A 72089-nucleotide genomic window follows, 5' to 3' on the forward strand; every position below is an offset into this window, starting at 1 on the left:
CATCCAAGTTGACCGAAAATTATTGTTTAAACAAGTTTATCACCAAATATGCTTTCTATTTCTTATCTCCTTCTAAAGTAACAGCTTGCAGGAGGAGAGGTGGGGGTAAAATCCAGTTGAAACTTTAATGATATTCAGTAGTTGAATATCAAGAATAGCAATGCAGAAAATGTAATCAAGACATGCTTCTCTATTCCTTTTGAGCATTTCAGTTACAGCAGTTTCAAACTTTACTACTTTTTCAAAGCTAGCCATCCATTCATGTAAGCAAAAATGTATATAATCAATATACTATGTATGATTTCCCTCATTTCATCTCTCCCACCTTTTAACTCTCTTTTTCACTCACCCTTACATTTGTTCACTTGCTTTAAATTCAGTAGACTGTGTCCTCAGGCCTGATGTTAATGTCTCTCCCATAGTCTAGTCACTCCCACTCCTTTCTCCTTGAGTATTTTTCAAATCATATTAGGTCAGCATTTGTGGGTGTATGTGTGTTTTTAACTCTGCTTCATCCCCAGTGCCTAAATCAGGATCAGTGTCTATATCAGTACATATACTATATATATATATTAGTATTAATATATTTTCCTCTTTCCCTCTTTTCCATTTTTAATATAGCCCTTCTGAGTTTTTTTTTAACTCTTCTTCATACAGTCTCAACTTTTCCTCATGCTTCTCTTTTCCAGTATCATCTCTTCGTCTCCCTTTCTTATCACCCTTTTCTTCTTCCCTTCATTCTGCTAAAGTGTCTTTTAAATTATAATTATGCAATTTCCAAATCAGTCACCTCTTCACATTCCCCCTGCCTTTTTATCTCTGCATAAAAAATAAACAGTTTGCTTTGTTAATCCTTGACCTATAAAATACTGATCTCTCTTTATTCTTCTACCTCTTGTATTGTTCTGCCTCATTATCCTTATTGACTTCCATTCTCCTGTTAATCAAATGCTCCCCACAGTTCTCACCTAAGTTTATTTTATTTCTGTTTATGTATTTTTTCATGTGATATTCCATCTACTTTCACAGCTTCAAGTGTTTTAGAAATGGATGTTAATTAACAGTTATTGCACTGAAGCCTGTACTAGGATGGTGTATTTATCATTTCATATAATGCCCACACAGTCTTACATCAGGAGCTGCTAATTTTCACAGTTTAAAATAAAGGATATGTTAATGCCATATGACTAGGTAAAATTAGCTAAAAATCAGTCAATGTGTCTAATCTCAAAACATTTTAGTTACATTGCACAACTCCCTTCTAGGTAGCAGTTTATTCTCTGTATGTATGTGTGTGTGTGTATATATACATACATATATATATATATATATATATATATATATATATACTTTGCCTTTAAAGTGCATAGAGCTAAGGGAACACCTTAGCTCCAAGGGAGAAATCTTATCAGATGGAATAAACCTTGTAGGAAAGGAGTGTTTACTGGTGTTTTGATCCTGGGATCTAACTGGGAAAGAGGCATAGAGATCAAATATAGTTACATGTGTGGAAATCATCTTCTAAAATGGTCTTCTTTAGATAATATTGGTGACAGCTACATTCAGGACTCCCCAGAATACCACATAAGGTTAAATGTATTGAACGTTCTGGGTAGTTGTTTTACATTCAGTAATCATTCTGGAAATAAATTGGCCATGTATCCATTGTCACATTGTATGTCAGAAAAGAGTAAAATGCAGCTATTAGTTGAGATAAGCATTTGTTTATCTCCTACTATTTATGTGTCTTATAATAATCAATACTGACACTGAGATTTGAGAGAAACTTCACAAAAAATAGCAAAAGAAAACTTTCCATGAAGAGGAAAGGTTTTTTGTTTTGTTTTGTTTGTTTGTTTGTTTAAATGCCATCATTAAAGAAGGTTATTTCAAACACTCATTTTGAATATAATATGGGTATAAATAACTAATATACTTGTAAGGAGAAAGGCAATTCAGTGTAATGAAAAAGCACACCAGAAATCAATCATCTAAATAATTTTTAAGTTTTCTGATATCTCAAAGCCCTTGCAAATCTCACTGCTGAGCTACCATGCTAATGTGTGAGTTTTCCTATCAAGTACAGAAGGGAAGGGTGCAAGATTATTTTGGTCCTCGCAGAAACCAAGGCTTCACACATCTGACAACACTTTAATCAGGACACCACAGCAAATGTAGAACTGTTTCCATTTTTAGTTTCACAACTCATTTGTTAGTGTTGCAAAAGAACAGAGTGTTATATGATAACCATTTGATGTTTATTTTATTTTAGGTGTGCACTATTCTTTATGTGGAAGTTTCTCCAATGCAAAGGCTTAGTTATTCTTTATACCACCATCTGGTTGGTGGTGCCTCAGTGGAAACTTCCTATAGCCTGGCTTGAAGTCAGAAATACTGTTTCAGAGAGTTTTCTGTAGTTTAGCATCTAAAGATGTTATTCTGAATGTTTATTATAGATACCTATATATCTAATAAATTCAGGAACTCTATCAAAGCCTTTAAAATGCAATACAAAAGGAGAAAAAATAATTTTTCCTCTGGTTTTACTTTAAGCCTTGCGCTAGGATATAAAATAGCCAAATATTGGGCCAGATGCCTTAGTGACCTAAGACATGAGCATATTCTAGATGGTGATGAACACCTCTCTCTCCTACTGGTAACAACCATTACCAATCTTCTTAATGTTACCACATCGCTATTCTCATCTGGCCACTAACTAAATCTCATTTACTGTATTTTTAAATAAAAATTGTATATATTCAAAGTATGCAATATGATGTTTTGATATACATATACATAGTGAAATTACTACTATCAAGCTAATTAATTAAGTATTGCCTCAAAGAGTTAATCATTTTGTGTGTGTGTGGTAAGAGCACCTGAGATCTAGTCTCAGGAAATTTTCAGTATAGAATACAGTATCTTTAACTATACACACCAGGCTTACATTAGAGCTCTAAAACTCGTTCATCCTGCATAACTGCAGCTTTATGCCCTTTGGCCACCATCTCCCCATTTTCTCCACCTCCTCTCCCCTGGAAACGTCCATTCCACTCTCTGCTTCTATGAATTCATTTTCTTTTCCACATATAAGTGAGATCATGTAGCATTTTTCTTTCTGTGTCTGGCTTATTTCATTTAGCCTAATGTCTTCCAGTTTCATCCATGATCTCAAAAATGACAGGATTTCTTTCTTTTCTTTCTTACTTAAAGAAGCATTATATACATATATACACGCATACACACACATACACACATACATATGCCATTAATCCATTGACAGATACTTAGGTTGTTAACAGTTCTTGGCTACTGTGAATAATGTTTCAGTGAACATAGGAACATAGGTATCTCTTTGAGGTACTGATTTCATTTCCTTTGGATGTATACCCAGAAGAGGGATTCCTGGATCAGATGGTACTTCTATTTTTAATTTTTTAAGGATCCTCCATACTTTTTTTCCATAGTGACTGTACCAATTTATATTCCCACAAACGGTGCACCAGGGGTCCTTTTCTCCACATCCTCACTGACTCTGGTTATGATTTGCTTTTTTGATAATAGCCATGCTAACAGGTATAATGTGATATCTCATTGTGCTTTTGATTTTCATTTTCCTGAAAATTAGTAATGTTGAGCACCTTTGATTGATAGCATCTTTAAGATACTATTTTTTTTTCCTTGGGGTCTATGTAAGGGATTTTTGAAAGCTGAAAAATTTTCAAATCTAAACAATGATCCCGACCTTGTGATATTTATGAAATTAGATGGAAAAAAATAAAATCCCCTCTGTGTACACTTTTCTAAGAAAGGTCCAAATATCATATTTGACCACAAAGAATATACTGTAATGACACATATTGGGTTGCATGGCACAATCTGCATGGAGAGGTGATAGAAAGTAGGATACTTTTCTGTCTTAATACCTATCAAGCCATGAATCTTGGTCTTAAAGCACTATCTTCATTTTTGTGTCTCTTTGTTTATTTGGGTGTTTTTTAGGCAGACTACAGATTCTAAACAAAACAAAAACTAACAATAACAAGTGGAATGTCTAGAACAAACCCTCATTGGATAAAATAAGTACAATGGATAAAATATTTTGACTGAAATTAAGTGGGTGTATTGTCAGTTTTAAATTCTCACCCAGAAAAGCAAAGCCAAATATCAACATTTTGTTATTCATTACTCTTATTTTAAATCAATGACTGTGTAGGTTTTCAGGGGATATGGTTTTGGCTGGAACATAAAAGGGAATTAGGGTCAAATAATATCATTAATAGTCCTTGTTATCAGTCATAGATATTTGGAAATGATAAGGAAAATTACAAGTCATCTCACAACCATAACACAAAATCATCATCATGATCAGGATGATGATGATCATCATCATCTAACAATACATTTAACAAGAAGCCTGCCAAATCTTTTTAAATGATAATTTTCCTAAAATAGAGTCCTAAAATAAATCAAAGTTCCTGAGACCTATAGGAAAATGAAAGTAAAGCAAAGATCAATCTGATTTAAGAATTTCATAGACTCACTTGTCACCATGAGAACAGTAAATGTGAAGTTTTAAATCTAATCCAGTTGAATGAAAAAATTTAAACATTTGATAATGTTCTTATTATAACGTATTCTCTAAAAAGCATATGATTCAGGCCTCTCCTTTCATTGTTAGATCTCCATTGCAAAAAATATCCAGCATAAGTAGATAAATTTATTTCAGACTAACTATCCATTATAGAAGAAAAAGAAAAAAATAAATCAAGTTATATATATGTATATATGTACATACATATATACACATATATACATACATATATACACACATACACATATATTGTATTTAGTTATTGATATATAAACTGATACATAAATATTTTATATAAATATGTATGAATACATGAAATTTATATATATGTAAATGTAAGTCTATATGAATACAAACCCTGAATCTAATCCTATGAAAAATATCTAATACAAATTGAAGGGCACTCTACAAAATACTTGACCAGTACTCTTCAAAACTGTTAATGATATCAAAGACAAGGAAAATGTGAGATACTGTTACAGCCAAGAGAAGCCTCAGAAAATATGACAATGAAATGTAATGTGGTAGCTACATGGAGTCCCAGAAGAGAAAAAAAGGACATTAGAGAAAACTAAGGTAATCTGAATAAAGTATTGACTTACGTATCAATATTTGTTAATTAATTTTAGCAAATGCACCACAGTAATGTTAAACGTTAGTAATAGGGGAAACTAGGTGTGGGGTTTATAGGAGCTCTCCATTCTACTTTTGCAATTTTTTGGAAAATGCAAAATTATTAAAGCTAAAATGTTTATTTAAAAATTTTGCACAAATGTAATAAAGCATAAACTAATGAAGACTATAAGAAGAAAATACAGGTAAATTCAAATAGGGGACTTTCAAATATGCCATGAAAATATAAGTAAATATACCTGCACGATTTTTTTGAAAATCTATATCCTCTCATTCATAAAAAAGTCAGAACTGTAAATAACAACTAAAAAAAGTGTGCCATGTACATAAATCAATTTATTAATACGTCTTCACTAATCAAAGGTTAGGGTCAGAGGTTAACTTGCTTAAGTCTTTATCTCCAAATACTAGCATTATCCGTGCACAGGGTAGTAGTTAAATAAATTGTGCACAGTGAAAATATTTAAAAAACAGAATATCAATAATCACCTAAGAAAATTGGGAAAGTTAAAATTTAAATAAGAACAGAAATATCAATATATACTTTAGAAATCATAAAAATGGTAGGATTGATAAATAGAATAAGGATGCATACCTTCAAAAAAAGTAAAGACAAAAGATAATAGTTAATCCAACTAAGAAAATAAAAACAATTTAAATACATATACCCAAAAATTAAGTTAAAAATTGAGGACAGGGCTTCCCTGGTGGCGCAGTGGTTGAGAGTCCGCCTGCCGATGCAGGGCACACGGGTTCGTGCCCCGGTCCGGGAAGATCCCACATGCCGCGGAGCGGCTGGGCCCGTGAGCCATGGCTGCTGAGCCTGCGCGTCCGGAGCCTGTGCTCCGCAATGGGAGAGGCCACAACAGTGAGCAGCCCGCGTACCGCAAAAAAAAAAAAAAAAAAATTGAGGACATTCTTTTATAATTGTATTTGTTTAATATTTAGGATTAAATATCACAAAATTTTTCCTTAGTATTAGAATACTTGAATGGTTAAAGTTCTAGACCAATTCTAATGTCTTCCCCTAACATGTGAGTGGGTTTTCCTAAGGTCCCTTTACTGCATACCATATAGCTGAGATATTCCTCCTACATCTTCAACAAAAAGTTATTCAGTATAAATTTGCACTACTAGATCAGTATGCCAACAACGTGGTGATATAAGTCAGGAGAGAGTCAAAGCTTTTGAAAAGCTGGTGATTTTCTCTATAATTTTCCTGTCTGTGTTGTTTAAAGCTCCTGAATTGGAGACCGGGCATATTTACCATGTATTGGTAAGTCAGGAGTATTTGCTTTTACTGCAGTACTTACATTCATATATAATAAAACAGTATATGTGATTAAATATTTATCCCATTTCTAAATGGAAATCCATTTCCCAACACAGTCATATTACTCCATGTATTAGCTTGCTAGTGCTACAATAACAAAATACCACAGACTGGGTAGCTTAAATATCAGAAATTTATTTTCTCATAGTTCTGGAGACTAGAAGTCCGAGATCCAGATGTAAGCAGATTTCATTTTTTCCGAGGCCTCTATCCTTAGTTTACAGATGGCCACCTCCTCACTGTGTCCTCATATGGCCATCCCTTGGTCTGTGAATTGTCTGTTTCCTAATCTGCTCTTCTTAGTAAGACAACAATCATATTAGAGTCCATCCATACCACCTCATTTTACCTTACTTACCTTTTAATAGGCCCTGTTTCCAAATGGAGTCACATTCTGAGGTACCGGGGTTTAGGACTTCACCATATGAATTTTGATGAGAGGTCAGCTCATAACACTCCAGATGACAACTACTCTGCTATAAGATTTACATGATTCTTCCTAGGCCTTCTGGAGAATAACATTAAGTAGCATTTTGTAATTAGTTGTTTAAAGAACCCTGCATAAAGGTTTATGATTTGCTGGCTTCTGACCCCTAAGTAGTCACCGTGTGAAAATTCTAAGCTTGGGAAAGAATAAATAAAGGTGAGAGGAAACTAATACTGTTTGGGCACCTAAAACTATAATGTAGACAGTTGCTTGGCATTTTTCATATATAGTTATGAGTATTTTATAATAAATCATGGTTTAATCCATATAGGTGCAGGGAAGAAGCTGTTTTCCTTTTCTATTGCTGTATAAAAAATTACCACAAACTTAACTGTTTATAACAACATACATTTAGTGTCTTATAATTTCTTTGGGTTAGGAGTCTAGACATAATTTAGGGGATACTATTCCTAGAGCCTCATAAAGCTGCATTCAGTGTATCAAAAAGGCTAGGGTTTCATTTGGAACTCAGGGTCCTCTTCCTCACTGATACAGATTGTTGGCAGAATTCAACTTGTAGTTGTAGAATTAATGTGCCCAACTTTTAGAGGCAAACCCTCTCCACAGGAAATTCAAAACTGCTGTTTTCTTTCTTCCAGGCTATCAAGAGAACATCTTTCCAATGCTTCACCTTCTTTTGAAGGACTCATCTGATTAGGTCAGGCCCACCCAGGATAATTTCCCTTTGGGTTGAATCATATTCAACTGATTGGGAAACTAATGTGGCAGTGACATTCCATCATAGTAATTGGTCCCAGCTACATTCAAGGGTAGTAGATTATATAAGGTGTATACACAAAGGAATAGGGACCTTAATTTTGCCTACCACAAGAATTATGTTGAATTATTTTCTAGCTCAGAACATAAGAATTATCTTTTTCATCCCTAGAGTATGCAACCTGGCAGAGAAAGGTTATATTGGGGGAACCTTAGAGAGTTTATCTTTTAATTTCTGGATCACACAGTCTCAGTTAAAAGAATTATGAAATTCAAGAAGCAAGAAAAAATTTTTGATGAGCAGTGCCTATTTTATTAGCCCAAAAGATCATTTGGAGTCTATTTTCATTGTACAATTATTTGTAAAGCTGCTACATGTGAGAAAAGTAATATTGACACTTTACTTTTAACTTGTAAGGTGAATTACTTCTTGTGCTAACAGTGTTGTAATTTTATCCAGTAAAATTGGGTAGATGCCTAAGACCAGCATCTTTTGATTACATACTAGTATATTGATTATATCTTAAGAGATTTTCATTTAACTTGAAACTCACTTTTGAAGCAAGATGGGTCAGTTGCATAAATTAAGCTCTTTCCTTATATGGTTTACATGGTTAAGTTTTCTGTTGATTTTCATTCTGTGATTTGCAGTATTTTTAAAATTCTTCCTTAGAGGATCCTTGTATTTCTTGTATATGCCTCAGTTTTTTCCAAAATATTAGACTGCATTAAATTAAGAGGAAATTTTATTTGAACTAAAGGATTCACATGATATTAAAAACATTCTCAGAAGTGAATTGCTTAAGTCACTCAAAAATAGTCTCTGACCCTCTGTCCAGGAGCCTTAAGACAGTTAAAACATAATTTAGGGGAAGTTGAGAGGAAGTCTCAGTACATTCTGCCATTATTTTTCTTCCTTGCACCTAATTTAGTTTCTTTTCTGATTTTTTTTTTATCAACAGATCTACAGATCAGTGAAATTTAATAGGTATTTGTTGAGGTCTTGTCACAGTTACCTGTGTATGATAAATATTTAGTAAATCTTTATTTAATTTAATTGATTTTCCTTCTTCAGTTTCGGGCTTTTTAATCCAGTTGTAAGTCATATTAAAAGACTAAATATCTAGGCAGGAGAAAGAAAATGTAGATGTAATAATACCAATTTGGGTTTATCAGTGCTGTAAAATTAAAAAACTGTTGGGAGAAAAGTAATTTTGAACTCTCAAAATTACTAATTCTTCAAATGTATGTCCTTTTTCACTTAGCTCAATATGCATATTTTCTTTGTATGGAAATGTTTATGATGGTGAAGACTTCTCTGGGGAAATACTTTCTTTAAACGATTATTTCAGTAATTATTTTTACTTGTTGAGTATCTCCAGTGGAAGTTTCTTTTAATTCAATTTATAAATTCCTTTATAAAAATACCACCATAATAGGAAAATTTAATGAGAGTAAACTAAAAGTAGAGTGCAGTAACAGTTTTTGTCTGAACAGATATAAGAGAACTCTGGCAGAATGTAGAATTCTTTTTTTTTTTTTAATTTAAAAATCTTTCTTGTTTTGATTATCTTTGAATACATTAATATAGTTCCTTCCTATCATTTAGTTACATCAAGGGACTGTGGCATGCAAACTATTTTAGCATAAAGCAATATTAAGCCTACTTTTCCATGCTTAACCCCATTGCTATTTCTGAAACAGTAAGATATACAGATGAGTGTGCATCATGCAAATTTCATGGCCAGTAACATGAGTAACGTATAATCCAGTTTTCTCCATTTTTATCCACCAAAATTAAAATACTTATACAGTCTTACTGTCGATCATCTTTTTCTGGTGTTCGTTTGCATCTCTTTTGTTTATAATTTATAAATTCTACAGATTACAAAATTGTGTTTACAGTTCTGGTCCATGGACAAACTTTGAAATATGCAGTTGGTGATAATTTTTAAAATATTTATAGCAACAAAATACACATGTATCTATGAATTCACACAAAGCACAAGTTCTTATCAGAAGTGCAGCAGCCAGTTCCCTTAGTAACTGGCTCTCTTTCTTCTTAACTGTGGTTTGTCAATCTATAGAACCCTAATGCTCTTTTTCGTAATGTCAATATTGAATATCTATTGCACATGCATTTGATGTATTCCAATGACGTGTCAAAGTAGGAAGAGGAGGCCAAAGTAAACAATAATTTTCTGCTCTGGAAATCATGCCTTATTATTTTATTTGTGTGTATATGTATTTTAGTATTACTTTGTTTAAAATAGAAATTACAGAAGTTATTGCATGCTTACCTTTTCAAAAATATCATATAGATAGATATGTATACTGATATATATGTATATATCACTGATCACTACCACTTCAGTATTATACATAAACATTCATTAAATAGACTGATGACTGTGAAGTTTGAGATGGGAGAGATGCAGTTTTACAATTAATTATCCTACAAAAGCTGTAATGTGCTAATAAAAATGGTGAATTGCCAATTTCCCTATTGGTTACTGGAAGTTTTAATAATTTTCTAACCCCTTGAGCCTCTACCATATTCCTAACACTATTCATTACCTCTCAGCAAAGATATTTCATGGGGTGGAATTTTTAACTCAAACAAAGCCATCCTGATTGTGAATAGAAGTAGATTTCCCCCTTCCCCAAAAAACTCTTTGAATTTGTAAGAGAAGAAATGAAATGTGCCTTGTAAAATTGAATGGATTGTCAATTGACCAGTAATTCTTGTGCTGCTTTCCAGAGGGCAAAAATGAAGAATCTTATAAGGCAGAGGAGGGGAAAAACACCATAAAATTGGTGTGGATTCTTTCACTGGATAGGAAAAAATAAGTGTCACAGACAAAGAAAGGAGACTTTGGACTTGAAAGTGATTTTTCTGAACAGACAAAGCAGATGCCATTTACAAAAGCAGCTAAACTTTGTGAATACTGTAGCGTTTTCTTTGGTTCTCTTCTTTTCAAAGAACCTAACATTTGAGAAAGCAGTGGATCTGAAAGTTTGTTACCAGGCCTTCACCCCTGTAGAACCAGCTCAAATGTAACCCTTGCTACTCCTAACTAGCTAAATTTAGTCAATAACTATTATTTTTCGTGAACATGATATGGCATATATTTGGGGAATGGTATTACATATGCTTATTATTTGTTACTATTTTTACAAACCTCATGCTAAAACTAGGGCAAGATAAATAATAAATCAAGATACAACTTGAAAATTTTGAAACTCTCTACAATTGACCAGTCCTTCCAGAAAGTAAGGAATTTCAAAATTCCATTATCAGCAACCAGCATAAAGCAGGTGATTGATAAATATTCTCTCCACAACCTTTGAAAAATAATCAGACTAATTTGAATACCAACTACAGAGAATGGTAATGAATTTATATCAGTATTCCTCAGGCATAACTGCAATATTATTTTAATATGCATGATATTATGAATAGAAAATTCCTAGTTCATATGAAGACAAGCCACTAATGATATATGTATAACGTGTATGTTGTTCAGCTAAGACAATGGGCTGAAAACAAACAGGAAGAGTCTTGGATTCATTGAATTTTAGAGTTATATGTTCTATTTTATTTGCTTAGGGCCCTACATTTTACAGATAATAAATTTGAGGCTTTAACAAGTGAAATATTTACATCTCATCATTAATAACTACTATACCTTGGAATAATAACCAATTTATAATGTCCTAAAATATAAGCATTCAAGGTTTTCTTTTTTTTAATTTAATTTAATTTATTTTTTATACAGCATGTTCTTATTAGTTATCTATTTTATATATATTAGTGTATATATGTTGATCCCAACCTCCCAATTCATCCCACCACCATCACCCCCGACCAGCCGTCAAGTTTTTATGTGTTGCTCTATATTTTCTGCCAGTTAACTTATTTATTTCCATTGCTGCATTTTCTATTTAAATGTTGATGATCCCAAACTTTTATGTCCTACTCAGATATCTCCCTTCCCACTTAAACTCATATATCCAACTACCTGTTATCAGTTTTTACAAGCTTCTCAAAATCACCATGCCCCAAATGAAGCTCTTTCTCCTTAGAAGTTCAGCTTTTCAACACAGTATCTCTAATTGACCCAGCTTCCAAGCCAGAACACTGGATGTCATCCTTGATGATGCCCTTCCCTCTACTCTCATATCCAGTCAATCATATTTTTTAAAAATATCATTTCTTATCATACTAGTTCCTACATCCTTATTCTATACCTCTAGTTTTATCCAACAACTTCCTAAGATAAAACTCCAGCAACCAGTCTAATTTGAAATATACAAATTAGTTCAACCAAAATACAATTTCTTGATCAAGCTTTGTCTGCCTGAATTAGATTCTCCTCCGTGTGCTTCTATATCTGTTTATCTTTTTTTTAAATAGCATTTACCACATAGTTCATATTTTATCTCTTCTTAAAATCATTTCCACCCATTTGGACTAATCTGTAGAAAGTCAGGAATTATATCTGTCTTATGTACAATTATATCTCCAAAGTCTATTCCAGGACCAGAAAATTAGTAACCTTTCAATAAATAATTATGAAATAAATATATAAGAAACTGAACGAATGTCAAGATGCCATCCTACAAAATCAAGGTAGAATATGAAAATTAAAAAGTTATATTTCTAAATAGCCCACACTTCTCTATGATTCATTTAAATAATAAAACATGCCCAGCTCTTTTTCGATTCTTAATATTGAAATAATTTTATCCCTAATATAACCTAGTTCCTTGTACCATCACAAGTGAAGTATGGCCAGAAAATCCAATCTTGAAAAATTAAGCCAACACGCACTAAAATTTCTCCAAAGGAAATACATTAGATCTCTAGAACTTATTATTCCTGCATAACTGTAATTTTGTGCCCTTTAACAATTTCTTTGTATATAATATTAATCATTTACTTTGTGTAATGATATATGAGTAATTTTAAATATTTTTATTTTACATTTATTTATAAGACCATCTAATCCATTTTATTTATCATTGATCTTTCTGAAAAAAATGTTTCAGTAGGTACCAGTTACCATTAGTCCAGGTTTAAGTATGATTATGAAGCACAGAATATCATGTTAATTTTTTATATTGATTTTGAAGTTAGTTGCATTCTGGGAAAACAATTCAAATTTTCTAGTTTCTCATTGTTTCCATTTGGGATTACCCAGAAGCAGACTCTAAAACCTGAGAGGTAGAGAGAGAATACCTTTAACCAAAGAAATGCAAATACCAAAAGCTGAAAGTCAGATCAACACACATCGAAATGTAAAAGCCAAGTGGACATGGATGTTTGCTACATTCATCATACAATACTTCTAAACAATACAAACTAAAGTGCCATAATACATTTCTAGGCTGCACAAACTGAAAAATATTAACAGCAGTATAAAATATTTTACCAGACTTCCACTTCAGGCCATGATAGAGTTCTGTGACTGGATATACCCTCCTTCTGTAAAAAACTGAGAGTCAGGACAAAATACATGAAACAATTGTTTTCAGACACTGCACACCCAGCTCTGCAGGACTGTGACCTCTGCAAGAAGAGAAACAAGGGATTGAGCCCCCAAATAGCACAGGACCCGAGTGCAGAGAAGCAGATTCTAAGTACCACCATGATCTTATGGAGTTGATCTTATGGAGTATGAAGAAACTGGAGTTCAGGGAGATTGAGGTGTCTTTAATTTTCAAGAAAAACTATCAGAGAGTTGGAATCTATTTAGAGAAATCTGAAGTCAATCCCTTTGAATCATTTTATGAGGCCATAATTACCTTGTACCAATACTAGACAAATGTATTATAAGAAAATGAATCTATAGACCAATAATCTTCATGAACTTAGATGCAAAACAAAAAACAAAAACCTCTGTAAAACTTTAGCAAATCAAAGCAAGCACTATATATTGAATAAAACACATGAAATGTTCTGACCAAGTAAGTGTTATCAAAGGAATGTAAGTATAGTATAATATTGAAAACCAAAAATGTTGAGTATTAACAGGAGTAATCCTCTTAATATTTCTGTTAATAGAATAAAGAGTAAACACATGATATTCTCAACAGATACAGAAAGAAATATTTACAGTCAAATGCTCTACCTATAAGCTGTTTTCCCTGGGATTCAGTTACTATTTGTCACCATGTTTTCTCAACCAACCAGAAGTGAAATATAGCTATTGTCATGTGGAGACCTGAGAAAATGTTTAATGGTAAAGAGAGGTTTTCATATTTTCTGAAAATAGCTAGAAACTGTTAACCTTCTGTCTGAGTCAGTTTGGGCTGATATAATCGAATACCTATAGACTGAATGGCTTATAAACAACAGCACTTTATTTCTCACAGTTCTGGCATGGTCACACTCTTTTTTTTTTTTTTTTTTTTTTTGCAGTACACGGGCCTCTCACTGCTGTGGCCCCTCCCATTGCAGAGCGCAGGCTCAGCGGCCATGGCTCATGGGCCCAGTTGCTCCACGGCATGTGGGATCCTCCCGGACCGGGGCACAAACCCGCATCCCCTGCATTGGCAGGCGGACTCAACCACTGCGCCACTAGGGAAGCCTTGGTCACATTCTTAATGAAAGCCTCCTCCTTTATTTGCAGATGGCCATCTTCTTGCTGTGTCCTCACATAGTGGAAAGGACAAGAGAGTTTTGTGGGGGTCTTTTTTGTAAGGGGACTGATTGCATTCCTGAGGGCTCTACCCTCATGAACAAAGGCCCCTCCTCCTAAAACCACCACATTAAGGGTTAGGATTTCAACATATGAATTTTGGGGGGACACATTTAGTCCATAACACCTAGTGATGAGAGATACTACAGTGTACAAGCAGCTTGAGAATGTGCTGAAGAGAAAGGTTGAATCCAGTGATTGCTGGTCCGCTAACTGTTGATGTCTGAAGTTCTCTTCAGGTAAAAGGTAAATACCAGCAGGACTGGGCTTGGTCACGGTGAGAGTAGAAATTGTCTTCCCCTCCCAGGCCACCATTCTATGACTCTTTGTCTTCTGTCCATGCTTGCCCTCCCACATACCTCATCCTTTAGCACCCAGCAGTGCCCCACAGGTGGGTGATGGTGACCTCTCTTACTGGCATGGGACATGACTCTGCCAGAGAAACTTGGGTTCATAGATAAGTCATCTTAGCTTGAGCTTTTACTCCTTTCCTACCAGTTTTCTGTCGTGCTAAATGAGATACCTGGCACCCACAAACATTAGGCCCTTATGCTAGCAGTCATAAGGAGACAGAAAAGAAATGACAAAAGCTCACAGATTGTTAAAATATAATAGTGGGTGTCATAACGAAGTGATCACTGAAGAAATCAAAGAGGAAATTAAAAAATACCTAGAAACAAATGACAGTGGAGATACGACGACCCAAAACCTATGGGATGCAGCAAAAGCAGTTCTAAGAGGAAAGTTTATAGCAATACAATCCTACCTTAAGAAAGAGGAAACATCTCGAATAAACAACCTAACCTTGCACCTAAAGCAATTAGAGAAAGAAGAACAAAAACATCCCAAAGTTAGCAGAAGGAAAGAAATCATAAAAATCAGATCAGAAATAAATGAAAAAGAAATGAAGGAAACGATACCAAAGATCAACCAAACTAAAAGCTGGTTTTTTGAGAAGATAAACAAAATTGATAAGCCATTAGCCAGACTCATCAAGAAAAAAAGGGAGAAGACTCAAATCAATAGAATTAGAAATGAAAAAGGAGAAGTAACAACTGACACTGCAGAAATACAAAGGATCATGAGAGATTACTACAAGCAACTCTATGCCAATAAAATGGACAACCTGGAAGAAATGGACAAATTCTTAGAAATGCACAACCTGCCAAGACTGAATCAGGAAGAAATAGAAAATATGAACAGACCAATCACAAGCACTGAAATTGAAACTGTGATAAAAAATCTTCCAACAGGGCCTCCCTGGTGGCGCAGTGGTTGAGAGTCCGCCTGCCGATGCAGGGGATACGGGTTCGTGCCCCGGTCTGGGAGGATCCCATATGCCGCGGAGCGGCTGGGCCCATGAGCCATGGCCGCTGGGCCTGCGCATCCGGAGCCTGTGCTCCGCAACGGGAGAGGCCACAACAGTGAGAGGCCCGCATACCGCAAAAAAAAAAAAAAAAAAAGAAAAAAAAAAAAATCTTCCAACAAACAAAAGCCCAGGACCAGATGGCTTCACAGGCGAATTCTATCAAGCATTTAGAGAAGAGCTAACACCTATCCTTCTCAAACTCTTCTAAAATATAGCAGAGGGAGGAATACTCCCAAACTCATTCTACGAGGCCACCATCACCTTGATACCAAAACCAGACAAGGATGTCACAAAGAAAGAAAACTACAGGCAATATCACTGATGAACATAGATGCAAAAATCCTCAACAAAATACTAGCAAACAGAATGCAACAGCACATTAAAAGGATCATACACCATGATCAAGTGGGGTTTATTCCAGGAATGCAAGGATTCTTCAATATATGCAAATCAATTAACGTGATACACCATATTAACAAATTGAAGGAGAAGAACCATATGATCATCTCAATCGATGCGGAGAAAGCTTTCGACAAAATTCAACACCCATTTATGATAAAAACCCTGCAGAAAGTAGACATAGAGGGAACTTTCCTCAACATAATAAAGGCCATATATGACAAACCCACAGCCAGCATCATCCTCAATGGTGAAAAACTGAAACCATTTCCACTAAGATCAGGAACAAGACAAGGTTGCCCACTCTCACCACTCTTATTCAACATAGTTTTGGAAGTTTTAGCCACAGCAATCAGAGAAGAAAAGGAAATAAAAGGAATCCAAATTGGAAAAGAAGAAGTAAAGCTGTCCCTGTTTGCAGATGACGTGACACTATACATAGAGAATCCTAAAGATGCTACCAGAAAACTACTAGAGCTAATCAATGAATTTGGTAGAGTAGCAGGATACAAAATTAATGCACAGAAATCTCTGGCATTCCTATGTACTATGATGAAAAATCTGAAAGTGAAATCAAGGAAACACTCCCATTTACCATTGCAACAAAAAGAATAAAATATCTAGGAATAAACCTACCTAAGGAGACAAAAGACCTGTATGGAGAAAATTATAAGACACTGATGAAAGAAATTAAAGATGATACAAATAGATGGAGAGATGTACCATGTTCTTGGATTGGAAGAATCAACATTGTGAAAATGACTCTACTACCCAAAGCAATCTACAGATTCAATGCAATCCCTATCAAACTACCACTGGCATTTTTCACAGAGCTAGAAGAAAAAAAAATCACAATTTGTATGGAAACACAAAAGACCCCGAATAGCCAAAGCAATCTTGAGAACGAAAAATGGAGCTGGAGGAATCAGGCTCCCTGACTTCAGACTATACTACAAAGCTACAGTAATCAAGACAGTATGGTACTGGCACAAAAACAGAAAGATAGATCAATGGAACAGGATAGAAAGCGCAGAGATAAACCCACACACATATAGTCACCTTATCTTTGATAAAGGAGGCAGGAATGTACAGTGGAGAAAGGACAGCCTCTTCAATAAGTGGTGCTGGGAAAACTGGACAGGGACATGTAAAAGTATGAGATTAGATCACTCCCTAACACCATACACAAAAATAAGCTCAAAATGGATTAAAGACCTAAATGTAAGACCAGAAACTATCAAACTCTTAGAGGAAAACATAGGCAGAACACTCTATGACATAAATCACAGCAAGATCCTTTCTGACCCACCTCCTAGAGAAATGGAAATAAAGACAAAAATAAACACATGGGACCTAATGAAACTTAAAAGCTTTTGCACAGCAAAGGAAACCATGAACAAGACCAAAAGACAACCCTCAGAATGGGAGAAAATATTTGCAAAAGAAGCAACTGACAAAGGATTAATCTCCAAAATTTATAAGCAGCTCATGCAGCTCAATAACAAAAAAATAAACAACCCAATCCAAAAATGGGCAGAACACCTAAATAGCCATTTCTCCGCAGAAGATATACAGACTGCCAACAAACACATGAAAGGATGCTCAACATCTTTACTCATTAGAGAAATGCAAATCAAAACTACAATGAGATATCATCTCACACCAGTCAGAATGGCTATCATCAAAAAATCTAGAAACAATAAATGCTGGAGAGGGTGTGGAAAAAAGGGAACACTCTTGCACTGCTGGTGGGAATGTGAATTGGTACAGCCACTATGGAGAACGGTATGGAGGTTCCTTAAAAAACTACAAATAGAACTACCATATGACCCTAAGAAAACCATAATTCAAAAAGAGTCATGTACCAAAATGTTCATAGCAGCCCTATTTACAATAGCCCAGAGATGGAAACAACCTAAGTGTCCATCATCGGATGAATGGATAAAGAAGATGTGGCACATATATACAATGGAATATTACTCAGCCATAAAAAGAAACGAAATTGAGCTATTTGTAATGAGGTGGATGGACCTAGAGTCTGTCATACAGAGTGAAGTAAGTCAGAAAGAGAAAGACAAATACTGTGTGCTGACACATATATATGGAATTTAAGGGAAAAAAATGTCATGAAGAACATAGGAGTAAGGCAGGAATAAAGACACAGATGTACTAGAGAATGGATTTGAGGATATGGGGAGGGGGAAGGGTAAGCTGTGACAAAGCGAAAGAGAGACATGGACATATATACAGTACCAAACGTAAGGTAGATAGCTAGTGGGAAGCAGCCGCATAGCACAGGGAGATCAGCTCGGTGCTTTGTGACCGCCTGGAGGGGTGGGATAAGGATGGTGGGAGGGAGACGCAAAAGGGAGGGGATATGGGAACATATGTATATGTATAACTGATTAAGTTTGTTATAAAGCAGAAAAAAAATAAAATTAAACTTAACTGGTTAAAAAAATCACATTTTTTGCAAAATTAATAATGTCAAGAGAGTTTAACTGGCATCAAAACCAACATACAAAGATGGCAACGGTGGAGTACTATTTTTTTTAAGTTTAAGGAAGGAAATTGTTAAAAAAAAAAATAGTGGTTGTCACAGTGCTCATTGCTTTGAAATACCAAAGGCTTTATATTTTTCAAAAGCCAGTTTAATGATCTGCCTCATTTTAGGAAGCAAAAGCATCTAATTAAAAGGACTTGACAAAGATAAAAAACGCTCATCAATAGATAAACTGCTATGTGACATGGAATCATCTGGTTGCCTTGAATGCTTATTAATCTGTGTTACTCAGACTTACTGTGTATGGACAAAATACATGACTTTAGTTTTGAGGAGGTAAGCAGCTCTTAGCTAACATCAGAGTTTAGTTTTAAGATGTTAAGGTAAACTTAACTCTTAGGATAAATCTCACTTGGTCGTGGTGGGGTTCCTCAGAATTACTGTTGTCTTGGGCTAGATTATTCCATAGTGTGGAAGTCTGTTCTGTGCATTGAAGGATGTTTAGCAGTGTTACACACCCTTTCCAACTATAAGCCAATAGAAAACTCCCAGTAGTAACAATTAAATATGTCTTGGGACATGTCTTCTTTTGGGTAAAACAAATACATTTTAGTCTACCATTTTAATTATTCTGTTAATTTATTTTTAGTAGTTATTATAGAGTTTAAAATATTCATCTTTAGTTATCGCTACTAACTTCAATGTAATATTGGTTTAATTTTAGTAAAATAAAACAACTTTGCTCCAGTATAGCTCCCCCTCCTTGGCAGTACATATATAATATAACATACATTATATCAATATGTATATAATATAAACATATATAGATACAAAGCTATAATTAGTAATTCACAAAATCTTATGTGTTTAAAGAAAACAAGAATAGGAAAGAGAAAAAATATTTACAGTTTTTCACACAAAAATGGTTATTATTTCAAGTTTTTTCATTTCTTCCTGGGATTTTCATTTCATTTCATTCATTTTTTCTGTTTACCTTCCAATCTGTAGGATGGCCTTTAGCATATCTTGTTAGGGAGATCTTCTAGCAATGAATTTTTTCAGTTTATTTATTTATATTTTCTGAGAATATCTTTATTCTGTCATCATTTGTGCTGCTCTTTATAAAAGGATTGGTTGACTGTTTCCTTCTGTCAGTACATTTTTCTTTAACCTTCTTTGACAGATAGTTTTCTGTTTTTTAGTTTGGATGGTTTCTATTGAACAATAATCAAATTCTCTGATTCCTTCTTCTGCCATCTCAAATGTTCAGTTAACCCTAGGAAGCAAGTTTTTCACTTAATTTATTGTCTGTTTCGGTCCAGAATTTCCATATTCACCTTTTAATAATTTCTATATATTTATGAGATTTTCTAATTGTTGTGTCATTGTGATAATTTATTTTATTTGGTTAAATGTAGTTTTCTTTAAGTACCTGATTATATTTATAATAGCTTCTTCAATGTTTTTGCTTGCTGAAAACAGCATAAGGCCCATTCAGAGTTAATGGCTAATGAATGCTTTTTTTCTAGTTATGGGTCACAGTTTTCCAGTTTTCTTCATGATTTGTAATTTTTGGTTCAGTATGAATGTTTTTCCAGGTCCCAATGTCATTTGTCCTTGTTTTATTTTTTTCTATTCCAGATACACTCTCTGGAATCTTTCTCCCCTTGGATGTGCAGTTGCTGATGTGTCTCTTCAGGTTTGTTTTTCTTACATGTATTCTTATTTTTTATTCTGATTTCATAGGGGATAAAGTGTGTTCCTGTAGTCACAGAGTGGTCAGCCTATGATTTGGACAGAAGTTCCATGGCTTCTACCATCTGTGGAAGGATCTGTGGGAAGACAGGGAGTGCAAAGTGTAGCCATTCCTCAAGCCTATACTTTTTTTCTGGGTCCTCTTTTGTTTCTTCTGTGACTGTGGTGGCTTTTCAGTCATCCACGGAGGTTTGGAGAGTTTATCATTCTCATATACAGGTTCTCATCATTAAATTCCTAGCTGGTTTACACATTTGCCAACTTAGATTACAAGCTCAGGTTAACAGATCTGGGGGCCTGCTCTGTTCATTCCTTTATGAGCTTGCCAATTACACTGTTTTATGTGCTGGTCTCAGCCTGTCCATAACGAATGTTTTGGCTGGAGCGGCCCTTGTGGTTCTTATGATTGCAAGATACCCTCAGCAATAATCATCAGAAAACTTTGGGAAAAAAATGCTTATTACTCACAGGTCCTGGAAATTATAGACATACCTGGGGGCACATAGTGATGTTGTGAGTTGAGAGAGAGAGCAAATGAGCAGGCCTGGGGTTCTGCTTTTATTGGAGTCAGAGCTGGGGGTATAGGGTTTCTGGCATCACCGTTTATTGGCAAACTTAAAACATAAGAGCAGTAATTTAAAGTGCAGGAAGAGAAAAAAAATAAGCAATCCATAAGGTCAGTTATCAAAATCAACCAATATATCTAAAACAAAGGAGCCTGGGGTGGGATGGGGTGTTACAGCCTGGCTTTTTATCTACTCTGGTGGTTGGCAGTGTATTTATTCAATAGAACCATCTTTTAAGTAGATGCCTCTTTGAAGTTAATGCTTAAGCAATCAAAGTTTAAGTCAGGCATTTGCATTATAAAAAGAAAAGCCAACTGTCTGGACTTGCACTACATGTGAGGACACCACCACCAGGCATGGGCTTGTATTCTCCACTCCAAATCAATTCCACTTATGCTGGCAGCAAAGATGGTGGATTTACCAGGCCAACCAGACCCTGGTTAAACCACCTGAGCAGGGGATTTGGAAGTATCTCCTGGCAAGAAAACCTCAGACTCACCTGTTCTTAACTAAACTTTCAGCACATTAATAAACACCTCTCAAGTGTTGGCTAGGATATGGAGACCTAAAAATCTGCTGGTGGTAATGTAAACTTGGACAATAACGTTAGGATTGACTGGGAAAGGGAACAAGGAAATCGTTTGAAATGATGAAAATGTTTTATATGTTGATAGTGGTGGTGGTTACATGAGAATATGCACTTCTTAAATCTTATTAAAGACTCTTTAAGTGATATCAGTTCATTCTGTGTAAATTAAAACTCAATAAAATTGATTTAAAATTAAAGATTTTCTTGAGGACATTTTGAAAGATGCTATTTATCAGGCTGAGGATACTCCCTTCTACTCTTATTTTGCTAAGAGTTTTAAATCATGAATGAGTCTTGAATTTTATAAAATTCTTTTATTCTGGCTTTCTTGAAATTCCTTAATACACTAATGTGGCAAATTACATATAAAGATTTTCTAAATTTCTAGTGCAAATTTACAGTAAAGTTTTAAGAATAGTACAAAGAATGGCCATTTTTGGCCATTCTCACATGGCCATTACCCACATCACTAATGGCTAATATTATCCAAATCACTTTATCAGGAGCCATTTAAAAGTTAAGTATATCATTGCCCATTTTTTCTAAATACATCAATGTATATTTCTGGAAAATAAAGATATCTTCTCACATAATCCAGTGCAGTTATCAATTTCAGTGTGTTCATTTTGTCTGTTTTCAAATTTATTTGCATAAAATTATTCTACATGATTCCTCCTTATTCATTTTTATCTCTGCTATTATTTTGTCTCCTCTGCTTTTTTTTACTATCTTTTTTCTTATAATTTCTTTGATTCTTCTATTTTTATCTTTAGAAAGTAAGTATAATTAAAAATATAACAATGATAATGTTGACCTAAAACAAATAGATGCCAGATATTTTTCCAGGAAACATGGATTTATTTGGGATTAGCAGAGAATTGTAATTCATGGTCTGCAAGCATGGAGAGCCACATGCTGGTTGCCACAGGGCAAGAGAAGGAGAACACTTTTATCGAGGGGAAAAGGAAGTTGGATGGGCTGTAGTAAACAAAGAAACCATGGCTTTTTGTTGGCTGAGTCCTTGCCAGGAAAGAAGTCTTTCTTCTTCCTGTTGGGCTCTGCTGTCATCACAAGACATATGAGCTCCCCCTTCTGGTTTCCCAACTCTGTTAACTGAAGTGTCTGTTAATTTTTTTTTTTTTTTTTACAAAATCGTTTTGATCAAAATCTTTCTCTGAAAGCATCATTGAGCAAGAGGCAGGTTTTCTAGTTTCAGCAGCTTTGTCGCTCAGTGCCAAGAAGGACCTTTCTTGGGTGTGTTGTCTCTAGTCAGAGGGAATTTTAATGCACAGATTAAAAACCTATTGAAGTCACATTTGAGTAACAAGGCAGGATAGGCGGAAGAACTTTCAGGCACTTTTTATCTAAAGTTTATATTTTACGGGTCACAATGGGTCCATCTCTTAGGTTGCATAGCAAATGAACACACCAAGTACTTTTGATTAAAGCAGAAACATTTGTTACTTGTGACAAGTAAGGAGACAAGGACACAGCTCTCAAAGTACTGTCTCCCTGAATAGCTAGATGGAGGGCAGTTTTAAGCCTAGGGGGCTTGCATATTCATGAAAATGTAGGCATGATCATTATAATGAGATAAGGATTATGTAAAGGTTACTTTAGGTTGTTAAAAACCACAAGCAGGTAAGTGCTTGGTTGTTTATTTGTGATATCTTGTTGGATGGAATATACTGTAACCTTTTCAGAACATCTGGTGTCTGGAACTTTCTGCAACTTAATGGTTAGTTTCTGCAAAATAAAGCACACTTTGATTTAACCCCATCCGTTCTCTTTTCCTACTGCTGCCTAATTGACAATATGTTACCAAGGTCATAAACATTGACAATCATCTGAAGCTTTATGTCGTTATGAAAGATTTGGTGACAAACTTCCACCAGACCTGATCCAGATATCCTGGGAAAGCTGTATCATTATATGTTACCTGCTTTAATTCTAGGATATTTTTACATTTAGGTTACCAGGTAATGTGCAGGTCCCATCTGGGTTTGCTGCTTTCCTTAGATGTGTCTTGTGTATCCAAAAGTTCATTCCTTAGAGTCTGGCAGCACAAAGGTTGGTTAGCAGTACCTGATAGGGACTTCTCCAGCAAAGGTGTCTTTTGGAGGTTTCTTTTCTAATAGATGAAATCCTCGGGTTACAAGGTGTGATGTTTAAGGTCTTTGTCTCCTGAGAGTGCACTGTGAAAAGATTGTTCTGCTGAAGCATGGTTATTTTTAGTAGAAGCAATTAGGCCTTTGCAATATTGGAGTATCTCTCTTTTTATCAGTTGTGGATCAAAAGAAGCAGAAACCGAGTTCATTATGCATTGTGTGACTATCTCAAAAGGTGAGAGTTTATGAGTTCCAAAAGGGATGGATCTGAGATTTAGAAGAACCAACAGCAAGGCTTTTGGCCAAGGTACTAGGAGGTCCTCTACAAATTTTGCCAATTGAGCCTTAATAATGCCATTAACATGTCAACTAAATCAGAAGACTGAGGGTAGTAAGCACACTGAAATTGTAAAACTAGCCAAACAGCACAGGCTTGTTGAAGCACCTGGCTGTTAAAATGGGTCCCTCAATCACTATTAACTTTAAGAGGAGTTCTCCAGGTAGGGATAATCTTTTCCAAAAGGACTTTAGCCACAGATGAGGCAGCAGCCTGTCTGCCAGAGAAGGCTTCAGTCCAGAGTGAAAACAGACAGATCATAACTAAAATATATTTATATCCATGAGATGGAGGAAGTTGTATGGAATCCATTTCCCATTTCTGAGTCTTCAAATGGTCCATTAGGCAGTTTAAAGTATCCTGGAGCCATAAAAATATGCTTCCCTGGGTTGTACTTTGGACAAGTAGGACAAATGAAGTAAGCATTTTTTTTGCGGCCTTGTTAATGTTTCCCACCAATGTTGATTCATGAGTGCTGTTGTTTTGTCAGTAGACCAATGGCTCAGTGCATGTACAGTGGTGAGGAGTAAGAATTTTAGAGTCTCCCATAGAATTGAGTTGTGCTTTGATTCAAACCAGAGCTTTCTCTTTTTATCAAACCAGCAGTTGCTGAATTAACAATCTTGCTTTTGCTTTTCTGAGGCCAACTGTTGGGCTTTTCTAGCCAGTTTTTATCATTTGGGGAAATATCTCTTTGTACCGTGATGGAGATTTAGCTGGTCCCTTTAGATTTAGATTTAGTTGGTTCCCTTAAGGGCAGCATTTCTTGTGGAAATATTGGAAAGGTGATTTCCCTTAGCATCCAGAGAGTCAAGTTTAGAATGCCTCTGAACCTTAATAATAGCTAAACTGGCAGGTAAATGTATTTCACCCAGTAATTCCTGGACATAGGGGCCATTTTTAATTTTATATCCATTGGAAGTAAAAGAAGCCATGTTGCTTCCACAGTATTCCAGAATATGAGATACACCAAAAGCATATCTACTGTCAGTATAAATATTGGCAGTTTTGTCCTTGGCTAAAGTGCCAGCCCATGTAAGAGCATATAATCTAGCCTGTTGGGCCTAAGAAGGCACAGGTAAATGCTACCTCAACAACATCAAAAGGGGTTGCAGTAACATAACCAGCACAGTATTGGCCACTGTCAACTTTTAAATAAGAACCATTAGTGAACCATGAGAAGTCAGTATTGCCCAGAGGAGTATCCTGTAGATCATCACAAAGAGTCAGGAGGTGATCTGTCAGCATTAAGCAGTTGTAAGGGCATTGTTGTTGATAGAGGGAACAGGAGTAGCAGGGTTAAGGTTACTATAATGTAAAAGAGTTATGTCATGAACAATTAACAAAAGGACTTCAGAGGAGGTGAGGTGACTGGCTGAGAAATGTTGAGTATGATGACAATATTGGCAAATTTCTGCTACGTTAGGTTCAACAACGGTTAAAGGGGATTCCACAACAATTTTCTCCATGGCCTTCACCAGAAGTGTGTTGGCAGTAATGGCTCTAAAACAATAGGGGTATCCCCATGCCACAGGGGATATACTGGCTAAAATATCCTGTGGGTCAAGGGTGGTCCTGTGTTTGGGGGTGAGTACCCCAAGGGCATTCCCTTCCTTTGAACATGCAAAAAGGAAAAAGGAACTCTGATAATTCTGATGCCCAAGGGCAAGTGGATTCATCAAACTCTCCCTTAAGGCACTGAAGTTTACATCCCTCATCTGGTTCTTCCCATAAACTTGGGTCAGGGTTGTTATTATTGAGTAAAACAGAGAGAGGTTTGGCCATAAGAGAGAAATTTGGAATCCAATTTTGGCAATAGCCAACTAACCCAAGAAAACCTTGCAGTTGGCAATTAGTTTCGGCATTGGGGAAACTTAGGACACCATGAAGCATATCTGGATCTCGGTGTAGCCCTGGCTCTGACATCAGATGCCCTAAACATCAAACCTGGGTTTGGGCAAACTGCAGTTTTTCTGTTGTGACCTTATGTCCCTTTAAGGCTAAAAGCTTTAGCAAGTGGATGCTGTGTGCCTGTGAGAAGGCTTGAGAAGGAGAGCAAAGCAGCAAATCATCTGCTATTGCAACAAAGTAGAACCTCTAAGAAACTTTATATCAAACATTAGCTTTCAGGATTTGTGAGGAATAAGAAGGATTTTCAGTAAAACCCTAGACATTATTGTCCAGGTGAATTGTTTTTCTTCCCAAGGGAAGCCAGATAGATGTTCGCTAGCTTCAACAATTGGAATACTGAAGAATGCACTTCATAAATCAGCTACAGTAAAAATTTTGCTTCCAGTGGAATGGATGTTAGTAATGTATGAGGGTCAGAAACAATAGGGAGGGAGTCAAGGGGTTACAGTGTTTATTGCTAAGGGGTCCTGGACAAACCTCACCCTACACGCTTATTTTTTTCTCACTGGTAAAATGGGTGTGTTACAGGGAGTAATGACAAGAGACAATGAACCCTTGAGCCTTGTAATCTTGTATTATAAGCTTTATTCCTTGAAGGACTTCTTTACTTATTGGATGTTGATTAATTGTGGGAATAAGTTTTGAGGGATCTATTTGAATCTTGATGGGAGGTACACTGTGAATTTTGCCAATATCAGTTGGAAATTTCACTCATAACGAAGGTGATAGCTGATTCAATAGGGACAAATAATCAGTGTTTCCAGATTCAGCTCTAGGACCATCAGAGACAGAACAAATAAAAGATTTCAAAAGGTCATTTAATTCATATGGTCTGTTACTTTGATGACTACTGTCAATTTATAGAATGTCTTCCTTTTGGGAAAAATAAATTCTGGCATGATACTTCTCTAAGAAGTCTCAGCATAATAAATGGATAGGGTGGAGGAACTATGAAGAAAAGGATGTGTATGTCTCAAAAGGTCTAAAATAACGGGAATAAGTTAAGATACAGGAACCTCTTGAGGTTCATTAGAGATCCCCACTCTTTGAACTGTTTTAGTACTTCAAGGCAAGGACTGCTTTATTGTAGTGGGGTTGACCAGTGTGGCCCTGGTGTCAATTAGGACTGGAGGAGATTCATCCCCAATCTACAGAAATGTTTCTTCAAGCCAGTATCAGAGGGGGTTTTGGAAAGACCCCCTATAGTTCCTCGGAGCCCTGTCATTGAGAATTGAGGGGACATTAGAAAGGCTGGTTAGAGGAGTGAAGTTGCCTAAAGTGCTTAAATTTCTTTTCCAATGCCCTGGCTCTTTGCAATAATAGCAGAAACTAGGAAAGTTTTTATTCCATTTAGGAGCCCTCCTTTGCTGGAGTTGAAGATTAAGAATTTTGGCAGTCTTCCTCTTAGGTGACTTGTCTAGAGTTTGAGAGAGCTGGTTTGCCAGATTAACTAAATCTGGAGTACACACAGTTTCCCATTTTATCCATCTTTTATCCAAATTCATGACTGGCGAATAATTACAATTCAGGGTCTGCAACCATGGTGAGTCACGCGCAAGTGTCTGCATGGCAAGGGGAGAAGGACACTTTTATACAGAGGAAAGGAATTTGAAAGGACTATAGTGAAAATAGAGTCCACAACTTTTCATTGGCTGAGTCCTTGCCAGGAAAGAAGAAGCGTCTTTCTTCTTTCTTTTGGCCTCTGCTATTGTCGCAGGGCCTGAGAACTCCCCTTTCTGGTATCCCAACTCTATTTAATTGAAGTTTCTGTTAATTAATTTTTTTACAGTGGTAACAATGTAAGTTGGTCGAATCATTTGATAAAAATGTCTGGGAATATCTATTAAAGTTTAATATATACATATTTTAGTATTCTAGTTATTTTCCTGATAGAAACGTGTGTGTGTGTGTATGTGTATATATATATATATATCCCAAAATACAGCTAGATAAAAGGATGCTTATTACAGTGTTATTCATAACCACACCAAATTGGAAATAACCCAAGTAGTCCAATAGATAAATAAATGGTGATGCATTCTTATCATCCACGAATGAAAGTGAATGAACTATATTAAACTATATTTGTAGAACACTGTCTATCAGTTAAAATAAATAAACCTCTCCACCAAAGCAACAAAGAGATACAAAGAATGTGTCTCGAACATACAGTGTTGGATGAAAGAATCTAGACACCGTAGAGTATATACAGCATGATGTTAATCTAGGAATTTAGAAATTAAAATAATAATTAGCTTGTGTAGAGGGAGTCAAGAGTGACTATGGGAGGACATAAAGGGACCTTTGGATTTTATGGTATTTTGTTTTTTCTTGATATAGACGGTAATTACATTGCTGTGCTCATTTTATGCATATTCATCAAGCTGAGCACTTACGATTTTTCACTTTTATGTTGGTGTTATTAGTTCATTATTCATTACTTCATTAAATAGTGTTTGTCATTTAATATTATGACTTCATTGCACAAGAGAAAATTTTCTATCTAGAGTCTGGTCTGTTTCCAAGTACAATTGAGTTATCCATCTACCACTTGCAAACCTAGGTATGAATGAGCTACTGGTGTTAAAGTCTATGGAAAATTAGTTGCAGGATATTCCTTACCTTTATAATGATTTCTACTAGCTTAGTAATTGAAATGAAATTGTTGGGCGATGTAAGGAAATATCTTTATGAAATTGATCACTGGATAATTCCTGGTTTCTGTAAGGACTGTCAAATATTAAAGTGCTTTACCATTTTCCAATATCTTTGTTTTCAAGTCACTTTCACATTCATTGTCTTTAATGATCCTCAAAGCATCTCTATGGAAAGTGGGTAACTTTCTCAGTTGCACAGCTAATAATTTTTTTTTTAGATTAAAAGTTATGTTTTCTAAATCCTATATTAGAATTTTTTCTGAACTTCCACTTTGCCACACTATCAGACCATTTCACTAATCATTGTTTTATACTCACCAGGGAATTTTTCCCTTCTTCTCCATGATACAAATACATGTATTAAATCTGCCATGTTCCAGAGCCACATTATTTTTAGAACCACAAATAAAACATCTGATATAGGTGAAATTACTCATACCTCGATTCATATTACACTCTCTATAGATAATATAGATCCTGATCTAATTACCAGATATTTGAGGATTTTAGTTTCAGAAGAAATTGTTTCTTGAGATGCTAATTGGACTGGGAAAGTTAAATGTGGCATGAGAAAAACTTTCAACATTGCTCCCTAAAATGCCCCCCCAATAATGTGAGTGAAATCTGTGATATTCAGGAAAGCGTTACTGTTTTAGACAGTAACTCCATTTTTAGTTTTCAAAACTACTGCATTAAAAATTTTAAAAAAGTATGTTTTTGAAATTGTTGCATTTGAAGGGGATATGCTGTTTAGAAAGGGTGAAGTTGTAGGCACGTTACAAAATATCAGTGCACTTAAAAAAATAAAATACAGGGGCTTCCCTGGTGGCGCAGTGGTTGATAGTCCACCTGCCGATGCAGGGGACACGGGTTCGTGCCCCGGTCCGGGAAGATCCCACATGCCGCAGAGCGGCTAGGCCCCTGAGCCATGGCCGCTGAGCCTGTGCGTCCGGAGCCTGTGCTCGCAACGGGAGAGGCCAGGACAGTGAGAGGCCCGCGTACCTAAATAAATAAATAAGTAAGTAAGTAAATAAAATACATATTAATTTTCAGAGTACTAATCTCTGTGATATAAAATTTATAATAAAGGATTTTTTTTTTCTTGAAGTGGAATCTCTTCTGAAAAGGAGATAGATGTTTCGATTAGATCTTTCACTAGACGGGTACTCATTCTTATGAAATCTGTTACATGCTTTCTCAGCATTAGGGAATAATGAATGACTTTTAGGGTTAAGATTTGCCATACACAGCCAGATGACAAAGTTCTCATTCATATATCGCATTTCAGAGTTTTCTTATAAACATCAATCTTAAGCTGACATTCATGCCCACAACAATTTGCCAAGGTGCTGTTTTAAACGCAGTGTAAACCTCAAGGTCATTTTCTCCTAATTAAACTCTGTCCCTTGGAAACTTTATTGAAACGTTTTTTTCTTAAACTGAGCCTTGCTGAATAGAAAAAGCACTCCTTCCAGGTTAAGCTTTGTGTTCTGTGACATATTTACTGATTCTTTGTTCTACAGCTGGCCTTTTCATTACCTAATGCAATGAGATAGGACTCAGATAATACGTCAGATACATCTAAATGTCCTTAAGTCCAGATTGGTTGTGAAAAATACAACAAAAGTATCCACTCTCCTTATGTACTATTGATTTTGTTTCCTTCGGTTTTTCCAACCCTCACTGAATTGTCATGCATTTTCTCATTGTGTTAGTCCTGACAATGTCTATAACAAGAATTTGTGATTTTTAAATATTTTACAGAGATTTTTCTGAAAGTCAATTGTCAAGGAAGAACTATAAATATATGCAAGTGTCAAGCTGTAGTATTTTTTAAAATGTGAAAATTTCTAAAAGGGAGTAGTTTGTGTCAGCAAGAATCTTATCACCCAGTACACACATTAAAGTGATGTTATCAGATTGACTTTTTAAAGCTTGGAATCATTTAGCCTAAATACATTTAACCTAGGGTATTCTTTCTAAAAACAAAGTTTATTCAGCATTATAATTTGTGTTGGTATAATCATAGTTTGTGATGGTATAATTTATAATTTGTGACGGTAAAGTTATTTTATATGGAGGAGTAAGCAGACCTTAGCAGAAGCTTTTCAAGAAAAGTTGGGGAAGCAAGAGAGAGTGAGTAAACAGCATGATCAGTGCGGTGTGAGAGGAAATGTGTATCACTGTGGTCAACTTATTCTCATGATAAGCTATACAGGGGGCATGTTCTGCATTTTAGTGTTTGCTCAGGCTTGGGGACAAGCCAAAGGTCAAGGAGCTGTGGGGAGGAGAGAATTCTGACTGATGTTTTGTCAAGACAAAGCAAAGGGTAAGAAGTAGGCAATTGTGAACACTTGGTCAATCAAAAGGTGTACAGTATTATACAGAATGCCCATGTATGTGTTAATTGAAAGAATTGGAGGTCAGTATTCTAAATATATGTTAGCATTCAGTCTTTTCCACTAAAAGGGTGAGACCATGGCCAACTCAAGTTTTATTTTTAATATGACCCCTCTCCTTTTATCTGTAATAGGTACTCAGTAAGTATTTCATAAATAAAAGGAACTAAAGAACAATTAATATTTAACAGTATCTTAACTTCAAAATAGTACTTGTCTGTGTAAGAAAGTTTCTAAGGTATTTTCCAACTATATATCAATAAATCTCAGACAAAAGAAGAAAAATCACTTAGCGTCTATCAAGAATGATAGAGTTAAAAATATAGTGTGCTACCTTTAACTCCACTGATTGTGATTTAATTCTTTTTGAAAATTTTTCAAGAGCTGTTGTTACTCAATAAGATTTGATTGAGGCCAGTAAATGTATGGGATTTTAGGGGTTTTTGTTCATTTGTTTAGTTATTTTGTGTTTTTATTTTACCAATAAAATATTATATCAATTGAGACATAATGTATTTTCTAAAATGAGTAATATCCTCTGTCTATTTGGGGGTTTTATTCACAGTTACAAATAATGATTTTAAAAATATGAGATGAAGATAAATTTTTATTACATTTTACATAAAATGGTATTGAAATCCATAGAGCACTGTGACTTGCCCATGGCCCCAGGGCTAGAAAGCAGCAGAGCAATGGCTAACATCAAGGTAAGCTGAAGTCTAGACTGCTGTTACCCCATTACATCACACTGCCTTAGAGAGGTAAGCATGGACCGTAACTGAAAAGAAAAAATTAAAACTCAGAAATTTTCAACATTACATCAGTTACCCCTTTCAAAAAAGGCCTGATTGGGCTTCCCTGGTGGCGCAGTGGTTGAGAGTCCGCCTGCCAATGCAGGGGACACGGGTTCGTGCCCCGGTCTGGGAAGATCCCACGTGTCACGGAGCAGCTGGGCCCGTCAGCCATGGCTGCTGAGCCTGCGCATCCGGAGCCTGTGCTCCGCAATGGGAGAGGCCACAACAGTGAGAGGCCTGCGTACTGCAAAAAAAAAAAAAAAGCCTGATTAAATAAACTTTGAAAGTCAAGTTCAGCAGCCTATTGGTAGGCTTAATGTATCACAATGTTAATACAGAAGGAATCTGTTTGACTTAATGTATGAATTTACTCCCAGTTGTGGGTTGTCACTTCTAATCCTTTTTGATCTATAAATATGTAAAATGAAACCAGAGGTGGATTAGATTTTTCAAATTGATCATGATCTGTATATTTTGGTACATATTGAGTATAATCTCTGCATTTGATATCAGTTGTCTCATTTAGTTAACACAACTGTCTCCTGAGTTATATTTTATTGTCTCTTTTTTTTATGAAAACGTCAAGGTTCCAAGAATTTAAATTATTTGTCCAAAGCAACACAATAAATGGCCAAACTAGAATTTAAAATAGGATATGTCTAACTCAAGAGACAGTATTCTTTCCTCTTTGCAACACTGACTCAAAGCAAGCTGCAGAGATATCCATTTGCTAAAAAACTTAGACAAAATTTTAAGTGGTTGCAGGCCATTATTATGTCTATATTTCTAGGGAAAATCAAGTTACCCTCCTTGCCCCTAGTTAATATATGATGGGTTCAGAGTATTGAATGTGCTTTCCTTGTATTTCTTCCTGATTCATTTTAAGAGCTTAACAAAAGTGATCATAAAAAATAAAGTAGAAAAATTATTTATAAAGAATTATAGTAGTATCAATATAACTCTCTAGTTTAAGAAAATTGTGATTTATGAGGTCTGGGGGCTTCCAGATGAAATGTAATTCAGATAAAGCCCAGCCTAGTCTTTCATATTCTTCTATTCAGCTATTTCTTATTAATTGACATATTTAATATGAAAATTATTGTGAAAGACTATTCCTTTTAGTGTAAATGCCAGCTATTATATATGTTTGGATTTTTAAGTTGCTAATATATAATAAAGGGCAAGTATGTTAATGTGAATTAAATTCATTCTTTCCTGTATTTGGACAATCAGATTTTTCCAATTAAAATTTTTAGGATATACTACAGGTGATTTTTTCTTTACCAATAAAGCCCTGATGGTTGAAACTAAGACAGAAGAATCCGATAATTGACCAACTTTTCCCATCTGAGGAAAACTAATTAGTAGGTTTAGTAAACTAATAACAATTGCCTGTCCAAACTTATTTCATGTAGCAATTTTAAATAATGAACTTTAAGGTGTAGACTTATTTTCTGTAAAGATGCAGTGATTTATAAGGACATAAGGGGAGGGGGGAAGAAACAAAATGAAAATAAGAGCTATAAATGTAGGAAATTTTAATTAATTCATTCAGCATAACATATGCTCAATATGTTACCCATATGTATGTAGTTTTACAGAATATAGGAGGAGGGATTCATGTTATTTTCAGAGCTCTAATAATGTCTCCAGAAGCAGGAGACATTTTATCTGGATCTTGAAGCTTACACTGTAGTTTGTCCCTTAGAGAACTGAGTAGTTAACAGTATTCAGACTGAAGAAAGAGCAGAAGTAAGAACCTCAGGAAGTGGTTCTTAAGGCAGGGTTTGTGGTTTTGTGTGTGTGTGTGTGTGTGTGTGTGTGTGTGAGCGCGCGTACATGGAATCACCTCCTAGAAATGTATAGGCATTGTTTTAATAAAAATTTGCAGGCTGTTATTGGTATTTATTGACTGGGGGTCTAGGATGACAAATATTCTGCACATAAAGAATTGTGGCAGTTCTCATGTGATTTGTGAATGTCTTGCTGTACCTTCAGGTAAAAGAAAATTTATTTGTATTTACCTGAGACTATATATTTAGCATTTCACATGTGAACTCAAATAATTCTTACATGGTTTTAAATTTTGCACAGTTTGAATTTTTAGGAATACAACTAACATGTAAACTAAAGGGAAATTGTAATTTTTTTTTTTTCTTTTTTTTGCTGTATGCGGGCCTCTCACTGTTGTGGCCTCTCCCGCTGCGGAGCACAGGCTCCGGACGCGCAGGCCCAGCGGCCACGGCTCACGGGCCCAGCCGCTCCGCGGCATATGGGATCCTCCCAGACCGGGGCACGAACCCGTATCCCCTGCACCGGCAGGCGGACTCTCAACCACTGCGCCACCAGGGAGGCCCGGAAATTGTAATTTTTAAGTTTCTAATTTTATCAAAAGTTGCTCAGCAGTTTGTAAAACTATCACAGAGGGCAATGTAGCACATAGTATTTGAACAGCTCATACAACCTATTTGTATCGGTTTATATTTGTGGCTGTTATACTCACAGTGATTCTCTATATTCATATGTGTAATTTATCTTTTAATTTTGTTGTGCTTGAGTATTTATATATGACAATTATATATTTATTACAAATAAATTGTATTTTCTATTTTGATTATATTTTTGCCTTTAAATGGATTGTTACTGAAATTATATATGTAAGTTACACTATATTAAATTAATTTGAAGATAACAGAGTGTTAAAAATGTTAGTTATAGAAAGGTCGATTACCATTAACCTAGGGCATTTACAAGCTAAGTGTAATCAGGCAGGTTAAATATATTCTTACCCATTTTAGGTAAGAATATATTTAAAATAATGGGTAGATATATGTAAAAATCATGAAGGTGGAAAGTTAGGAGGCCTCACTGGAATCAAGAATATTGACTCCATATCTATTCTGAGCCTAATAGATTTAAATAAAAAGGAAAGGTGTGATTACATGTGTTTTTCACTCCTATAAATCTTATTAAATGATACCAACTAGCTATTAAGGCCTCTGCTTCTTTTCCCACAGAAAAAAACCTAAACCCTAAAAAAAAATCATGAAAGAAGAAAAAAGTGCAAAACACTTCTCTCTTCTATCTTCCAAAATTCATGGTGGGACATAGTTGGTGGAATCTAAATCAGATCTGGAACTTTAGGAGCAAAGCCATTAGAAAAATTCAGTTTTTATTCAGGATGTCTCTGGGTCCACCTAAATATTAAGACTGTATTATTATAAAAAAAAAAATGGGGTGGGATAAATATTATGTGACCAATATCTGTCTCTACCACACTGAGCATCTAACATAAAGTTTGGGATTTATAATAACAGATTATAAAGGCCACATATAATATGTACACAGTTGTGCATGTGTTTATATGTGTGCATGTATTATAGCACATCTCATGACAAAAAAAAAAATCAAGTGACCTGGCAGTCAGTTAGCAGTAAGCTATAGTCAGTCATATGTTTCTTCTATCTATTGTTTTAAGCAGGAAGGTGATGATTAGATACATCTTTTAGAAAACTAATGCTAGCGACAGCTGTGAGCATAGTTAAGACTAGAAAGGGACAGAAGGAATTCTTTAGAATTGGTTCTGTCTGTACCACAAAGAAATAGCTCATTTTCCAAGTGCTGTCTTTTTGTTTAATATAACTAGTAAAACGTTTAGCATGAACATTAATTTATATAATATTTTCTGATTACAAAAGAAAGTGTAGATCAACACTACAGGTAAATGATGCACATTTTAGAAGCTTTTAATAGATATTAAATTTACACTACATAGCATTTTACTAATTTACAATCTAAGCATTAGAGATTGTTCATCCGTTATTCTCCCATATATTCACCAACACTGAGTATTGACATTTCTTCTAATACTTTCCAATCCCGTAGGGAAAATGTTTTCTTATTGTCATTATAATGCCCACTCTTCTATTAATAGTGGAGACAAATTAATTTCTGGTGTTTAATGGCTATGTATATTTCATTATTAGTAGATACGTGTTTAGTACCCATACCCATCTTCTCACTATTCATCATATGGCCTTTGTCTCACATTTAGTTTGTAGAATTTAATCCTATTTTGTTATTTGCCTTTATTTTGTTTCTTGGCAATTTTGCTATATATGCTTTTCCCCTCTTCTAAATATTATGTTCTAGTACCTTGCTTTATGGTGAAAATCTATTTATTATTTTCAAAAATATGTTAAGCTCCCTCCAATCTTTGTAAACAAATTATGGTGTTAAAATCTGTGAATTCAGTACTAGAACATTTAGCTTCATCTCTTACATTCTTCATTATTATCTATCTTCATTTAGCATTTTCCTGGTTCTAGTATTATTACACTTACTTAAATGGTCTTGAGGAGAGGGAAATTGGCTTTTTAGTTTCTTTCTTTGCTAAATAATTTTGTAACAAGTGAATGAAAGTCAAAAGATGTTAGAACATGATAATTCAATTTAAAATTAATTTGGTTTAATATATTATCTGATCTGAGGGATATGCCACATCCCATTTGTAGATAACCTAGTAACATATATATGTAGGCAATTGACCTGCAATAATCAGTTTGAATTTTGGTCAATTAATGGTGTAAAAAAACAGTGTTTATATACCTGAAAGGAAGATAATCATAAAAATTATTTATGTTATCTCTGAATTGAATCAAATAGGAAATCTGACTATTGCTATTCGAAACTGGAGATCCTGAATCACCTACATTTGAAGGCTTCCTTCAAGTAAAAGTCTCTCAAATATAAACCAGGGGCTTTCTACTTAAATATTGGCTTTATATCATTGCAAAAAAATCATATTAATGAAATAAATTTCTTATCCCAGTAAGAGAGCTTGGAAATGTTAGAAAGTGCTGGTATTAATATTGAAAAATCACTACTGAAAATGGAAATGGTAATCAGTTAGATTTATCTATTAGGCAATTATAGTTAGATTATTCATAAATCAAAGTAGTGTTGCTAATTGCATGGGTCTTAGTTGTTGCAGAATTGGTAATTTAAGTTGTCTAACACACTTTTTAGAAAGAGGACTCAATCTTTAGCCTTATGGGAATGATACTTGCAAAAAACTTCAGTAATTTCCAAATGTATTAAATATTTCACACATGAACACTTGGTCATTTATATCTAAAATAAAACTCAATAATCACACTGAAATTTGTAAGGAAAAATTTAGTTTAATTTATTTTTTAAAAAGACTTGCCCTCAAAGCAATATCTTTCTCTTTGTTTCCCCTTTGGTTAAATCATAGAAACCAAGGAATACTTATTATTTTGTCTAGGAAAGATGAGGCAGGAAAATATCATGCTTACGGCTTGATACACTACACAGAGGAGCAAGAAACAATGGCCTTGACTGTGTTTTACATTCTGATCTTATATTCAAAGTAACAGTGTTTCGACAGGACACGTAACGTACCCTGCTGGAGAAGAGATTGCCACATTTCTTTCTGTAGGAGTGATGAGTTTGAATACTTAGAAGTGAAACAAATTCCTAAACATTCTTAACTAGATGTTAAGAATGAATTTGCATCTTTGATTCATTTGCATATATTTTGATTCATTTAACTTTAATATATTTATTTGATGCAAATTAAATCCACCTTTCTATTTTGCCTAGTGGTCTGACAGTATCCTTCCCAAGATACATTATAAGAGAAAACAATGCTGCTTAGTGTTGCCATCACAGTATCCTTGAGGCATTCCATTTCAGTACATGCGGAGGGGAGGAATAATTAAAGATGGTGAAACAGCAAGGAGTAACAGGCTAGAACAAAGTCAAGCTACCATAAGAATCCTAAATGAGACATGTCTAATAGTGAGTTGACTGCAAAATATACAATTCCATGAAATGATATCAGCTAACTTGACCTCTATTAATATGTAAGGTGGCAAATTAAAGCACCTTTATGTGTGATTCTGCTAAAGCCCACTGCTGATTCAGGTATTACCACAATGTGAATTCTTATAGCATTTGAATGCCTAAAATCCAGATACAAATTCCCAATAGCAACATGAAGCAGAGGCTATATACTACCTTAGCTGTTAAGAACTCTATTATTATAGTCTTTGGGTTACTTTACTCCACCGAAACATAGATTTTGTAATTATAAAATACTTCTATTTGGCCAAATAGAAGAGGATGGACAACTTGGTGACTACATTTCAACCAGAGCTAATATTCTACAATGCTTTTTATTATATACTTTATAAATCAGTATATCCTCTAGTTTAGTGGACAAAAATACATATGTATTTATCTCAATTTGAATAAGCAAGACTTAGGTAGTATAATTACAGAGAAAATGTGTATTTCATTAGCCTCTTAAATTGTATAGTTGACCCTTGAACAACATGGGTTTGAACTATGCAAGTGCATTTATATGATTTTTTTTTCAATAGTAAATACTGTAGTACTGCATGATCTGCAGGTGGCTGAATCCACAGATATGGAGGAGCTGTGGATACTGAGAGCAGGCTCTACACAGATTTTCAACCATGCAGAGGGTCAGAGACCCTAACACACACTCCCTGGCAACCCTGTTGTTCAAGGGTCAATCATATTTAGTGAGGATATTCTTCTTTGATCCTGCTTGAAAACTTAGTCTTCTTGAGCTTTCTAGACAGTCTTAGGTATTAAAAAGTATTCTATAGTTACTATCAGTCACAAAATTTAGTGTCTTCTGAACTTTATTGTATCATATTTCTGAATAAAAGTTTGATCTAAATTTTTTTTAAATTTATTTTCTTTTTCATGGGAAGGCATTTTGTTTTAAATACAGCAGTGTGTACATGTCAATCCCAAACTCCCAGTCTATTCCTTCCCCCCACCCTTCCCTCCTGGTAACCATAAATTGGTTCTCTAAGTCTGTGAGTCTGTTTCTGTTTTGTAAATAAGTTCATTTGTATCTTTTTTTTTAGATTCCGCATGTAAGCAATATCATACGATATTTGTCTTTCTCTGTCTGACTTACTTCACTTAATATGATAATCTTCATGTCCATTCATGTTGGTGCAAATGGCATTATTTCATTGTTTTTATTGGCTGAGTAATATTCCATTGTATATATGTACCATATCTTTATTCATCTGTCGCTGGACAATTAGATTGCTTCCATGTCTTGGCTATTGTAAATAGTGCTGCAATAAACATTGGGGTGCATGTATCCTTTCAAACCATGTTTTTATCCAGATATATGCCCAAGAGTGGGATTGCTGGATCATGTGGTAGCTCTATTTTTAGTTTTTTAAGGAACCTCTATACTGTTCTCCATAGTGGCTGTACCAATTTACATTCCCACCACAGTGTAGGAGTGATCTTTTTTCTCCACACTCTCTCCAGCATTTATTGTTTGTAGATTTTTTGATGATGGCCATTCTAACTGGTGTGAGGTGATATCTCATTGTAGTTTTGATTTGCATTTCTCTAATAACTAGCAATGTTGAGCATCTTTTCATGTGCCTCTTGACCATCTGTATGTCTTCTTTGGAGAAATGTCTCTTTAGTTCTTCTGCCTATTTTTTAATTGGATTGTTTGTTTGTTTGATATTGAGCTGCATGAGCTGTTTGTAAATTTTGGAGACTAATCCCTTGTTGGTCGCATTGTTTGCAAATATTTTCTCCCGTTCTGTGGGTTGTCTTTTGATCTAAAATTTCTGATTTACCACTTTTTCTAATCTATTTCACATGAATATACAAAACCATGAAGTTCTTGGAACAAAGTGCAGCCTTGCCAACATGGATCTCTGCTGTCATTTGTATAGCTTTCCAAAGATAAACTATAAATGTGTTGTATTTTTCTTATGAAGATAAGCCATTGAATGGAGACGAACTGTGTGCCAGTGTAGAAGAGACTGGCTGAGGCTTTAAGGTAAAGAGGTAAAAAAGAAGCAGATTCTTTCCTGACAAAGGCAGCAGTATAGGTGAAAAGATAACATATGTACACTAGTAAGTAAACAGAATATTTTTCATTCTCTCTCAGTAATTAACGTAATATATTTTCAGAAAATCAGTAAATATATAGAATATCTAAAGGACACTATCAACCAACTTGATCCAGTTGGTATTTGTAGAATGCTGTACCCAACAAAAGCAGATGCACATTCTTCTCAAGATTCAAAAAGACCATGTTCTGGCTGTAAAATAAACCTTAGGAATCATTAAAAAGAAACAGAAGTCATACAAAGCATATATATATATATATATATATATATTTTACTATGACAGTACTAGAAATCAACAGCAGAAATTGTCTGGAAAATCCACAAATATTTGCAGTCTAAATTACAAGCATGAAAAAAATCTCGTGAGTCAGACAGTGTGTCTCAATAGAGATTTACAAAGATTTTTATCTGAATAAAAGTGAAAATGTTTCATATCAAAATTTGTGAAATGCATCTAAGCCATGTTTAGATGAAATTTACATCATTAAAATGCTGTATTAAAATAGATACGTCTGAAGTCTGTACTGTTTCTACTTATGGATCATGAAAAAGAATAATAATAACAAAGCAAACAAAAGGAAGGAAATAATAAATGTGGTATTTGTGGTGAAAGAAAAGACAAATAGAACAATGGAACAGAATAGAATACAAAGTTCAGAAACAGACTCATAAATAAGCTCATTTAATTTTTGACAAAGGAGCAAATGTACTTCAAAAGACAAATGGTAATTATTTCAACAGATGGTACTAGAAAAACTGGACACTCTCATGCAAATTAATAAATAAGCCATGTGGCAAGGACCTGACCTGAGAGTGGGCCCAGTCAACAGCTCTTAAGAAAACAAGGACATCAGTCCTACAGCTGTAAGGAAATAAATTCTGCCAACAACATGAGGGAGCTTGGAAGCCTGACTTTGCCTAGTCAAGCCTCCAGATGAGGACACAGCCAGCCAACAGCTTGATCTTGGCCTTAGATCCTGACCCACAGAAACTGTGAGAAAATAAATTTTATTGTTTCAAGCTGATAAAAACATAAAGTAAAATTTAAAAAAATAAGTGTATCTAGACACAGATCTTACACCTTTCACAAAAAGTAACTCAAAATGTATCACAGACCTGAATGTACAACACAAAGCTATAAAATTTCTACAAGTTATCATTGGAGAAAATCTAGATATTCTTCAGTTTGGTCATGAGTTTTAGATACAACATCACAAGCAAGATCCATAAAAGAAAAATATTGATGTTGGCCTTTATTAAATTAAAAACTTCTGCTCTGTGAAAGACACTGTTAAAAGAATGAAAAGTCACAGACTGGGAGAAAATGACTAAGGCAAAACAAATCAATGATAAAGGACTTACAAAGAACTTTTAAAATTCAATGATAATTTAAAAATGGTCAAAAGATCTTAACATATACCACCATTAAGAAGATATGCAGATAGAAAATAAGCATGTGAAAAGATACTCAACAGCATATGTTACTGGGGAATTGCAAATTAAAACAGTGAGGTATTACTACACCTACTAGAATGGCTAAAATCCAGAAAAGTTGAAAACTGTAAATACTCTCGAAGATATGGAGGAACAGGACCTCTCATTCATTTCTCTTGGGAATTCAAAATGATACAGCCACTTTGAAAGACAGTCTGGTATTTTCTTATGAAGCTAAACACAGTCTTACCACATAGTCCACCAATCACATTCATATATATATATAAATATATAGAATATACTATATATATATCTATATATCTATATATATATATATATATATATATATATATATATACCTAGATGAGTTGAAAATTCATGTCCACACAAAAACCTGCACATGACTGTTTGTAGCAGCTTTATTCATGATTTCCAAAAATTAGAAGCAATCATAATGCCCTTCAATCGGTGAAAGGGTACCGAAACTGAAGTACATTCATACATAGAATATTACCCAGTAATAAAAAAAAAAAAAAGAGTATCAGCCAAAAAAGATACGGAGGAACCTTAAATAGTTACTGCTAAGTGAAAGAAACCAGTTTGAAAAGGTTACGTACTGTATGATTGCTATGTGTGACATAATACCAGAAACAGTGTGTGCATGAAGGGAACTCTCTATACAGTCTACTCAATTTTCTGTAAACCTAAGGGAACCAATAAACCAAAAAGTTGGTTCTTTGAAAACAGTCAATTATATTGATAAGAACTGTCAGGAGGTCTATACAATCTCTTAAATAAATTGAATTTAAAGTTAAAAACTAGAAAAAGAAACTTCCTTTACTAGATAGAAAACATCTAATATTCTACAGCTAACATCACAATTAATTCTGTTTCCACCCTAAAATGTGCAACAAGGAAAGGATGATTTCTCAGACCACTGCTATTCAACACAGTCTTAGAAGTCCTCGGCAGCGAAATATGGCAAGCAAAGTAATTAACGTACATATGGAAATTAAAACCTCTATTCACAGATGGACTTAAATGCCTCTGTAGAAATTCCAAAGAATCTACCACAGAGCTCCCAGACAAGTGTGTTTTGCAACATCTCAGGATAGCAATTCAAAATAAATTTATAAAGGTACATACATATATAAATTCATATAAATACATATATTATACACATACATGTATATATGTATATATTTATGCTTTTTTGTTCTATTAACTTATTTTTATAATTTGCGTTATAATTTTTATAGTTGAGTTTATAATTTTGTTACTGAATTCCTAGAGTATTCAAAAAGAAAAAAACATATACATTTAAGACATTTTATCATATATTCCAAAATAATAAAATATATGTTTTTGTTTCATTCACTTTTGAACTGCAAATGATTTTGCAATTTTACTGAATTCTTACCAGGTTAACTTCAGTTCTTTGTTCACTTTATATCTGTTTAATTTATTTGCAATGTCAGACATTGATGGCATTTCACACATGAGATTTATTTTAATGGCTGTCATCAACCAAAATAATTCTGAGTCTTTAATTTTTATTGAAAAGTAATCTGAGGTAAAAGGATTCTCATTTTGAAGAGTTTTGTGAACAGTTCTGATGCTATGTTATATCAGCCCTGCAATCTTAAGAGAGTATGATCTACAGTGTACTCAAGAGTCCTGTAAGTCCGTACTGTATGTAGTATAAAAAGCAAAATCAAGGGGAGGAACCAGTGACTTATTAAAGAAGTAGCCATTCTGCATACGTACTTCTCCCAGAATCTAAACACTTTTATTTCTTCCCTTACCCTTTCGTACTCTCCCTCACTCAACACTTGGCGTCCTTTTATCTTCATTCAGATGCAACAATTCTCCCTTCACTATGAGATCATTTGCTTTCAGGCAATGATGTTCAACTGAGAAGTAATAAAGAAAGTGCTTAAGAGAAATTTTCTTAGAGTCATATTTGGGTTCCAATTTTGCCTCTGTTACTATTTGTGTAAACTGGAGCAAATTTCTCAACTTCTCTGAACCTACTTCTTCATCTTTGTTGCCAAACTTACAATTCTGAGAGTTACATCAGGTAATGTATATAAGGGGCTTAATGCTTTACCTAGCATAAAGACTCAATTACATTATTATATGTATGTATTATTTTTTATTGTTTTTTGTTTGTTTACTGTGTGTTAAAGTGAAGTACTCTTGAGGATCATCTGTGCATTAAAATGTTTATAATTATTTGATAATTATGAGATAGAAATAAGTTACTAAGTATTTCTGATTTTCTAAAGCAAGAGCTCATGTCTATCATTTTTTTTTTGGTTGCTTTTTTGTTTTTTTGTTTTGTGGTACGTGGGCCTCTCACTGCTGTGGCCCCTCCTGTTGCGCAGCACAGGCTCTGGACGCGCAGGCTCAGCTGCCATGGCTCACGGGCCCAGCCGCTCCGTGGCATGTGGGATCTTCCCGGACCAGGGCACGAACCTGTGTCCCCTGCATCGGCAGGCAGACTCTCAACCACTGCGCCACCAGGGGAGCCCCATGTCCATCATTTTTAATACTTCCTGAAAGGATAAGAGTGTAGAAGATAATTACACAACATATATATAGGCTTCTACTTTTAATAGCTTTAGGCTATCTATTGTGAAGAAAATATTTTCCAAATCAAATGCATTATATCAAGCCTGCTATCCTCTACTTTATACACATTTAAGGGTAATCAAAGAAATACAGAAGAAAACTATGTAGGAACAAACAGCAAAGAATAAACTGCTTAGTATCATACTTGTAATAAGATCATGAATGAGAATTTTCCTTTTAATGTTAAGTTTTGGTTGAGACCACATGCCTAAGGGAAAAGTGCAATTAGTAAACACAGTTTAAAAAAAGAGATATTTATTTTCTTGCTAAAGAGTGGAAAAAAATTAATGCAACACTTTCCTGTCTCCCAGCTCTTGGAGTTATAATAATACTTTAAAGATTATGTAAATCATGGGGAAAGATTGTTTAGATAAGATGCATAAGAGTAAGAGCGCTGTGGGGAAATTACACATCATACAATAAGAGCAGGGTGTTTTGGACCAATTTTTCAATGAAAAACAATTTGAAAACCTGAGGAATCTATTAAAAATATTTCTAAAGGTATCAGAATACTACCAAGAAAGTGAGAACCTTAGAACTGGAATCAAGGAGCCTACAGGAATTCCAGAGGGACAAGTCTGGTCTTTGGTATTATATTTTATTTTAAAATAATGTTTTCATTCCAAAACTGTGAAACATATGCAAAGAAACTGAGGAAACTTAACAAACTCACATGACTGAGGGAGGGGATAACACAGAATAGAAAAACAACAAAAACAAAATCCTTCAAGCCCTAATGAGAAGGAGGTGCCTTGGTAAAAACTGCAAGCTTTCACATGGGAGCTGAAATATAGATGAAATAGACATAGATGGGCTGAAGCCAGCTCCAAACAATTTCAGTTACTGAGTAGGAAAAGGTGGGCCAGATTGTTAGTGTGTAATAGCAAAAGCAAAACTAACATACAGAGCCTCAAATTATTACTACAACTTTTGAAATAAAAAGATTTGACCAAAGAAAAATACAGAAAGTAGACAGTAGAAGTAATCATAGGATATCCAGAAAATAATTTTATCAGACATCAAATTCAAAATAACAATGCCCCATGAATTAAAGTAGAGAAATTCATCAGACCATTTAAAACTATTAAAAAGAATTAAATGAAAATTCTGGAAATAAAAACAGAATAACTGGAATTAAGAACTCAGTGAATGGGTTTAACAACAGAATAGTTGAAACACAAATAAATGAATTGGAAGTGAGGTCATAACAAAAACCGTTAATCAGGGATATAATCAAAAGGTGTTAATGCATATGAATTCATTCTCAGAAAGAGAGGAGAGAAAATGAAGCAGAAACTCAATTTTCAAGAGATAATTTTCTGGATTCTCCAAGATTAAAAAATGAAACCAAGCCATAGAAGAACTATACACCTTAAGTTAGATAAACAGTGAGTAATTAAAATAACAAGAACTAATGATCTAATAAAACTGTGACAAGCAAACCATATAATAAAATCTTAAAAGCAGCTAGAGATTAAAAAGATACATTACCTTTAAGGAACAACAAAAACCTGAGAACTAACTTTTCAACAGAAACAATAGATGTCAGAAGACAAAGTAATAATATCCCTAATGGGCTGGAAAAAACTATCATCCTCGAATAGTAAAAAATTAGTAAAATGACATATAACTACCATGATAATATATGGGCATAACAATGTAATAAAAAATCAGTTAACTCAAAAGAAGACAAATGTAGTAGCTAATCTTCAAAAATGATTCCAAGGAATTTTTCCCCTCCCTGCTCTTCTCATCAAGAGTTGAAGGTTATTCCTTTTGCCCTAGAAGTAGTGCTGCCTCTGTAATTGCTTTGACTAATAGAATGTAGTGGGAGCAACAATCTGGAAATTCCAGATTCAAACCTGAAGAAGACTCTCATCTCTCACTTCCTTCATCTTGTATCACTCACACCAGTGATGCTCTCTCTTGGAACCTAGCCACAATATTTCAATCTCAAAACCACATGGAGAGACCAGCTGAAGGAAAAGTATGGTGCTCTAGTTGAAAGCCCCAGCTGAGCTCCAAGATGACATCAAACCTCAACTGGCACCCATGTAAGTGAACCATCATGGATATTCCAGGCCAAGCAAACCCTCAGATGACTGTAGCCCCATTGATCCAGGTGATACTACAAAATACAGGAGAACTATTCACTAAGCACAGCCCTCCCACCACAAGAAATAATGAAATGATTATTCTTTTAAACCATTAACTTTAGTGGGAGGTATGTCACACAGCAGTAGGTAACCAAAAAAACAAGAGAAGAGAAAAAATTAGTGTAGAAAGGTGGAAAATAGAAAATAGCTACATTATAGCTGTGAATGCAGATGTGTTAGTAATGTACTAAGTATTCTAATTAAAAGACAAATATTGTCAGATTGGATTAAAAATAAAACAATGTGTTTCTTATAAGAGACACAATTTAAATATAAGGCTACAGAAAGATTGAAAGTAATTTCCACTAAGATCAGGAACAAGACAAGGTTGCCCACTCTCACCACTATTATTCAACATAGTTTTGGAAGTTTTAGCTGCAGCAATCATAGAAGAAAAAGAAATAAAAGGAATCCAAGTCAGAAAAGAAGAAGTAAAGCTGTCACTGTTTGCAGATGACATGATACTATACATAGAGAATCCTAAAGATGCTACCAGAAAACTACTAGAGCTAATCAATAAATTTGGTAAAGTAGCAGGTTACAAAATTAATGCACAGAAATCTCTAGCATTCCTGTATACTAATGATGACAAATCTGGAAGTGAAATTAAGAAAACACTCCCATTTACCATTGCAACAAAAAGAATAAAATATGTAGGAATAAACCTACCTAAGGAGACAAAAGAACTGTATGCAGAAAATTACAAGACACTGATGAAAGAAATTAAAGATGATACAAATAGATGGAGAGATGTACCATGTTCTTGGATTGGAAGAATCAACATTGTGAAAATGACTCAACTACACAAAGCAATCTACAGATTCAATGCAATCCCTATCAAACTACCACTGGCATTTTTCACAGAACTAGAACAAAAAATTTCACATTTTGTATGGAAACACAAAAGACCCTGATTAGCCAAAGCAATCTTGAGAATGAAAAATGGAGCTGGAGGAATCAGGCTCCCAGACTTCAGACTATACTACAAAGCTACAGTAATCAACACAGTATGGTAGTGGCACAAAAACAGAAATATAGATCAATGGAACAGGATAGAAAGCCCAGAGATAAACCCATGCACATATGGTCACCTTATCTTTGATAAAGGAGGCAAGAATATACAGTGGAAAAAAGACAGCCTCTTCAATAAGTGGTGCTAGGGAAACTGGATAGATACAGGTAAAAGAATGAAATTAGAACACTCCCTAACACCATACACAAAAATAAGCTCAAAATGGATTAGAGACCTAAGTGTAAGGCCAGACACTACAAAACTCTCAGAGGAAAACATAGGCAGAGCACTCTATGACATAAATCACAGCAAGATCCTTTTTGACCCACCTCCTAGAGAAATGGAAATAAAAACAAAAACAAACAAATGGGACCTAATGAAAATTAAAACCTTTTGCACAGCAAAGGAAACCATAAACAAGACCAAAAGACAACCCTCAGAACGGGAGAAAATATTTGCAAATGAAGCAACTGACAAAGGATTAATCTCCAAATTACAACCAGATCATGCAGCTCAATATCAAAAAAACAACCCAATCCAAAAATGGGCAGAAGACCTAAATATACATTTCTCCAAAGAAGATATACAGATTGCCAACATACACATGAAAGGATGCTCAACATCACTAATCACTAGAGAAATGCAAGTCAAAAATACAGTGAGGGATCACCTCACACTGGTCAGAATGGGCATCATCACAAAATCTACACACAACAAATGCTGGAGAGGGTGTGGAGAAAACGGAACCCTCTTGCACTGTTGGTTGGAATGTAGATTGATACAGCCACTATGGAGAACAGTATGGAGGTTCTTTAAAAAACTAAAAATAGAACTACCATACAACCCAGCAATCCCACTACTGGGCATATACCCTAAGAAAACCATAATTCAAAAAGAGTCATGCACCACAATGTTCATTGCAGCTCTATTTACAATAGCCAGGACATGGAAGCAACCTAAGTGTCCATCAACCGATGAATGGATAAAGAAGATGTGGCACATATATACAATGGAATATTACTCAGCCATAAAAAAATGAAATTGAGTTATTTGTAGTGAGGTGGATGGACCTAGAGTCTTTCGTACAGAGTGAAGTAAGTCAGAAAGAGAAAAACAAATACTGTATGCTAACACATATATATGGAATCTAAAAAAAAAAAAAAAAGGTCATGAAGATCCTAGGGGTAAGATGCAAATAAAGACGCAGACCTACTAGAGAATGGACTTGAGGATACGGGGAGGGGGATTGGTAAGCTAGGACAAAGAGAGTGGCATGGACATATATACACTACCAAACATAAAATAGATAGCTAGTGGGAAGCAGCCACATAGCACAGGGAGATCAGCTCGGTGCTTTGTGACCACCTAGAGAGGTGGGATGGGGGGGTGGGAGGGAGGGAGATGCAAGAGGGAAGAGATATGGGGACATATGTATATGTATAACTGATTCACCTTGTTATAAAGCAGAAACTAACACAGAATTGTAAAGCAATTATACTCTGATAAAGATGTTAAAAAATTTTAAAAAAAGATTGAAAGTAAAATAATGGGAAATAGAAAGAGATGTAGTATGCAAAAACTAACCAAAACTAAGCTGATACATATAGTAACACTATTTGTCCAAGAAGCTTTCAAAGCAAGAAGCATTAGAAAACTGACATTGAATAATACAGGGTCAGTCCACTAGAAAGATAAAATAATTCTAAATTTGCATACACCTAATAACATAGACTCAAACCTACAGTCATAATTGGAAATTCCAACACTCAACAAAAGATAGAACATATAGACAAAAACAGTAAAAGATAGAGTTTTACAATAAGAATTCACAATCTTTTGAAGTACACAGGAAACATTTGCAAAAATGGATCATATGCTGAGTCATAAAAATGTTTCAAATGTTGAAGTAATTGTAACCATATCTCCTCTGACCATAGCCAAGTCAAAAATCAAGTTTTTAAAAAATCACTAAAAACTATATATATTTTGTTTTATTAATTTAATTTAAAATTTTTTGTACAACTTAAAGGTTACACTCCATTAATAGTTATTACAAAATATTGACCGTATTCCCCATTTTGTACAATACATCCTTGTAGCCTGTCTTACACCCAACAGTTTTTACCTCCCACTTCCTCACTCCTATATTGCTCCTCTCCCCCCACCCACCCCCTGCACTGGTAACCAGTAGTTTGTTCTCTATATCTGTAAGTCTCCTTCTTTTTTGTTATATTCACTAGTTTGTTTTATTTTTTAAATTCCACATATAAGTGATATCATACAGTATTTGTCTTTCTCTGTCTGACTTATTTCACTTAACCATAATGCCCCCCAAATCCATCCATGTTGCTGAAAATAGCAAAATTTCATTTTTATGGCTGAGTAGTATTCCATTGTGTGTGTGTGTGTGTGTGTGTGTGTGTGTGTCTCATCGTTTTTATCCATTCATCTGTTGATGGATGCTTAGGTTGCTTCCATATCTTGACAATTGTAAATAATGCTCCAATGAACATTGGAGTGCGTGTAACTTTTTGAATTAGTGTTTTTGTTTTTTTTTGAATGTTTACTCAGGAGTGGAATTGCTGGGTCATATGGTAATTCTCTTTTTAGTTTTTTGAAAAACCTCCATACTGTTTTCCACAGTAGCTGCACCAATTTACATTCCCACCAGCAGTGTATAAGAGTTTCCTTTTCTCCACACACTCACCAACATTTATCATTTGTGTTCTTTTTAATGATAGCCATTCTGACAGGTGTGAGGTGATATATCATTGTGGTTTTAATTTGCATTTACCTGACAATTAGTGATGTTGAGCATCTTTTCGTGTGCTTGTTGTCCATCTGCATGTCCTCTTTGGAAATATGTTTGTTCAGTTCTCTGGCTCATTTTTTTAATTGTTTTTTTGTTTTTTGATGTTGAGTGGTTTGAGCTGTTCATATGTATTGGATATTAATCCCTTATCAGTCTTATCATTTGCAAATATTTTCTCCCATTCAGTAGGTTGTCTTTTCATTTGTCAATGGTTTCCTTTCCTGTGCAGAAACTTTTAAGTTTAATTAGGTCCTATTTATTTATTTTTGTTTATTTCCTTTACATTAGAAGACAGATTTAAAGGGCTTCCCTGGTGGCGCAGTGGTTGAGAGTCCGCCTGCCGATGCAGGGGACATGGGTTCGTGCCCTGGTCCGGGAGAATCCCACATGCCATGGAGCCACTTGGCCCGTGAGCCATGGCCGCTGAGCCTGTGCGTCTGGAGCCTGTGCTCCGCAACAGGAGCGGCCACAACAGTGAGAGGCCTGTGTACCGCAAAAAAAAAAAAAAAAGAAGACAGATTTAAAAATATTGCTTTATTTAAAAATATTGATTTATGTCAAAGAGTCTTCTGCCTATGTTTTCCTCTAGGGGTTTTATATCACCTTAACATTTAGGTCTTTAATCAATCTTGAATTTATTTTTGTATATGGTGTTAGAGAATGTTCTAATTTCATTCTTTTACATGTAGCTGCCCAATTTTCCCAGCATCACTCATTGAAGAGACTGTCTTTTCTCCATTGTATATTCTTCCCTTCTTTGTCATAAAATCTGCATATATTTTGTACTTCAGCAATATACTTCTAAATAATTGATATATTAAAGAGAAAATCACAATGTTAATTAGAAAATACTAGAAATTGAATGATAATTAAAATACTATTTACCAAAATGGTACAGGGCAGTTAAAGCCATTATTAGAGGCACATTTATAGAGATATACACATTTATTAGAATAGAAAGTCAAAAAGTTCCTAATCTTGTCATTCATTCTAAAATGTTAGAAAAATAACAGAAAATTAAATCTAAAGAAAATAAAAGACAAGAAACAATAAAAAGCATACATTAATGAACTTGATAGTACAATTGAGTTTTTTTAATCCCTTCCATTTGGGAAAGATGAAAGAGATGCCCTCTTTCATCCAATAATTGGAACTTTAAGAGAACCATATGTGGGAAGCGTGAATGCTTGCCAGAAGGGAAGACTTACATCATATTTCCTAGGTGGAAGTATATTAAATAATGCAGTTGCTGGCTCCTATGTGATACTCAAGTAGAGTTCAATAGGGGGTTCTTGATGGAGTCAGACTTAACGATTCTTGCCTATGTGGCTCCTGGATACTGGTGACTGACATTTATCTGGAGGACGTAAATCAGGCTGATTGAAGCAAGTTTGCATGACATTTTATGGGAAATCAGTGCAGTCATTGCTGTTTGCTCTTCCACTACAGTAGAAAATGATTCATTTCTCATAGACACCATGAGAAATAACAATCAGCCATTCTGAAGGACTTTAACCTAGAAAGTTATATGAAGCAGTTAGGGGACCGAAATATAAAAATGGTTCATTAAATGTACTTTTGGTAGGCAGATTCTGAGGAAAGTTTCTAATCAAAGAGATAGATAAATGTAGATAGATAGATAGATAGATAGATAGATATTGCTTTGAATAAGTATATCCAAAAAACTTAAAATAATATAAATTATAAACATTGGAAATTCTTCCTTTTCTGTCCCTAACTTTCACTAATTCCTGCTGCTACTTTTCAAAATTAGCCACTATTAATAGTTCCTTTTGTATTCTATCAGTGCTTCTTTATGATGAGAGAAGCAATCCTTTTTCATACCAAAGAGAGTGGTCTATGTATGCTGTTGTACTTTTATATACATATTTACATTCATATACATATTATGGAAATATTTTTTACATTAGTGTATAGAAAGCTTTCTCATTTTTAAGGTGCATATATTAAATTGCCTGGATGCACTATAATCAATTTAATCAAATCCTTAATAATTACATTTGACCCGTTTTTAAAAATTTACAAGTAGGAAAAAACAGTTCTTTTGAGTAACCATATGCATGTTGTTTCGTAAGTAATCAAGTATCCCAGGTTGGGTTTCCTGGGAAGCAGACACAAATATGAAGCTGAAAGTGTGGATGTTTATTGGGATTGCTCTTGGAATTACCTGTGGAAGGGGTGGAGTGGGGGAGAAGGATTGTGTAGATGGAGGTTGCCAAGCTTCTACCCAAAAAGTCTAAATACCTTTTTCTCTCATATCTTTCTAAAAAGGTCTGTTATTAAACTTTTTGCAAATCAGATGAGTTACAATTTATATTTCAGTCTAGTTTTATTATTATATTTTTTACTGAGTGAGGTTGAGTATCTTTGAAAATAGTTGGGGCCATTTGTGATTATTTAACTGTGAAATGTCCATTTCATATACACTTTGCTCATATTTTCTTATCTTTCTAATCTTTTTCATACAGGTTTCTAGTAACTGCTTATATGCAAATGATGAACTTTGTGACTTTGTGATGAGTAACATATAATTTTTTTTTCATTTTTCCATTTTCCATTTGTGTTTTTAACTTTGCAGTTGATATATTGACATGTAAGGTTTTTATTTTTATAAGATCAAATTTATTAATAGTTTTTCTTACTTTTTGTGGACTTTGAAGCATAATTTCAAAAAGTTCTTGTTCTTATGTCAAAATAATTTACTCTTTTTTTGTATTTTTATGGGTTTTTTTTTTACATTCAAATATTTGATCTGGTAAATAATGTCAAATACTTTTTTTAGATAAAAAAAATTTTATTAAAAGTATTCATCCTTATACCATTAAGTTAAAATTTCATATTTAATCACATTCTATACTACCACTGATCATCTATTAAGCCATTAGAATTATCTACTCCTCAAAATTTTAGTAGAATTCTACTGTGAAAGCACCTATACCATGAATGTTGTGGAGAATAGCTAGAGTGAACACATAATTTATTATCCAAATTGGAACTTTTTTTAATAGTTAAAGGAAGGAGGTTCAACTAATACTTATGCTAGGACAACAGGCATAAATAAGCCTTCCTTGCCATGGACAAGCAGGGACATTAAGGACATTCTAGGAATAGCTTCTTTAGCTCTTTCTCAGTTTTTTTCTACTGATACTCATCTATATATTTTTCTTCTCATGATATCTTTGTCAGGTTTTGGTATCAGGGTATGCCTTCCTCATAAAATAAGTTTGGAAATGCTTTCTACTCCTTTATTGCTCAAATAATTTAGAATTCTGGAGTGTTAATATCTCTTCCTTGAATGTTCCATAAAATTCACATATAAAATTATCTCTGTGTTGTGTAGGGTATATAGGATGTGTATCATCCTATATACCTTCTGTGCATTGGATATTATTTATGATAAAATTTTGCTCTTATAAATCTCTACTAACCTTCAAAATGCAACACGAATGTTTGCTTCCTCTATTCTCTTACACCTCTTTCTCTAGACAATTTTTTCTTCAGCATTAATTGTACCCATAATTCTTAGTTATCTTCTGACATGTCAGATTATTCTGCTTTGTGGTTTTTTATATTCTATGGAGAAAGTGTTAAATTAATTTAAAACGAATGAATATTCACTGTTTTCTAGGCATTATACTAGATAACTTAAACCTCGCACCAATTACTTGATAATATGTTATTTTTCAATTTCCAACTAGAAGTTGAGGCTTAAGAGTGTTTAATTAATAATTTTAAGCCATAAAGTTATTGTAGCACATCCGTTACTTGGGCTTCCAGACTCAAACTTGGACTTACACCTAGATTCTCAGGCCTTCAGGCTCAGACTGAACTATACTACCAGATTTCTTGATTTTTCAACTTGCAGATGGCAAATCATGGGACTTCTTCATCTTTATAACTGTGTGAACCTATTCCTATAAAAATTTCCTTTTTTATCTTATCTGTCTCTCTACATATATCCTATTGGTTCTTTTTCTCTGGAGAACACTGACTAATACAGTATTTAACATTTTAAAACAAAAATTGTCATCTAGAAGTACAAAGGTAGTAAGAAATCTGAATTTATTAAATACAATTAAATTTTTTCATTAAGTTTTTCAAATTTTAATTTTGATAACATGAGTTTGTGATTTAACACTTTGTGATCTCAAAGCATTTTTTTCTCTTTTGACCCATAACAGCAGGCTTTGTCATAATATTGAAATTGTTTCCCTTCTCTTAAAATAGTCATCCATCTGAGACCATCAAACAAAATGTGAACATATCAGCACGGACAATAGTTCTGGTATTGTGAAATCTTACCTTAAAAAACATTGCAATTTGGTGAGGAAATAAAAACATGTGTCTGTAGTTCAGTTAAATTAGAATATGTATTTGGGACTAGAGCCCAATTAGAGCTTGATGAAAAATTCTGGGATCACCCTAGTACCAATTATTCCAGGTGATGAGTGTTTGGAATTTTTTCAGCATAAGTTCAGAGCCACCTAGGGAATTTTTTCCAAAAGTAAATCTTTTTAATAAAATATTTACAGTTCCTGGATTCTTGTTAGGGTTCCTGAATCATTTGCTTTTTGCTTCTGATTTCAGCCATAGAACTCATCACTAAGAGATTCAAAACATATTTGTGCTTTGGATTATTTGTATTCAATCTCCACCAATTTTTATGTTTTAAATATATCTCTGTTGTCCTTTATTTTTCAATTAGAATTGATGTGGCATTTACAGAAACAAAAGCGTGTCAGTTTCTTCATTTTTTTTTGATATGTAGTTAAAACAGATCAATGTTCATTTAGAATTTAAAAAATCAGACTGCCACACTCAATCTGCAGTTTAACATTGGAAAATAAGTTTCAATTCTTCCCCCACCTTTGAATCAAATAAAAGGCCTCTGTTACTGCCTTTGACTCCATATAAGCATGTCTTTGACACCTTTTACTGCACGGTGATTACCTATAGTTTATTATTCAGGCCAGTTATTATTGCTGTCATTGCCATGGGTTTCAGTTAAGCCAGATGCTTAAGAACATACAATTTTAATGTGTTGTTTCAGTGAATTCAACACTAAACTGCAAAGATGAAAAAAAAAACTCCTGAGCCCAAATTACCCAAGCTTTAGGTAATGTGATCTGTATTAACAGAGCAGCTCTTATAGCAATATTTTATTCTGAATAGTATAATAAAGCTAGCTGGCATCATCAACTAGTGGGTTATTACAAATCTGAAGAGAGTTTTGAAACCTCAAACTAGAGAGCAGCCATGATTCCATTCAAATAAGGAACTGAATCACAGATGTTCCCATCACCACTACATTGATATAACCAAATAAAACTGTGCCATTTGTTCCCATGAATGGCATTGTTGAGACTGACATGTTCCTAGAAAATAGAAACATATATATCTCACATGATTTAGCCAATTACATAATGTGTGTGGTTCAAAAGTCTTTTCAACTTCACAACACAATAATTAAGAATATAATGAACAAAAATATAAAACATATGTATACCATATATGGTGTGTGTATAAATTTTATACAAATATAAAATATAGCACACTACGTACTACATATATGTAGTATTTAAAGAAACATAAACATATAAAGAATACTATATATTCTATAGTTTCTATATATTCTACTATGCATACTACACATGTATATGCATACATATAGTATGTAGTAGTCATATTTGCATTCACAAGTAATAATCTAGATTAGGAATATTCCTTTAAAATAGTTTATGTCCTAGTGTCTAGTGGTTAGCAGGGCAATTATGACTCTTTTAATATAATTTAGAGCTTACGGTTAAAAAATAGCAGACCAAACACAGGAATGCCCCCTAAATTTCTGAAACCATACTGAAATTACACTAATTGGATACAAATTAAAAGGTAGGAACCCTCATGACCAAGAAAATGGGAAAAGATGACAGCAACAGCATTTGAAGGCAGAAAGAGAGGTGGATAAATACTGACTGAAATAGTAAGTCTGAACCAGATAAAATCTAAGCACCAAAACCACCAGAAATAACTTTGAGACTGAATTCTTAAATTCCATTTTAAGACTGAATTCTTAAAGCCATTTTCCTATGGCTTTCCTGTCGGTAGCCATAGGAAAATTTGAAAGTGGAGGTGAATGGGTAGGGAAAGCAGAGAGCTGGAGATTCATTTCTTCAATTATCTCATATATATGTGGCTGCCCTGTCTTCTTTTGAAAGAAGAGAAAGGATTAATTTTGGAGAAAGTAAATCAAAGTGACTCTAACTGGATTTCACCAGACATATCTGAAGTTGCTAGGGTTGTGCTACAAAATACATCCCCCTTGTATGCTTCTTTGGAAAACTACTGGAGGGTGTCTTTCCTGGACACAAGAGTAAACAAAGAAGTAGAAACCCTAAGATACAAGGAACAGAAAAACCACCACAGAAGAGAGGGAAAGGACTTTTCAGGTTGATATGAAATAGAGATGCTAGAATGACATTTGTTCATTAGGTCTGTCTAGAGGGAAGCCAGTCACGTTTGGAGCATGAAGAGAGGGGCCCTAGAAGAGTGTCCTCAAGGTACAGATGTTTTAATACTATGAATTCAGGGTTTTGCATCCAGAGAGAATTGTGTGATAATTAATCATAGGCACATGGATAACTAACCTCAATAGAAAAACACATTAATTTCATGGAAACAAGAAGTTGTATAAGAAACGAAATGTAAATTTAGGATAATGCAAAGCTTAGCTATAACTTCTATTTTCAGTCACAATAATGTAAATATTTGTATTTGTTTTCTGTTGTCATGTAATAAATTATCACCAAACTTAACAGCTTAAACACACACATGTTTATTTCATAGTTTAGCAAGTCAGGAGTCCAGGCAAAGTGTAGCTGGGTTTTCTGCACAAGATGTCAAGCAGTGTGTTTGCGGGGCTGTGTTTCTTTCTGGAACTCAAGGTCCTTTTCCAAATTTATGTAGTTGTTGGCAGGATTCAATTCCTTGTGGTTGTGGGATAATAGCCCTGACTTCTAGTGGCTGTTGGCTGGAAGAAACCCTCAGCTTTTAGAGGCCATCTACAGTTCCCTGCCATGTTCCCCTCCCTGTAGGCAGTTCACCACATGGTTGTTCGCTTCTTGAAGGCAAGCAGAAGGCTTTCTCTCACTACTCTGCTAATACAGCGTTTTACAAGATACTCTAATCAAGAGTGGCAGCCTATTTATCACCTTTCCCATATTGCATTGATGAGAATAAAATCACAGGTCCCACCCACATTCAAGGGGAGGGGATTATACACGGTGAAGATCATGATAGCCAATTTAGATATCTGCTTATCACAATATTTAATATGGATTTAAGCAAAAGTTATGAAATGACAGTGTTGGAAGAATAGAGGAAGGCAAAATAGATGGAGGTATATAAGATCTCATGGATTCTTCATATTCTAGCAGTTGGTAATATCTAAACAAAAACACTAAATAATATTAACCTGAGAAAATTACCGGGGAATATGGATAAAAACATCAGAAGAAATGCATTAATCCTTGTTCTGCCTATGGTTATCAGGGGGTAAGGGAGGGGGAGGAGGGATAAACTGAAAGATCGGGATTGACATATACACACTACTATATATAAAATAGATAACTAATAAGGACCTACTGTATAGCACAGGGAACTCTACTCAATACTCTGTAATGGCCTATATGGGAAAAGAATATAAAAAAGAATGGATATATGTATATGTATAACAGAGTCACTTTGCTGTACAACAGAAACTAACACAACATTGTAAAGTAACTATACTCCAATAAAAATTAAAAAGAAAAAGGAATACCTAGGGAAAGGTTTGGGAGAAAGAAAAAGAGTTAATTTATGCTTTGATATGGGGTTATAGAAACAAAGATGATTAAGCATTCCAGGGAAGATTTCTGTAAAAATCATGTGAGCATCAGCAGAAAATTTAATACATGTTTCCACTGGTTTACTTTGAAGAATATTTTCTCCAATATATGTAAGTTTCTCAAAAAATAAACAAAAATCAATATTACAATTTGTCAGAAACTATTCATAATAAGGTAGTAATAGTTAAAGAGAAGCTTGTTGAATTAATTTTTCAATAGTGATTTGAGTTAGTCAATTATTCAATGAAGAAAAATTTAAGATTTTAATTTGACAACCAAGTGATATGAAAACAATATAGGAAAATGGAAAAATATGATGTAAGAGATTAATATTTACCTAAGAGGTTGACATTAGTCATAGATATATCACTTGAAACATTCTTGTTAGGAAGCTAAATTCCAGCCACATCATCAGCAAAAATATAATTATGTTGGTTTTGGCAGAGGTCAACATTTCAAAATGATAGAATAAAATAATTCCAAAATAATAAAATTTTCTCCCTTTCTCTTGGAGAAAGTTTTGTTTCATCTTCTATCTCAAGCAAGACAGCTAACATTTCCCACATACTTCACCTTCAATTTTTCTTTGCATAACAAATAGATCAATCAATAATAAATCATAAGTTTTACCAGAAAAGCAACATGAAATCTTCCTTTCTTGTAGACATTCATTTTATGAATAATGGAAAGCCTTCTTAAATATGTTGATAATGACAGAAGAATTGGAACAGAAGGAAAGGGAGAGAAAAAGGGCAATATAGAAATAGAAAGATAAAGAGTTTTCATTTAATTCAGTAGGATACTGAGGTTCGAATATTAAGAAATAAAATCAATATTATAAATTTCCACATCAATGTCTTCAATAAATCATGAAAGACAAGAGAATGGAGCTGAAAATATAAGTGAAAATATAAGTTAAAACAAAAAATCCCCCCCAGAAAACAAAAAACCACTAATACATTGAAAAAAAATGGCTTTTAGGAAAAACAAAACAAGAAAATAACAATAATAACAATGGCCATATGGTCCACAGTATTTATCCCTCAGGGTTAGAATAGAGGGAGGACAGAGCAACTTCCCTGAAGGAGCTGAGCATTGCATTTTTTTATTTCTGTGAGAATCTGGGGGTAGGTGAGGGAATATTTAGTTTTTGCTCTAATAAGATTAGATGTTGTAGATAAACAAAAACATTTCATTTCAGCACCACATATAGACATTAGAATGGTAACGTCTGTGTTTCTTTTGGAGAACCATTTTCCCTCTTGATGAATTCTAGTTTTCAAGCTTGATATAGTCTAAGCTGTCACTTACAAAATAGAATTAAACCCTATTAATAAAGAATAGTAAATACTGAAATAAAATATATTTGTATACAGGGAAATTACCTATTAATTCCAAGGGTGTTTAAAAATAGAATGGAACAACTTAGCTATTCTGAAAAGTATTGATATCAAATAGTCAGATGCCTTGATAAATTAACATGCTTTCAAATGCTGTTACTAGTCTTCCACAACTCAGAAAGAGAATCATCCAAATTTCAGTGCAAGATTTAAGAATATTTAAAGTGATCAGGGTAGCTGGTAGACTTATGAGTAATTTTATAATTGGTTTTACTTGAATGATCTGTGAGAAATGGCATAAAACTCCCATTACTTTCAGAATGTAAAGACTAATGGCAGAAGTGTAACAGAGAGGATTTGAAGATATTGGAAATAAAATGGAACTCGGTAATTGTCCTTTTAGATATTAATGGAGTATAGTCTTTTGACCAGTTGTGACCCCTCAGCACTGAAGGTCAAAGCTATCTTAGATTAATGTAGTTTTCTTATGCACGTCACTTTGAAGACAATGACATGTTTTTCCCTTTGTCTTATGAGCTATACTTGCTTATTTTCTAACTTACTTAAGAAATGCCCATGTTTCACAGCACTGCAGGGTTGAAAATTAAGATAGAATAACACCTATTAATAGTAATATGAATTATATGTATTATTCATAAGCTTGAAAGGTATATGTTGGTCATTTTCCAATGTTGATCAGTTTCTAATATGAGGGAAGCACCATGTAATTTACTATTTTGAATACAAACAATTTTTTAAAGGGGAGGAAAGGACATTTTTAGTATTAAGATAAGGAAAGATATAAACAAGACATTTATGGAATGTTCCAATTTTCATTATAATCCAATTAAACCCAGAAATAACTGTATTGACATCTGCAGCAATGAGAAAATATCTGACATGAAATGTTTGCAGTATTTTTTAAATTAAAAAGATATATGTTTTTTCCTGTGTTGTGACAGAATGAAGTAGATGAAAATAACCCATCTAAATGCCTAGTGTTTAAATACCAACACATCAATGGTAAGTAAAACAAGTAAAATGGATAGAAAACTGTCCATAACAAATCTGACTATATACTTTTATAGCAGTTTAAAAAAATTCACCTCAAATATGGAGTACCAGTTTTCTGTCAATAACATGATAAAAAAGTGAATTTAACTTCCTGAGTAATTTGATGTATTAAGAAAATGATGGCGTAGAAATAGATGCCTTCATTGCTGCTCATTCCTGAGATGCAACAACTATTGATCATAAACAAGCAGCTAGAATCTTGTTTGAGTCTGTGGAACTTAAATTAAGCATTATGTTACTAAAATGAAAGCATTTTAGGAGTTTTCAGCATGTTTGTTATTTTCACTTGATTACAAATTTTTCTTATAAATGTAAACATTTTTAAACTGCATTACACTTAAGAAAACTAAAATTAATAGGCAGCTAAATTATATTTATATATTCACTGAAATCAAACCAACAATTGAGTTTTCGTATTGGAAAATTGGAGTTTACATGTTTTTATGAAGCTTAACATTGTAATAAAAATAACTGTGTACAGGGCTTCCCTGGTGGCTCAGTGGTTAGGAATCTGCCTGCCAATGCACGGGACACAGGTTCGAGGCCTGATCCAGGAAGATCCCACATGCTGCGGAGCAACTGGGACCCTGCACCGCAGCTACTGAGCCTGCACTCTGGAGCCCACAAGCCACAACTACTGAGCCCGCGTGCCACATTTACTGAAGCCCATGTGCCACAACTACTGAAGCCCGTGTGCCTAGAGCCCATGCTCCGCAACGAGAAGCCACTGCAATGAGAAATTCGCATACTGCAACGAAGAGTAGCCCCTGCTCACTGCAACTAGAGAAAGCCCGCACACAGCAATGAAGACCCAATGCAGCCAAAAATAAATAAATGTCTAAAAGAAATAAAATAACTGGGCATAATTTCTGATTATGTTTCTCTTCAACAATATTTGATCTTTTGTAACTTGCAATGAATATCAATCTGTAAATAAAAATTGCTCATAAAAATAACTTCAGACAAAATGATTATTAGTACTTAAATCAAGGAAGCAATCAAGTCAGTTTAAGTTATTTAAACTAACAGTATAATACAAATACATGTCAAATATAAAAAAAATACTCATTTAAACCTTGGGCAAATGTATTTGAAAATACCAAAATGTTAGCTTTCTAAGCTTTAGGGTGAACATGCCATTTTTTGAGTTATATGCATGTGTGCTTCACTAGCTAACCAATCAATTTAAATTGACATTTTGTTAGAACAGGAGTATTTGGGGAATAAAAGATGAACACCTTTTCATCCTTACTCATAAATCAATTCTATTCTGTGCACAAGACATAGAAAGTCCATTACTCAAGTTATTAAAATGCAATCCTAGCAAAATAGCTGCATTGTTCTTCTCTTGCCCAATATAGAATGTTCATGAAAAAGTGCAAAGTACATACTAAAAATGTTACTGTAAGTATACATATCTGCAATAGTAATGGCTGTGAAAATACCATTTTACTACAAAAGAACATGTAATTTTTTCAAAGACATTCTTTGTTTTGTAAACAGATCAGGTCGGTGAATTACAAGGAATTTAGAATGGTACACATATATGTTTACATGGAGCTTATTTTAATCAATAATGAATCCAATCAGTCCTTGTGTAAGAAATTCCAGAAAATCTATTATATGAGAGGGAAGGGGGTGATGTGATTTTCATTTATCTTGAAGGTGGTTATATGTGCTCAGCAGAAGGGTAATGTGTGCTGGATCTTGACAAGCTGTTTGTGATTTGACCTTATTATCGGAAGTTTTGAACGATCTCAGAGCATTCCATTGCTTACCAAATGACATTCTTAGGCTTAGAAAGCTTTAGCTGTGTTTGTAGCTCCTCAGTTGGACTTTCCAACAGGATGATGCAGTGGTTTTAAAATTTATGTCTACATGTTCTTTGGTATTATTCTCCTTCAAAAGGTGAAATCAATCCCCCTCCCCCTTAAATTTGGGTGGTACAAAATGACTCACTTTTAACAAATAGAATGTAGTAGAAGTGAAGGTGTGTAGTAGAAGTAGGCATCTTCTGGATGTAGTCAGACTTTTCTGCACAGTCTTTGCACCTCTCCCCCTAGTCGTCCAGGATCTTCTTTTTATTGTTTTTTGTTTTGTTTTGTTTTGTTTTGTTTTTTGCGCAGGCCTCTCACTGTTGTGGCCTCTCCCGTTACAAAGCACAGGCTCCGAACGCACAGGCTCAGCGGCCATGGCTCACGGGCCCAGCCGCTCCATGGCATGTGGGATCTTCCCTCACCAGGGCATGAACCCACGTCCCCTGCATCGGCAGGCAGACTCTCAACGACTGTGACACCAGGGAAGCCCCAGGATCTTCTTTAGCTCTTTAACTCGGAGCTTCTTCGGGTCCACTGTGCTCAGGTCAATCTGCTTGTAGTGTTAATAATTTAACTCACAGATCTGCGATTCAGATAAAAAAGACATCACCACTTCCTTCTTACTCCTTCTACTGGATTTCTTTATCTGGGGTACATCACTTCTATGTCTTGGGAACATCCACGCACAGACCCATGACGTGTCCCATGGTCTGCAGGACAACCATATGACTGAGGCACCTTGGAAACTGAAAATCTCAGTCCCAGTTGTCTTCTAGATGGTGCAGCCCAGCCAACACCTTGATTGAAACCTAATGAGATACCCAGATCCAGAACCACAAAGATGGGCCACTTCTAGATTTTGAACTCTCAACAGCTATGTGAGATAAGTTTGTGGATAATTTGTTACACAGAAAATTATTTACAACTTTATTAAATTAACAAAGAGATGACATGAATCCTTTCTTAACTATCAAAGTCTAATTGAAACAGGAATTCTTATTTCTTCTCAAATGTTAAAAGGATCCTACATCATCGTGTCTCCAGTTAACTCTTTAAATTATTTGGTATTTTTGCTGTATATTTTTATTCTATATACTTCTAAATCTCACAAGATGATATTATTATTTTTCTTGCTGTTGTTGGTTGTTGTTGGTTTATGTAGTCAATATTTGTGAAGTCTCTCCTTTCCCCCCTGAAAATGCTTTACTTCACCTTTATTCTTTTTTTAAAAAAAACATTCTATAATTTTTATTCACATATTTTGTGGAGTTCACATATCTTTTTCTTACAGCAAACATAACACTCTAGGCCACAAGAAGCTGCAGTACTATTGTTTAATTAGCAGCAAATTAATATTTTATATCTGGATAACTGGACAAAAAATAGCCTGCTTCTTTGGATGTGGATGTTTAAAAGTTAGTATCACCGCAGCTTCATAATGTGATTGCTATTTTGTGGAGCTTATGAACACACACAAAATACAATCGTTGTCTATATTTTATACAAATACAACAGTAGTTTGTGAAAACATTTTAAGTACATGATATACACGATAAGCCACTTGATTTCCCAATGTCACAGAATAGTGATTTTAAATGCAATAAAAATATACAAAATTCAGCCTGGAATGCAGAGTTTTTCTTTTCTATTTGGACTCAAAACTTTATCATTAGAACATTTTTAGAGTATGAGTCCAAACACTTTTTTCATCAGCTAAAAATACAATTTCAGCAGTCCTACTTATGTTCAGGCATGATGCAATCCATTTCCAAATGGATTACCAGTTTTTGTTAAATTCAAAGGGCTGTTAGTTACATACAGCTTGTTCTTCACTCCACACCATATTATAAAGCCCACGTTTCGTTCTGAGTTACAGTCACCTTGTAGACAAAGCTGGGTTTGTTCTGGTAACATTTGCACATCCAAGATTTCCTTTTGCAAGTGCACATGAATACCTTGTTGTGGGTAGTGTAAAAGTCTTGTTAAAGACGAAGTCACAGTATAAGAATACATTGTACACCTTTATACCTAATGTAGTCCTTTTTTTCCTATGGATAAAAAAAAAATATGACAATGAGACAGAGAGGTTTGTAGTAGCATGAAGAGTTGTATCCCAAGTTACATTAACAGAATGATCCAACAGAATATTGAAGGAGTGCTTCTGAGAAGATACACATTCATTCTGGTTCATCTGTACCACTGAAGCTTATACAATGGAGTGTTTTATACATTAGCAATAGTTCTGTCATATCTAAGCTAGATAACTTATCAAAAGGCACTGCCTTCCATCCTGAGGGCTGACAACATTGTAGAAGGGCCTGGGGGTGAGTGTGGTAAAGTCTGAGCGTGACTTTACCATTGTGGGTGGTTTCACCTTTATTCTTAAAAGATATTTATGACAGCTACAGAATTCAAGGTTGTCAATTGTTTGCTTTTAGCACTTCAAGATATTTCATTTTACTTGGGCCTCTTTTTTTTTTCTGTGAAGTCCGTTATCACTCTAATTTTAGTTCCTTTGCAAGTAATAACTTTGTTTTTTGCCCTAAAATGTTTCTCTTTGGTTTTAGTTTTAAATAGTTTCACTATGATATGTTTGAGAATAGTTTTCTTTGCATTTATCCTATTTGGGTTCTTATGTTTCCTTAGTCTTTGGATTTACTTTGCCTCTGCTCACACTCTTTCTGCCTCTTCATACTTATGTCCATATTTTATTTGTCTTATCTTCAAAATTGTTAATTGTCTTTTCAGTTGTGTTACCTATTGTTAACTTCATCCATTTAATTTTTAACTTCAATTATAATATTTTTATCCCAGGTCAAAATCTTATTTTAATTATCTGAAGGAGTCTTTGATTACTTTTTATTTAAGCAAACTTACGAATTTTTAGAGTAAGCCGTGTTGCTATGTCATTCAAAAACTTATATGCTGCCAGGAAGTCACCATTATATTTAATTTAAATTTTGAAGTTTTGTTTTTAACATTTAATTCCCTGGAAGTTGTTTGTTTCCCTGGAATGATGTGAAGTAAATGACCCATTTCATTTTTTCATATAGATAATTATATTTTACCTCCAATTATTGTAAATCTGTCTTTCTGATCTGGCTTGCTGGGTCTGTTATGTCTTCTATACAGGTATCTGTTTCTGGGCTCACTATTCTATTTCATTGATCTTTCAGTCTACGTCATTTCAGAAAAGCCAGTATCAATCTTCATGGACCCTGATATCTTATAGATAGAATCCCCACTCCTTATTGCTCTTTTTCAGAGGGTTTTTCTTCTTCTTGGCCCTTTCTAAGTTCATACACACTTTAAAATTTCTTTAAAACCATAGATCAATTTGGAGAGAATTTTACTCTACACTATTAAATTCTCCTTTCCATGAACATAGCATATATCTCCATTTTTTTTAGGTCTTCTCCTGTGCTTTTGCAATATATTTCCATGTTTTGTCTTTGTAAAATAAATGTGAAATAAAAATTATTTTTCTCATTACAAAGTAAATACATGTAGACACATCTGCACCTAATATTTCTTCATTCTCTTTTGAAGAATTATCTTTTACTCCTCAGAAACTCTCTTATTTTGAGTCTGGGACATTATATTCCTCAATAGGCATTGACGACTCTGGCCACAGTACAGAGAAATGGCTAAAGCATTTGCCTGTCTCATTCTAGATGAGTTCAAGGAGTAGTGTAAGGATTCATTCTATGGGGAAAAAGCCTCATGCACTCAAAAGATAGTTTTTGTTGTTGTTTGGTTCTTGGTATGTGTGTGTATAACTCTATCAAGCAATTCCTCAAGTCAGGACATCAGCTTTAGCACCTGGAGGAAAAGCAGCATTGGCTACAGGCTTTCCTTAAATTGTAATGTCAGCCTGAGTTCAGAGAGGGAGGGGTGGATGACTCCTTCCGCAATGGCAGGTATTTTTACCTGTTTCTTTTCCATTAATCTTAACAAAAGCTTTGCTTTTGTGCTTTCCTGCTATTAACCCCATGAACTTAAGGCGGGCCTTTGCAGAATATATTCCCAGTAAAGAGTAGGAGATTAATGTCCAAGACTGATTGGTATGCATTGTTATTAATGCAGTTGATAATTTTTTTCATGTGTATGTATCATTTTTTAGGCCTTTTTGTTTGTAAAAATTAGAACTACTTAGAATTTTCTCAGTTTATGGAGAATTTATGTATTACAAGGTTATGGGTTAGTATGGATTTTAATAAGTAAATATCAAGGAACTTGAAATGCTTTCGAGTGAAATTAGATTTTGAACCCAGAGAATAATTTGTGGGATCTAGGTAATTTTGTACATTATTCCTTGACAAGTATTATGTCTGCCTCTCTCAGTTTCTGTTTTTCATCATTGCTTCTGGTAGTCACACCTCATCATACTTGGGTGATTATCTTTATGTATCTTGTTTTAATCTTCAATTATTTCTCTCAATAGTTTAAACATATATGCCTATTAAGCAATTGTACTTTCTCTTATATAAACTATGTGTTGGTAACCTTAGCCAATTTTCTAGTCATTGTTTTTAACAAAATGTTTTAAATTATTTTCCACCAAACTATAACAAAGTAGTTCCTTGTATCCCTTTAAAGATATGAATATGGTGTTCTTGCTTTTCTTTCTTGAATTTTTAGTGCGAAGAATAGTCTATAATTTTCTGAACTGCAAATGTCCATTATTTATTTGTCCTTTTTATTCATTTTGTCAAAATGGTTTAAGAATTATTAACATATAAAATCAGCATTTATTTTTCCATTGCATCTCACTTACCTGCATTTTTAAGCATCTACAACATGTTTTCTAGGGATACTTTGTTAAAAAACTTGGAATTAAAAAAAAAAACTTTATTCCCTATCATAAAAACTATGCATTCTAATAGTGGGAGTACTCCATGAAAAAATATAATTGCAATTAACAATTATAGTTGCTTTATTTCTGCAGGGTAGTTTTTTATTTTTTTTAACTGCCAACTTTTTCAGTATCAAAATCTTTAGTTTAAACAGCTTATTAGTGATTTGGAAAAAACTCTTTCATATTTAATAGACAGTAAGTTTTTGGTTTTATATTTACTGACTATTTATTACCCTTATAATTTATTTAAAAATTCCACTGGGAATAGCATGTTGGAAATTTTCTCCTCAAAATTCTCAACTGAGATCTATTTTATTTTGGGCCTGTTGTGTGAATTTCTCTTCATGCTTCAACACCTTTCTAAATGTTTCAAAAATATTTTACATTTTTTTTGATTATCCAGTGCATTCTGAAACTCCAGATTTGCTTTTGTATGTGTTTTTTGTTTGTTTGTTTTATAACTATTGCTTGCCTTCTTATGTCTCAAATATATTTCTTTTATTTTGCTTTTGATCATTGCCTTATTCTAATTCTATTTTCTTTATTGGAACACTTAATCATTCACAAGTTGGTCCCAGATAAATTGCCTTCTATCTGTTACTGTGTCTCAATTTTTGACCTGATACACTTCCTGTGCATTCTAGAACCTTTTCTTAATTTTTTTCTCATGCATTAAATTTAATTGCCCTCACTAGTTGTTCCTGTTTTATACATGCAATGAAGATGTTATGCCCACAGAGATTATGGCTTTGTTGCATTATCTTATCTCTGCTCTTTGCCTTCCCATGGTAGCCTTATGTTTAGTAAAGGCAATTGCATCTTGAAGATTTTGTAAAAATCAATGTGTCATTTTCTAAAAATTTTCTATTTATAGGATAGCGTGTCTCCTACAAACTTCTCACCTTCAAGTTGTGTTTCAGTAATAGAACTCAGATTGCTGTTTGCATTTCATCTTACCCATTGAGCATGAACCACAAGAGTATGACCTATATTTAATCCTGTCCATGTGTTTCAGATAATGAAACATCCTGGCTTCTTCTAGTGGCTGATAATGCTCTATTATAGGATTCTCTTTTTAATAATCATTCCCAATGACTATGCTTTTTTTTTTTTTAATTCAGAGGTGAATGTTGAAAACCATCTATGTTCAAGTCCAGTATACCTCTGAAGACAATTTCCACTATTTTCAATTCCTATTGTTTACATTTGAATTTGAAACTCCTCACATATTCTCACTATACTTTGGCTAATGCAGTTTCTTCTTTTTCAAGTTCTAACTACAAATCCATAGCCTTCAAAAACCAAACACGCTCTGATGATATATATGTATTATATATAATTCCCAGCTGGTGAATATATCTATATATATGGCTACTTTTTATGAGTGTATGCCTCTATTTTACCTTTTTTAACTTGTCTTATGGCTTAACAAGACTAAAGTCATCTTAGTTGCCACCACTTCTTTGCAAAACAGTCAAATAGTGATGGGAACATATTGATATTAGGCACTAAAAACATGCTTACTGAATAAGAGGATGAATGCACTTCCTCCATGAAATGCTAGATTGTGATAGCCTATGCTGAGCTTCTATGGTTTGAAAGCACATAAAATGCAGTCATGCAAATTAAATATATTTTTAATGATGCTCATAGAAATCAAGTTCATGTCGCTTGAGCAAAAATACAAAATGCTGTAAATCCTTGTCATAAAACTTGGCTAGTTATATGTATATTAATTATAAAATGATTTTCCCACTTCAAAATAGATGCATTAATGGACTGCCCAGTTCTATCTTATTTATTCATTTTTTTCTGTTGAAGTGGAGAACACTCATTTTAATGCTAGTAAACCTTTCAAACATGTATTATCCCATGAATTGTCAGTTAGAAAATTATGAAATTGAGGCAGGTTTTTTTTTTTGTCTTTTTCTTCTCAAATTTCAAGGTTACTTTTGGCATATTGGTAAGAGGCCTTTTTTTTGAACATCCAAAATAATAAACACAGAGATTACTACTAATTATAGCACCTTTTTGGGTCTCTTTGCCTTTTATTTTTGTTATCATTAGCTGAATATAATCTTGCCCACTTTTATTCTTTTGACACTTTGTCATTTGAAGCATATTTCAAAATGTAAGTATTCCTTCTTGCCCTGGAAAAGTTGTACAATAAATTCAACTGTTTTGACCTTTTCAGTATTCTACATTTTGACTGGTTGTCTGTTCCAATCATAAATTTCTGGGGTGGTAAACAGGAAAAGTTGGGCATGGCAAGCGAATCAAATTACAGAATACTAAAAAGGTCACAGTAGGATGGTTTTAACTTCAAAGAACATATGAGACAGGGAAAAATATTTATAATATTTGAAAAAGGAGTAAATGTAATTTTATGTGTGTTTTTAACAAATAAGTAATGAAAGCCAATATTTACTACAATTTTTAAATTATATTTGGACTACATCGGAAGAGTCAGTAAGCATATTCTTTCTGCAAATTTAATATAACTAATTCTAGGTTCCTTATAATTAATAATATATCAAATACTCTTAAGCAGGAAACCTTTATTGCATTACTGCAGATAGTATTTAACAAATAACAACTGCATAATAGTGTGAATTTCCTTCTCTCCTTTCCATTCAAGATGGCATAAAATATTGACAAAAACACCAGATGGAAGATGAACTTTACTTAATTTATTCTCACTCACTGAAATTTCCCACAATCGGGTGTATTTTTCCCCTTCCTACCTGAGGCTCAGAGGACTGATCTTTTTATTGTGCTATTTCTTTCATTGATGGATAGCTTCTCAAATGTTAAATACATTTAAACAAAAATCAATTGTTCACATCAATCAGAGAGGAAACTTTTTCAAAACACACACAGGGATTTTGGCTGAAGGTCTCCAGTAATGTGAGTTTAAAGCATTATACAGCTGTAAACTAATGTGTACATCTGTGTTGCAAGCTGTTATCTAGAGATGAAAACACTGCTTGTCTTTTAAAGCTGTGGAAAAATGTGGTAAAATTTGGTGACTTTTTGGTTATTAAAAATGTTTCCTAAATTTTCACAGTCAAGTGAAAGATTCAGTTACTTAATTCTAATCAATTAGCTCTTAGCTCAGCACATTATCTCAGGGACACATGTTTATGGGGCCACCACAATCTCCAGTATTGTTTGAGCTCACACCAAAGTTGGGGGGATGCTAGGCCCAGAAGTAAGCATGTCACTTTTAGCTACAACCCCTTAGCCAGAACTAGTCAGTATACCTAATCACACATAAGGGGGCCAGAAAGTGAAATACTACCGTATGGATAGGACAAGGAGCTATAAATATTCTATTAGCTGTGTTAATAACTACCTCAAGAGGCAATAAAAACTTGGAAAAATACACTCTATATTTAAATATAGGTACACTTTTTTAAAATCCCAAACAGTAGAGCCAGATAAGTTTTGAAATTCACTCTTTTTTTTTTTTTTTTTTTTTTTTTGCGGTACACGGGCCTCTCACTGCTGTGGCCTCTCCCGTTGTGGAGCACAGGCTCTGGACGTGCGGGCTCAGCGGCCATGGCTCACGGCAAGGGCCTAGCTGCTCCGCGGCATGTGGGATCTTCCCGGACCGGGGCACGAACCTGTGTCCCCTGCATCGGCAGGCGGACTCTCAACCACTGCGCCACCAGGGAAGCCCGAAGTTCACTTTTGTCTTCCTTTGGACTTTGGCGAAGTTATATGGCACAAATAGCTGAAGGAGACATGGTAATTACAGCTGTTCCTTGACTTAGAATGTGGTAACATCCTGAAAATATTGTAAGTCGAAAGTGCATTTAATACACTAACCTACTAAATATCCCAGCTTAGCCTAGCCGCCATTAAACATGCTCAGAACACTTACATTAACCAACAACTGAGCAAAATCATCTAACACAAAGCCTTTTTTAAATAACAAGTATTGAATATCTCATGTAATTTATTTAATACTGTACTCTAAGTGAAAAACAGAATGTCTGGGTACGGAGTGATTGTAAGTGTATCAGTTGTTTACCCTGCTGATTGTGGGGCCGACTGGAAGCTGTGGCTGCCTAGCATCAATGAGAGAGCATCATAGGGCATATTGCTAGCACAGGGAAAGATCAAAATTCAAAATTTGAAGTATCATTTCTACTGAATGCATAAAATTTTGTACCATCGTAAATGGAAAAATTGTAAGTTGAAGCATCATAAGTCAGGAGCTGTCTGTATTTCCCTGCGTATAGCCTTCCCTGAGTGTGGCTTTGTAATTAATTCGTAGATGCATACTGCTGGATTGAAATTACCTGAGCAGGGAGGGTACTGATTGCCCCCAAAGTGTAGCTTAAATTAACTTTGACACCTAATATTGCATCATGTGAAATGCCTGAAGTGCGTCACAAATATAACAATAATTATTTGCACACGTGGCCTATATTATTTGGGAATCAATCCATCAGAAGTTAGAGAAGCAGGACTCAAGACAGTTTAAGCAAAAAGGTTAATTTAATAAAATGGTGGCTTGAGGAATTCAAGGACAGTAATGAGGTTGAGGCTCAGGAAAAACTAGAGCTAGGGAAACAAATATCATCAGAATTAACTGTCTTGTATTGTGGCTTGTCTTTGCAAATCTTCTTTTTTAATGCACATAGGCTTCATTTCCTTTTCTAGCCAGCATGATTTCATACACTTAAAAAAAAAAAGTTTAAGCACACAAAGGCTTAGTTTCAAATCCAGTTTTTCTGAGTAAATGTCCTGAAGTAGATCCCTAAATCTAGAAGGCCATCAGGCCATGCTGTGAGGAAATGGGGTAAATTGGTGGTGTTATCCAGGTGGATGATTCACCCAGGATGACTAACTACATCACCAAGGATAGCCAACTGGAACAGAGTCACAAAGTTACTTGAGTACACTCACTACAGTGAGTTTATAGAAGGTTTGGATCCCAGATTGGTGTAGTAAATACCATATTACTCTGTTGTGTACATTTTCTACTGCTCCTCTAGACTACTTGTGCTCAGATGTTATTGTTAATGGCCATTATCTATGAATTCCCAACACATACTAAGTTATAAAAATATATTTATTGAATACATAGTAAAAATTTAAATATCCCTGACAACATATTGCAAGTATTTTCAAATGCCAGAAATTTATGGAATCTGTTTATTTCCACCTGAGTCACTTTATTCAGTGTTTTTTTTAATATAAAAAATAAAACTCCCTCTCTAGTAGATGCTATCA

The sequence above is a fragment of the Mesoplodon mirus genome, assembly GCF_964341445.2.
Source record: "Mesoplodon mirus genome assembly, chromosome: 13".
Lineage (NCBI taxonomy): Eukaryota > Metazoa > Chordata > Mammalia > Artiodactyla > Ziphiidae > Mesoplodon > Mesoplodon mirus.